Source organism: the organism of the source record quoted next, unplaced genomic scaffold (assembly GCF_019419815.1).
Source record: "Pyrus x bretschneideri cultivar Hongxiangsu unplaced genomic scaffold, Pyrus_bretschneideri_v1 Contig9, whole genome shotgun sequence".
NCBI classification, from domain to species: domain Eukaryota; kingdom Viridiplantae; phylum Streptophyta; class Magnoliopsida; order Rosales; family Rosaceae; genus Pyrus; species Pyrus x bretschneideri.
This window is the reverse complement of record NW_025999831.1, coordinates 6457649-6529737: the sequence shown is the minus strand read 5'-3', so window position 1 is coordinate 6529737 and position 72089 is coordinate 6457649. Positions and strand designations below refer to the sequence as shown.

The 72089-nt window shown below is 37.9% G+C and overlaps 6 protein-coding genes and 1 pseudogene across 8 annotated transcripts; 2 read left to right on the top strand and 5 right to left on the bottom strand.

Moving 5' to 3' along the window:
- Positions 1-2362, bottom strand: part of LOC103953233 — a 2492-nt pseudogene extending 130 nt beyond the window's left edge.
- A 5145-nt stretch (positions 2363-7507) lies between these two features.
- On the bottom strand, positions 7508-15015 carry LOC103953205 (putative calcium-transporting ATPase 11, plasma membrane-type). The gene is given in 8 exon segments (XM_009364943.2): positions 7508-8261; positions 8585-8883; positions 8979-9150; positions 9540-9698; positions 9786-11254; positions 11257-11742; positions 11844-11898; positions 14699-15015. Coding segments are annotated over 8 exon segments (3117 nt in total). The 5' UTR covers positions 14870-15015; the 3' UTR covers positions 7508-7955.
- Positions 15016-40026: 25011 nt separating this feature from the next.
- Positions 40027-42959, bottom strand: LOC103953203 (uncharacterized protein At2g39795, mitochondrial). The gene is made up of 3 exons (XM_009364941.3): positions 42700-42959; positions 42066-42412; positions 40027-40388 (listed from the first exon to the last, which is right to left on the bottom strand). Exons 1-3 carry the CDS (start codon positions 42811-42813, stop codon positions 40202-40204), a joined length of 648 nt encoding a protein of 215 aa, XP_009363216.1. The 5' UTR covers positions 42814-42959; the 3' UTR covers positions 40027-40201.
- A 40-nt stretch (positions 42960-42999) lies between these two features.
- On the top strand, positions 43000-52540 carry LOC103953202 (nuclear pore complex protein NUP93A). Its single transcript, XM_009364940.3, has 15 exons — positions 43000-43138; positions 44491-44582; positions 44784-44850; positions 45380-45439; positions 46350-46439; positions 46810-47079; positions 47406-47501; positions 47623-47757; positions 48042-48095; positions 48204-48287; positions 49019-49105; positions 49176-50078; positions 50536-50717; positions 51550-51841; positions 52096-52540. Exons 1-15 carry the CDS (start codon positions 43037-43039, stop codon positions 52171-52173), a joined length of 2592 nt encoding a protein of 863 aa, XP_009363215.2. The 5' UTR covers positions 43000-43036; the 3' UTR covers positions 52174-52540.
- Positions 52541-53642: 1102 nt separating this feature from the next.
- Positions 53643-56251, top strand: LOC103953200. 3 transcript variants are annotated; one of them, XM_048576352.1, is made up of 6 exons: positions 53643-53862; positions 54127-54183; positions 54460-54573; positions 54650-54781; positions 55396-55746; positions 55923-56251. In XM_048576352.1, the coding sequence occupies exons 2-6, from the start codon at positions 54173-54175 to the stop codon at positions 56059-56061; spliced, it is 747 nt and encodes a 248-aa protein (XP_048432309.1). In that variant the 5' UTR covers positions 53643-53862; positions 54127-54172; the 3' UTR covers positions 56062-56251. The 3 variants fall into 3 exon arrangements, with proteins under 3 accessions (XP_048432309.1, XP_048432308.1, XP_009363213.1); XM_048576351.1 differs by having other exon boundaries at positions 55345-55746; XM_009364938.3 differs by lacking the exon at positions 54127-54183 and having other exon boundaries at positions 55345-55746.
- An 11417-nt stretch (positions 56252-67668) lies between these two features.
- On the bottom strand, positions 67669-69356 carry LOC103953199 (zeatin O-glucosyltransferase). The gene is given in 2 exon segments (XM_048576605.1): positions 67669-68849; positions 68851-69356. Coding segments are annotated over 2 exon segments (1407 nt in total). The 5' UTR covers positions 69220-69356; the 3' UTR covers positions 67669-67811.
- A 296-nt stretch (positions 69357-69652) lies between these two features.
- Positions 69653-71477, bottom strand: LOC125473558 (zeatin O-glucosyltransferase-like). The gene has a single exon (XM_048576549.1). It carries the CDS (start codon positions 71333-71335, stop codon positions 69929-69931), a length of 1407 nt encoding a protein of 468 aa, XP_048432506.1. The 5' UTR covers positions 71336-71477; the 3' UTR covers positions 69653-69928.
- Positions 71478-72089: the final 612 nt, after the last annotated feature.

Below are 72089 nucleotides of genomic sequence, written 5' to 3'. Positions count from 1 at the left end.
TTGTCCTTTCGACAGGTATTAATTTGAGCACAACTGCATCAAGCATGCTAACTGATCCAAGTAAAATGCTGAGTAGCCATAGCTGCCAGCTTAATGGAACAGTACAAGCAAAAGCTCCCGAGAACTCAACCTGGAAAGCCGCTGTGCAAACCATGACGCCTAGGAATATCCAGCTGTCAAACATTCCGCGGAATATGTTTGTCTTCTCTATGTCACGACTGTTTATCTGATTAAACACCTGTTAGAACAAAAGAAAAGCAAGATCATACGTATGTGGGATTTTGAGTATTTCTACTACAAACTTTTGAGAAGCATTAGCTCGATCTCAAAAAAAAGACACTAGGGCAAATAAGAAACACGGGCCTAATACCAACTGCTTAATTTTCTAACCACAATCTAAACCGCATATAACTGACATTGACACCAAAATTGTGTGTGTATCTGTATTACTTCAGAATAATGAAATCAAAACTAGAAGTTATATGCTGGTAAGTATTAAACTTAACCATGTGGAAGATGCACGGAGAAAACTAGGGTACTGGTCAGACCGATCAAGTGTACCTGGCAAAACACGAATGCGTTGAATATGACAGTGTTAAGAACCTCAGTTGCATCTGAACCAGTAAGTCCTATTAGCTTCTTCCCAGAGAAATTGAGAACTCCAAGGACAGCCAGTTGATAGATACTCTGACCAATGATATTCCTCCACATAGCCTTTGTGATGAAGCTTGTACCCCTCCCAACTGGGGGCCTTTTCATAAGTCCATCATTTGGAGGCTCTGTTGCCAGTGCCGAAGCACCAAGAGCGTCCATAATCATGTTCACCCAAAGCAGTTGCACCGCTGTGAGGGGAGCAGATCCTGAAAGAAATGAGGAATTTGTTGTTTCGTGTCGGTTAACCTCCAAACAAATATAACGGAATTTCATATAAGAAAAATCTGCTGCACAACATACCCGAGACACATGCAGAAATAAAACTGATTATTAGAGCAACAACGTTAACAGTGCACAAACTTCTGAATGTTTATGTATACTGAACGTCCCCATCTGGCCACATTTACTATAGTTTTAAAATTGTCATCCAATATGATGACATCGGCACTCTCTTTGGCAACCTGTAACATATCCATGAATAATTTAGAATTGGAAACATTCAATTATCAAGCAATGGGACAGAATATACATTCTAAAGCTCAAAAGATGCAAAATGACACAAAATGGCAGTTAATATTCTGCACATTTTCCGAAAGATATTGTAAGAGATAAAATAAGCGCATTTTCCTAAAGACAGAAATTTTTTAATTATTAGTAGCTCACACACCCACAATAACTATCAGTATATTTAGTCCAGACTAAGCTCTCTGATCTACATGTAAATGGATGTGGAAATGATAAGAGGTAAAATAAAAAGAATTAATTAGAAGCAAAACATCACAGAATTGAAGAAAAAAGATCCCATGTGGCAGAATACAAACCTCCGTTCCTGCTATGCCCATAGCAAGTCCAATGTCTGACTCTTTCAAAGCAGGAGCGTCGTTAGTCCCATCACCAGTCATTGCAACTACCTCACCAAATTCATCCCTCAAAGTTTTTACCAATGGGTGCTTATCCAAAGGTAAAGATCGGGCTATTACCTTTATCCACACGAAACATTTAGAAAAAGAGAAAATAGGCTTCCATCCCTCTTTCTTTTATTTTATTGATTAAAACTTTATTTTTTTTACAATTTTTTTTATCAAAGTCCATAGGTTTTAATAAATATCATTATTTTAATAATAAAATATTTACACATCAACATAATTAATTTTTATTTATAAAATATGTTCATTTAGTGTTAGAAACATTACAATTGAGATATTAGAAGCTATACTTTGTATCATATTGTTTGGGCCCAAAATAATAGTTTGGGCCGAGGTTAGAGCCGTTTTCGGACAAGTAATCTTCTTCTAGAATTATTATGGACCGTCCAGTCGTCATGGGCCGTCCAGTCAAGATTAGCCGAATCTTATTGCAAGGCGGATTGGTTTAGATAAGAGTGGAATAGTGCAACAAGGAGTCTTAAAAGGCTTAGGAGATGAATCTGGCTTGTTAAAGAGCTTGGTTCAAAGTCCTATTGGAATTAGGATTGGCCGAAGACCTAATCAGATTAGGATGAGGAGTTCTAATCCGAGTAAAATTCTGGCTCGGTCATGAAAGGGGTTGCTATTATAAATAGAGAGGGGAGTGCACCCCTCCAATTCAACACACAAATTTTCCTGTGCAAAGCTTCTCAACACCCTTTGAGATTTTATCGTCTCCCCCTTTCTTCCTCCTAGATATCTTCAGTTTGGATAAACAGCATTATGAAGGCAACCTGCGACATCTTTAGTTTGGATAAACAACACTGGAGTCGTAGAATCAACCGATCAAGGAGCATCTTCAATTTGGATAAATTGCACTACTTCGAGACCGACTGGTTATTTATCCAAGTCTCGGTCAACAGGGACTTTCGAGTTCTTGTTGGTAGAGGTTATCTCATCAGCCTTCTCGGCGAAGTGAGGTGTTACAGGTTACTAGGCTCGGCACTTTGAACGTCGAATTGTTTTATGATTGGATATTCACAAGTGAGTTTCAGAGTTCGACATTCCGACGGTAGAACTGCATTTACTATCAAGGCATACATCTCTTTCGAGTACTTGTGTCCAAATAGCTTGGTGCCAGTTCGGCATACTTATACTCTTACGAATATAATCATCATGACCGAACCTAGCACTGATAATTCGTGAACTTCACAGAACTAGCAGCCTTGTCTTCAAGCTCTAGGACCCAAAGGCCGAGACATGTTCCTTCCTCGGCCGCAGTCGCAAGATCAAGAAGTCAGCAACGCACTTAGCGCAACATCAACACATTTTACTCCCCGGTCGAGCTCGGCCGTCAAGTTGGCACACCCCGCACATAACTGAATGACGAAGTTAGCTCATTAGTTACTTGGCCTGCGCGTCACGTAGGCTTGGTAGTTTTTAGGGTCAACATTTTGGCACGCCTAGTGGGACACAGTGTTAAAGCTACGAAGTTCATGACCATTGACACACGATTAGTAAAAAAGAGAACAGTCATGGGAAAATCAACGACTAATCTTCCAGTTTAGAACCCAAGGCAAAATGGCTTGTTACAGGCATAGAATCCTCATGTTGCCATAACACCTGAAGCCATAAGCATGACACGCCGAGAAAAGGAAGTTAACCTCGGTGGACAGCCTTATGATATAGAAATCCCCACTAAAACGACAAAAGACATTTTCATTGAAGGAATAGTGGAGGATTGTGATGAAGATGGTGGTGAAGCCTCTGATCCACCAACTAGGTCGTTTTTTCAACGATGACCTGAAAAGTAATCTCGGCAATTTGAACAAATGTTCAGCCGAGAAGTAAAAAGCATACTCGAAGAGATGCGCGATAATAGTGCTATACATAACAGGTTGCTCGAAGTACTGGTTAATAAAGCCCATGAGGGCAGATCCACCAATCGTTCCCAGCAGCCTCTACTTAGGAATAATCTGCTGCCATTGATACAAGCTGAGACATGATTTACTAGGCCCAAAATGATTGACTTAGAAAAAAGCAGCGGGTCAACTAGCAGATCAAACGCATTTGACCAGAGAGTAGAAATGGCATCTGTTGATATGGTTGAAGTTCAGAGACTGATTGATTCGACCTTGAAAAATGGGCCGAAGTTTCCAAAATTCATTCACCCATATCCTGCCTTTATAAAAATAGTTCGAGTACCCCAAAGGGTTCAAGATCCTGGACTTCAGCCTTTTCGCTGGAGAATCATCCTGATCATGGTTAGAGCACATAGCTCGATTCACGGCTTAGTGTGAGGACATTAATAGCGATTTCCATAAGATACGATTATTCAACTTCTTGCTAACCAGCTCAGCCTTCGCATGGTATATCCCTTCTACCCAACTCCATCCAAAGTTAGGATGACCTAGTTGAGAAGTTTCACAAGCAATTCTATCAACTAGAGATGGACGTGTCAGTATCTTCTTTGGCCAGGATGGCTCAAAGCGCTGACAAGTCGCCAATGGAATACCTTACGAGGTTTAAGTCAGCCAGAAACTGGTGCCGAGTACCTCTCCCTAAAGTCGAGTTCGTTAGGCTCGCCCTAAAAGGCTTGGATGTAAGGTACAAAAAGAAATTCCTAGGGGTAAATTTCTGGGATATGTACAAATTGGCTCAACACGTCGAGTAATATGACTATGTACTCTGAGAGGAGAAGATCTCAAAACCCCCATCCAAAGGAACGATCTACGAAAACCCTACAATCAGTTACGCATCGCCTAAAGGCGAAATGTCCCAGTATGCCAATATAGATGCGACCAAGATAGTAATCGATAAACCATATTGGATTCAAATTTTTGTTTAAGAATTCATCTTTGTTATATCCGATAGGATTGCTAGAATTTCTGGCCAGCCCTAGGCTGGCTGGCTGGCTGCATGCGGCCAGCCCTTTGGCCTTTTCAAATTTTGTGGGGCCCATGAGCCATCTGGCCTAACCCTCGGTTGGAAATGGTTTTTGGGCTATTTTCGGCCCTCTGGCCCTCTGAACCTTTCGGTTGGAAATGGCATTATGGTCATGACCATCAATTAGTTAAATCCACTTCACACGAACGAGGATCTCGGGGATCCTTCAATCACATTCATTCATCATTCATTATGTGGCTAGTTTTCATCAGGTATTGTTCATATTTAATTTTAAATAAAAATTTTACAATGATTTTTAGCCACATGATATACGATGAACGGATATAATTGGAGGATCCCTGAGATCCTTACAAATAGGATCTGGAGAGGATCCTCGTTCACTTCACACAACGCCCTTGTGAAAAAATTGTTTTTATTTTTTATTTTTTTTTTAATAAAAATACATTTACATTAAAAGCAGGGAATAAGTCGATATTGAACTCATCAGTAACGAAATTCAAATCTCAAATATCTCACTTATAAATGAAGAAGAATACTACTAAATAAGCTATTTAAAATTTGAGTCATGTTTAAATAATGTCACCATAGGGGCTTTTTGTGTCCAATTTCATTTGGGCATGTCCTTCAGTGGGCGTTGTCGAATTTGCATCGCTGCATTGCCATGCTGTGATTAGGCTTGAAGGAATGTAGCACTAGTCTTCCCAACTTGATTCATTGCCCAAACTACTGATTGGACTCGGAAATTTTTTTGAAATGTCATATTTCTTTTCAATTTGTCATCCAAATTACAATTTTAAATAATTTGTCATATTAATTTTTCTAAATCATTAATTTGTCATCTCAATGTTACTTCATTAAGTTTTCCATCCAAAATAAGTTATGTGGCTCGCACATTACTTATTTTCAAGGTTGTTTTGAACATTTCAATTCCCCTCATCTTCAAGATTATTTCGGAAAGTGAAATTTGATTCAAACCCAAAATTTTTCTTTCTGGACCAAACTTATAACTCGTTTGGCAACTCGAACTGTAGTGACTATTTCCATCGAATAAGATAATTAGTCATCAAATAGTACTAATTAGTCAGATGTTTGGTAGTCTACCGGATTAAAACATTGACTATTTAGTACTATGTTTGATATTGTACCGATCATCATACTGTAATTATAAAACTAATTTTAGATAGAAATTTGGGTGCCTCAACTTTCATTAATTTCACCCAAAACAAAAACTTTGTCATTATACTTCTAGATTTGCCCAGACCTGTACTTCTCACATAGAAAAGCCAAAAATTCTCCATCCTCCTCGCAACACCTTTGCTTTTCACCTAGCCAAATCCAAACCCAACTCATCAACCTCCACTCAAATACAACCAAAAATTACAATTGCTCAATCTTTACCAAGAATTGAAACTCAAAACTCAAAGCAGATCTAAAAAGAGGAAATCCTTCTAGCCACATCTCTTGTCGGATTGTTGCTATTGGGTTCACAAGAACACCATGGATTGTGGATGATAAAGAACACAGTTAGAGAGATGAGGAGGAATGGGTTCGATTCATAGCCGACTTTGATGTGTGAGGAGTTTGAGAGAGTAGATCTCAGGATGGGAGAAGTTAGGGTTAGGTTGATGGAGAGAGAGAGAGAGAGAGAGAGAGAGAGAGAGAGAGAGAGAGAGAGAGAGAGAGAGAAAGAGGGGATTGCTCTAGCCGTCACTTGCGAGGTAGGGTGGGTAGCTGATTATTTGCGTTTCTAATGCGCAGGAGACAGACTGGAGAAGGAAATAGAGAGAACGAGAGACACAGAGGAAACTCGACAGAGCGTATCGTTGCCTGACTAATTATACCGAGCCTTTTGAATGGATAAATAAGCAGGTGTGAATTGGAATAAAAAGATGAGACCGGATAAATTATACTAGTACTATTTAGTACATAATCACACCAAACACCTGAGATTGTATTACTTATCCTATCTGATCCCTTATACGGGCCAAACGAGACCTAAATGTTCTTCACCCCCTTACCAACCACCCAACCACACCACTTGCACCTCCCCTACCACCCACAATCAAAGACCCAAATTTCATTCACTATAAATCAAATAAGAGATATCATCTAATTAAGCCAATTTGTTTAATCTGAACCATTAAAACTAGTTCAATGAATATGTGTGCAGAATTCTAGTTCTTCATTCTTCATTTTCACAAAAATTCGACTAGTTTGTGATAAACCAATTTGAGATTGAAACTCAACGAGTTTAAATCATTCAATAGGAATGACAAAAGGTTTAGGCAGTCGATGATGTTTTCGTGGAGGGGTGGAGATGGGGTGATCGGAGGTACCTTCACTAATGGGATTTTTTTTTTTTTGACTTTTTCTTTCTAAACTCATTTAGTATATGGGGGTAAAACAGGAATTTCAAAATAAAATCATAAGTTGAGTTTAGAAAAAGAAATGTTGAGTACGATTAAAATTTTCCTATTGGAAATTTCAACATTATTTTGAACATTTCAATTCCCTCTTTTATGGATTTGAATGACTGCATTGAATTTTTAAATTAGTTAAAATTTATGTTTGTGAGCCGAGCCTAATGTCATTTTTAGTAGTTGACAACAAGTTTTTAAAATAACCATGCATGCTCTTTTTACTAGCCAAAAGTTTGGGTTCGTACTAGCCAAAAATTTTAATTCACATGACAAATAAAAAAAATGTATAACTTTATATGACATTTCAAAAAATTCCAATTAGACTAGAGTTCAAGGATATTCCATTATTACATCAGCAAAAGCAATTTTGAATAATAATTTGAAAATAATTCTACATACCCTCATTTATTTATGTCTCACACGCATCTCTAAGTTATCCAATTTAAATGCTAGAAATCAACAAGGTGTTTTTGTAGAGAAAATAACACGTAATTTCTGTTTTTTCTAGTGAAACTTTTACTCTACTGCATGTGAAACAACTGTTGCCAATCTAAAAGCAGACAATCAGCAGCTAACGCAGTGAAATAGAACAGATTCACAAAATTATACCAACACAATCAATTCTCTTAGATCAACAATTTCAATTTATAACCGTCAGTGAAATGCCAAATCACGAGGCAAATGATATGCAGATACTGCTGATGTATGTTTAAGAACAGCATAAATTTCTCTTTCTAACCAACTATACCGAGGTTCAATCAGATAACCAAAGATTCTCAATACATGATTTTGAAGATTCATTTCAAGCATCACAATGTGCTTCAAATTACTCCGCGGGTGGGGAATTCGTATAAGGAAGGATGCTACCGATCTGCTGACTCAACCAAACCTTTCTCGCTTTTGGAAAACAAAAACAAAATACCGAGCAGATCTGCTGAGTGTTTCGCTGAACCGTCTTAAGTTCCTCACCTTCAAAAATTGGTCTTTTGACCAACCCAAGACGTTGAGCAGCACAAGTCATCCACCTCAGGAAGTTCAAGGGAAAAAAGGGCATTTGACACGGCCCTATTCAAACTATGCCCTCCGGAGGACCAGAAGGAAGTGCTTCATATCCGTCATGGTGCTTAATTGTTCTTTCGACAGGTATTAATTTGAGCACAACTCCAACAAGCATGCTAACAGATCCAAGTAAAATGCAAAGTAACCATAGTTGCCAGCTTAGTGGTACAGTGCTAGCAAAATCTCCCAAGAACTCTACTATGATAGCCTGGAAGACTGCTGTGCAAACCATGACGCCTAGGAATATCCAGCTATCAAACATTCCGCGGAATATGTTTATCTTCTCTATGTCACGACTGTTTATCTGATTAAACACCTGTTAGAACAAAAGAAATGCAAGATCATACACATGTGGCATTTGAGTATTTCTACTACAAGCTTTTGAGAAGCATTAGTTTGATCTCAGAAAACAAACACAAGGGGAAATAACAAACACGGGTCCAATACCATCTGCTTAATTTTCTAACCACAATATGACTGACATTGACACCAAAATTGTGTGTGTGTGTGTGTGTGTGTGTGTGTTAATTAGGAATAATAAAATCAAAACTAGAAGCTATATGCCGGTAAGTATTAAACGTAACCAAGTGGAAGATGCACGGAGAAAACTAGGGTACTGATCAAACCAGTAAAATGTACCTGGCAAAACACGAATGCGTTGAATATCACAGTGTTAAGAACCTCGGTTGCATCTGAACCAGTAAGTCCTAGTAGCTTCTTCCCCGAGAAATAGAGAACTCCAAGGACAGCCAGTTGATAGATACTCTGACCAATGATATTCCTCCACATTGCCTTGGTGATGAAGCTTGTACCCCTCCCAACTGGGGGCCTTTTCATAAGTCCATCATTTGGAGGCTCTGTTGCCAGTGCCAAAGCACCAAGAGTGTCCATAATCATGTTCACCCAAAGCAGTTGCACCGCTGTAAGGGGAGCAGATCCTGAAAGAGATGTGGAATTTGTCATTATTTCGTCAGTTCACCTCCAAACAAATATAACAGAATTTCATATAAGAAAAATCTGCTGCACAACAAACCTGAGATACATGCAGAAACAAAATTGATTATTAGAGCAACAACGTTAACAGTTAACTGGAACTGCACAAACTTCTGAATGTTTATGTATACTGAACGTCCCCATCTGGCCACGTTTACTATAGTTTTAAAATTGTCATCCAATATGATGACATCGGCACTTTCTTTGGCAACCTGCAACATATCCATGAATAATTTAGAATTGAAAACATTCAATTATCAAGCAATGGGACAGAATATAAATTCTAAAGCACAAAAGATGCAAAATGACACAAAATGGCAGTTAATATTATGCATTTCTAGTATTCAGTAAAACCCCATTAATATTTAGTGAAAACGATACAGTAACAGGCAAAATAAGAGCATTTTTCAAAAGATGGGAGATTTTTAATTATTAGTAGCTCACGGACCCACAATAACTATTAGTATATTTAGTCCAGACTAAGCTCTCTGAACTATATGTAAATGGATGTGGAAATGATAAGAGTTAACATAAAAAGAAATAACTAGAAGCAAAGCATCACAGAATTGAAGACAAAAATCCCATGTGGCAGAATACAAACCTCTGTTCCTCCTATGCCCATAGCAAGTCCAATGTCTGACTCTTTCAAAGCAGGAGCGTCATTAGTCCCATCACCAGTCACTGCAACTACCTCACCAAATTCATCCCTCAAAGTTTTTACCAATGTGTGCTTATCCAAAGGTAAAGACCGGGCCATTACCTGTATCCACATGGAACATTTAGAAAATTTGAAGCATCTTTGGATATATATTGAGGGTGAAATTTTTCAATGCAATTGTTCACTAACCTGAATCCTCGGTATCACAGTTTTCATCTGCTCAAGAGACATGCTACGAAACTCAGGTCCTTCTATGGCTATACCACCCTCTGTGAGTATGCCACATTCTTTAGCAATGGCTTTAGCTGTATTTATATTATCACCAGTTACCATACGTACAGTGATTCCAGCAGCTAAACAAGTCTCAACTGCCTCCTTGACCCCCGGGCGCACAGGATCCTTAATACCAACAACTGCTACCAATGTATAGCCATCATCTGGGATGCCACTTTCGATGGAAGAGTCATCTATATCCTTGAAAGCTAAGCAGAGAGTTCTCAAAGCTTCACAGGCAAAAGTATTTATGACATTCGTGATATTCTTTACCATTTCTTCGGAGAGATAAACAGATTCTCCATTAGAGTCAATGTACTTGTTACATATTCCCAGTACTATTTCTGATGCACCTTTGCAAAACGCTCGTTTTCCACCATGAGGATGAACTACAAGAACAGACATTTTCTTCCTGACAGAATTAAAAGGTTCAATCTTAAGAATCTTTACCTCTCTGCGCAGGACATCAAAATCGCCACCTAAAAGTAAACCGAACTCTAGCAATGCTGACTCCGTTGGTGTTCCCAAAATGGAGGTCTTTCCATCATCCTTAATAACCTCAGAACTTGTATTTTGAAATATAACCTGCAAAAGGATGCTTGATGCTCCAGATATTTCTGATGTCAATGTTTCTTTACTGTCATTTTCTTTAACATCTACAGATTGTTCACATATCCATACTTTGGTAACTACCATATGATTTGTAGTTAATGTTCCTGTTTTATCTGTGCAAATACAACCAGCAGAACCCATTGTCTCACATGCTGAGAGATGCCTTACAAGTGCCCTATCATTCATCAATTTTTTCATTGCAAAAGCAAGACTCAGCGTCACTGCCAATGGTAATCCTTCGGGAACTGCAACAACAATTATAGTTACCGCAATAGCAAAGTAGTTCAAAAGTGTTACGGCGTCAGTTGAAGACCAATCAGTGATCTCGTTGTTAAGTCCTTTTGTCACCAAAAATCTTACCGCCAATACCAAAAATGTCAACACTGCAAAAGTCAAACCAATTTTACCAATAATTGTAGCAACACCATTAAGCTTAACCTGCAGTGGGGTCTCATCTTCTCCTCCTTCACTCAGCGTTTCCATCAATTTTCCCCATTCAGTCCTCATACCAACTGCAGTCACCAGCATTTTACCTGATCCATCCTGCACTGTAGTTCCAGAAAGAAGAAAAGGCTTCTCTTCATATATATTCACCGGCTCACTCTCACCTGACAAGCTTGACTCATCAATCAGCAAACTGTACCCTGATATGAAAAGTCCATCAGCTGGAACTACATCCCCAACCGACAAATGCACGATATCTCCAACAACCAAGTCGTAAATGGAAACTTTTTGTCTTTTTCCATCCCTAGTGACCTGAACAAAAATCTTTTCTTCTCCCTGTCCAAATCCTTGAATTGCAAAGACTGCTTGTAGTCACTAATGGCAGTAACTGTAACCACTAAAATTATACTAATTACAATTCCCAGACCATCGTACATGCCTTTGGGCCAGCCTTCAGTGGCAATTCCAACTCCAATTGAAACCACAGCACAGACCATAAGGATCATTAATGTTAAGTCCTGTAGTGCTTCCCATACAAACACCAAAAAAGTTCGAGGAGGTTTCTCCTTGTAACGGTTTAAGCCATAAACATTTTGTCTGATTGCTATATTACCATCTTTGACACCTTCATCTATCGAGGCAGAGACTTTCCTTAAAATCCCATGAATTCCACCATGGCTTTTCAAGGCCTTAATATCATGGGCACGTGTAATAGATGCAAGTTCATCTGGGTGAATGCTGAAACCTGCCATTCTGGCATCTTCTGACAGCTTGAATTCATGCAGACCTGGCTTTGCATCAGCTCCACGATCAACAGCTTCACAACATCACAAAACAAAGAGAGAAAAAGTATTCAATACAAGAGATCAGCACACACACAATCAATTTTCACTTGACCTCTAAATTTAAAGATGATACCATCAATGAACTGCAGTGCTGCTTTTTGAACATAAAGAGCAACTCGAATCTTTTCCTGGTAAATCAAATTAGAACAACAAAGTCAAAAAAAGTAATGATAATCATGTCTTTCAGAGCTATATTTGTAGGAACAATTAAATGACCAAAAACTTCAACAGACAATAATAGTAACTGGCGGCTGTATACCTACATAGATATATAAATTAGTAATCTCCAAAATACATAGCTTATAACTACATGTGTGTGTCTGCAGTTCTACACACATTATATGCAGTTATTTCTCTCATATGGTTCTTAAATAAAATCATCAACGAAGTCACACTAGCAGTTGTTAAATCAGATATGGCTACTCTCAATGCAACTCAGCTGTCTGTACATGAGAAACATGACCTCCTTTAAGGAACTTATGAGAAATTTTTTGTATGCTGGGTAATAAAACTTCTTGTCAGGTCTGAGAACACAAACATTGACAGAAGTATGAACAAAAAATCGAAATCACCAAATGGAGATCAACTGTTGAGAACTAGAACAAACTAAGTTAATATAATTTTAAACCAAACCAAGCAATACATTGTAAATAAGTAAATCTGTTTGCCTAGCTACTAACAAATCAATCAGAAATGATCTGTTATTCTACAGGGATTCATACGATACGTACTAGAAATTAAAAAAAATTGAACATTTCTTTCTACATTATAGTAAGAAGAATGTCATTTCAAAATAATCCATGTTGGCAGGTCGCATTACATACAAGTTTCGTGTCAAGTAATAGTCAACCGTAATATGTTAATTTTATGTTGGTTTCGAGTATTGTTTTTAAATGCCGACAATCTATTATTCAGTACTAAAACTACCAAAGCAGTGTCTGCAGCGTGTTTGTGTGAGAACCGTTATCTTCCTGAAATTTGAACAAAATAATAGTTGAGCATGACCCAACACTTGCAACCTGTTTACGGTTATAATTAAACACGACTTTAATGTGAAAACAATTACTTTTAGGAATTTAAAATGAAGGACAGCACGTGACATCAGAAGAAAAAGCAAAACTGCCCCATAATAATCAAATTAATGCCACGTAAGTATCAGATATTGGGCGGGTCATGTTTCAAAATTAACACAATTAGTCATAACAATTACATAAAATTTCTATTGACCCAAAAAAATAAAAAAAGTACATAAAATTGGAAATAAACATGGTATGCATGTGATTACTCACTACAGAAAGAGAAAATGTTTGGGAGCTCTAAAATTAAATACCTTTTAATTATGACTACTAATATTTTAGTTTAGTTATCAATCGAAATGTCAAAGGATGAACTAATATAATTGTTACTAAAACTCAATGTTACTACGACATTGAGTGAGACCAATGTTTAGTTTTAGAGGCCGGTGTTATAAATAAGCTTTTTAATCTTGCGATATTCTAAATTATTATAGTCTATCAAGAGAAAAATTGAAACTCGAATATAAGGCAACGGCCCATTCTACCTCGACCAAGTAACTAACATACCCATATTTGCAATACGTCTTATACTTCTTATTAAACAATAATAATAGATTTGTTCGATTAGATATTATATTAAGAAACCGATAGAGTTTAACTTACACCGTGATGCAAAGGTAATACTTAATAACAAAATGATTTAAAATAGCAATTATTATATAATAATTAGAAGATGACCAAGTACACGTCATCCAACATAAACAAATCTTATCCTAATATATAGGGTGTCCAAGTGGGTGAATAGCATCAATAAAAAAATGGGAAGTGGGTCTGTCACTACGTAACTTGAGGGGTGGGAAAATGGGCCCGTGATGCTAACCCCACTTTCTAAGGATAAAAAATGAGCACAGAGTCGTTGTTTGCCCCTACCCTAAAGTCATCTTTTCAATTGTACAGTTAGATCCTCACGAAAGTTCCTAGAAATTTCCTGCGTTGCCGTTATTGGAAGATGGACTCAGAAAGTCGCTTTATTATATCTACCAGCAATCGAGTGCGTCATCTCTTTTGTTCTATAATAATTTTCATTTAACCAAAAAGCAAAACAAAACTAATGAACGAGAAAAATCCATTGAGCAACACCGACCAAATGGACCAAAATGAAAAGAATGTGTCAACGGATAATGGAATCGAATGAGACCAAAGGTGGCCGGGCCTAGCAAAATACCAGCATCAACAATAAAGTTAGCCTCCCCTTCTCTTAATCAAAAGAAATTTTTTCTTCAACGATGGTAGGTTTCCGAAGTTTGAAAACTTTGAATGAGGCTGATCTGTTTCTCCATTTTTGTTTTTTAAAATATGATATTGTCTACCATAAAAAGAGAGCATTAACTTAACCTCACAATGAGTTAAATTCAAATTATCATCAAAGATGTGGTTCAAATTCGTAATGGCTGTCCTCAAGAACTAATGCATGTGGGACCACCTATGCTTAGCGCATTGTTAGCCGGAGCTTTCTACTGTTACAAATTTGTTCAAGCATGTGATGCCAGCAAGGCCCAAAGAAATCCATAGCTCCCCAACCTGTTTGGGAGCCGAGAATATCAAAGAAATTAAGAAACTCCGAGTCCTCCAAATGCTATCCTAAATCTCAGCCGTTCGGTTCACCACGACGATTTAATTCAGAAACTACGTGTTTAAGACTAACGATCGGTCAAAATTAGCAAATCAAACAGGAATAATAATATCAGGCAAAAGCAAAATGCTGAAAATCGTTTCAGTTTCTTTTGTTTTCCGACCATATTTTCTCGGCAACCAAACAACCAGGCGACCAAACAGATCTTCAAAACGCTTCGTTTTCAATTTTTCGTTTCGTAAAAGAGAAGAGTAAAAAACTGCTTAGAGAGGGAGAGACCTGGATTTGACGCTTCTTCTTCTCGGCCTCAGATCGCTTGGCAAGATCGGCGACGAATCGGAACCTTCTGCGAGGGTTTTTGACGAGCGCGACGGCGTTTCTCCATCTCCTTATAGCCTCCTCCGACGGATTCTTGTTCTCCACCTCGAAGTTCTTCAAGTAATTCTCCATTTCCACACTCTCTCTATTATTTCTCACAGCATTTAGAGAGAGGGAGAGGGAGGCGACGACTTAGAGAGAGAGAAAGGGAGAGAGCGAGAGTGGAGGTCAAAGGCGTGGGAGTTGCTGCCCTTTTATATTTACAGCGTAATTGTAGAGAGAGAGAGAGAGAGAGTGCAAGATCTGAGACTGTAAAAGATAAATATGCACAAATAGGGTTTATTAACTTTCGTTAGGTCTGCTATGTATACACTAAGCCCCTGTTTGACAGATCGGATAAAGGATCGGATAGGATTAGTTATACGGATCCGGGTGTTTGACGTTCACTCGTACTAAATAAGCACCGGATTAATTTAACCGGTCGGATAGGATAATAAGGTATACACCCGCTTAATAAAACCAACCAAAACGTCCGGATTATTTAGTCGGGGAAGAAGAATATGGGAGAGAAAGGGAGGGAGTTTGGGGGGTGTGGCGGAGAGAGCTGGGGAACAATTATTTGGGATTCTTCTATCGTCGGGGAAGAAGAAGGGAGAGAGAGGGAGGGTGTTTGGGGGGTGCGGAGAGACCTGGGAACAAAAAAATGATTTCATTTAAAAAAAAAAATTTTTAAAAGTTTGATGTCTCCTATCTAGTATAATATCAAACACAGTATAAATAATACGATCACTAGTCCGATACTGCACCAAACACCCGACTAATTTAGTCAGTACTATCCGGTGGCTATTTATCCTATCCGACAGAAATAGTCAGTACAGTCCGAGCTGCCAAACGAGGCCTAAACAAACAATAAACCGTATATATGTTTCACGACTTAGTGCTCTTTTATTCTTCGTTTAGTGCAGCCTTAGTCCTGTTTGCGTTCATTCCCTAGTAAAAATCAACTGAAGCTATTCTTTTATTAGTGAAGTCACCAAAGGGTTGTTTGGCATTTTGATCATCGGCCTGCAAAGTTCTCATTCGATTCCCACATAATCGTTCCGATTAGTCCTAGTGCTCCTGCAGATCATTCACTCTCTCTCGGGCTTAGTCTGCGGCCATCTTCCACAAACTCATGGTCCACCGTCTGTTATGATTGCAGTTAGAGTAAAAAGGATAACATATATACTTGATACGTTAAAATACTGTCACATTATGTATTATAATATACCGAAAAAAAGCTATATCCATTTTTTGTAATAAAAAAGGTAAAGTTTTATAAACTACTTTAAAATCTAGAACGATTACACTTGAATTTCTACGAAACTTGATCATGGGTACGTTAAATATCCTTGGTTATTTTGCTAGAGTATTAATTGACTGTGGTGCTACACATTCTGTGATTTCTCATACCTTTGCTCAAGTGACGCAACCTCACCCTACACCTCTAGGGTATGATTTAGAGTTCGCTATGCCTAGAGGGGAGAGATGTATTGTTGATTGTGTGTATCCAGGATGTCCAGTGATGGTGGATGATGTTATTATGCTAGTTGATCTTATCCCATTAGATATTGTTGACTTTGATGTGATTTTGGGCACAGATTGGTTGCATTTCAATCGTGCCAATATTGATTGTTACGGGTAAATAGTTACCTTCCATCGTCCTGGATTACTTGTGGTTACTTTTGTGGGCAAGTAGAGTGGGGTGAGACATGGCGTTATTTCTGCTATGTGAGCGAAAAGGTTGTTATCGAAAGGTTGCCAGGGATACTTAGCTCATGTGGTGTTGAATGATGCTGCTCCTAGTAGTGTGGAGGATGTAAAGGTAGTCAGGCATTTTCCTGATGTTTTTCCTGAGGAATTATTTGGTTTGCCGCCAGACCGAGACGTGGAGTTCACCATTGATTACTTCCAGGTACTAATCCTACATCCTTAACTCCTTATCGTATGGCTCCTGCTAAGTTGAGGGAATTGAAAGTTCAGTTATAGGAATTAGTGGATCAGGGTTTTATTCAGCCTAGTACTTCACCTTGGAGAGCTCCAGTGTTGTTTGTGAGAAAGAAAGACAAAACTTTGAGGCTATGTATTGATTATCGGCAATTGAAGCGGGTAACAATTAAAAAATCATTATTCATTGCCGCGTATTGATGATTTGTTTGATTAGCTTCGAGGTGCTTGTGTATTCTCCAAGATTGACTTGAGGTTTGGATACTATCAGCTGAAGTTTAGTAGGGAGGATGCCCCTAAGATTGCTTTTCGGACTCGTTATGGTCATTACGAGTTTCTGGTTATGCCATTTGGATTGACGAATGCGCCAGCTGCTTTTATAGATTTGATAAACCAAGTATTCCAGCCATATTTGGATAGGTTTGTTATTGTCTTCATTGACGATATTCTGGTATACTCTAAGTCTAAATCGGAGCACGTTCGACATCTTACTTTGGTGTTGAAAAGGTTAAGGGAACACCAACTGTATGCTAAGTTTAGCAAGTGCCAGTTCTGGTTAGATCAAGTAGCATTTTTGGGGCACGTCATTTCAGCTCAAGGTATCTTAGTGGATCCTCAAAAGGTGGCAGCTGTGGAGAAGTGGAAACAACCGCGAACCGTCACTGAGGTGAGGAGTTTCCTTGGTTTAGCAGGGTATTATCGACGGTTTGTTAAGGATTTTTTTGTTATTGCTTTACCACTGACGAGCTTAACGAGGAAAAATGTTAAATTTGAGTGGGATGATAATTATGAGCAGAGTTTTCAGTAGTTGAAGTATTGTCTCACTCATGCACTTGTTTTGGCACTCATGGACGATAATGGTGATTTCGAGGTCTATAGTGATGCTTCCTTGAATGGTCTGGGATGTTTGTTGATGCAGCATGGTATGGTAATTGCGTATGCTTTACAACAATTGAAACCTCATAAGTTGAATTATCCTACGCATGATTTGGAGTTGGCGGCCATCATCTTTGCATTGAAGTTGTGGAGACATTATATTTATGAAGAAAAATGTAAGATCTTTACAGATGATAAGAGTCTTCAATATCTTTTCACGCAAAGGGATCTTAATCTTCGTCAGCAGAGGTGGTTGGAACTACTTAGTGATTATGATTGCATGATTGATTATCACCCTGGTCGTGCAAATGTGGTAGCTGATGCACTTATCAGGAAGTCTCAGGGTCGTATCAATGCATTGTACGCTAGTCGCGTTCCTCTTCTGGTAGACTTAAGATCCACGGGAGTAAGGCTAGAGACAAAAGATCAAGAGGTGGCTTTACTTGCTAATTTTCAAGTTAGGCCAATCTTAGTTGATCGTGTGCTTGAAGCTCAGATAGCTGATGAGGAAACTCAAGAAATAATCCAAGTAAGGAATCAGGGGAAAAGGAAAAACCTCAGAGTTCGTGAATCGGATGGCATGCTTATGCACGAGGGTAGGATGTTTATGCCTAATAATTTGGATTTAAAGAAAGCAATTCTTGATGAAGCGCATATCTCAGCTTATGCTATGCATCCAGAGCTACTAAAATGTATCATACCATTCGACCATTTTATTATTGACGGGTATGAAGAGGGAGATAGTTGAGTATGTGAGTAGGTGTGCTGTTTGCCAGCAAGTTAAAGCTGAAAAGAAGAAGCCGTTTGGGTTGTTGCAGCCACTTCCCGATCCCGAGTGGAAATGGGAAAACATTACTATGGATTTTGTGTACAAGCTTCCGCGTACACATAATGGTTTTGACAGCATTTGGGTGATTGTTGATCGGCTTACTAAGTCAATACATTTCATTCCAGTGAGGGAGAAGTATTCTTTGAGCCGATTAGCGGAGTTGTTCATCTCGAAGATCGTGAAGTACCATGGTGTTCCTGTGAGTATTGTCTCGGATCGTGACCCAAGATTTACTTCTAAATTTTGGGTGGCTTTTCAGGAAGCTTTGGGTACGAGGTTACTTTATAGTACAGCATATCATCCTTAGACAGACGGACAGTTAGAGAAAACCATTCAGACGTTGGAGGATATGTTGAGATCTGCGATGTTACAGTTTGGCGATGCTTGGCACAAGCGGTTGGATTTAATGGAATTTGCCTACAACAACAACTTTCATTCGAGTATCAGCATGGCACCATTTGAGGAGTTGTATGGTAAATCTTGTCGTACACCCTTGTGTTGGTCAGGTCAGAGAAAGAGTTTTGGTGGGCCCGGAGATTGTTGAGGAGACTACTCAAAATGTTCAGGTAATCAAGTCTAACCTGAAGGCGGCCCAAGATCGACAAAAGAGCTTAGCGAACCGGCATGCTACTGACAGAGTGTATGAGGTTGGCGATTAGGTGTTTCTGAAACTTTCACCGTGGAGGAGTGTTGTGCGGTTTGGAAAGAAAGGTAAGTTGAGTCCTAGGTTTATCGGACCGTACATGATCACTGAGCGAGTTGGTGAGGTAGCTTACAGACTTGAGTTGCCTTCTGAGTTGGCAAAAGTACATAACGTTTTTCACGTGTCTATGCTTCGACATTATGTTGCGGATCGGTCTCATGTGATACCTCCTCAACCCTTGGAAATTAATCTGGATTTGACTTATGATGAGGAACGCAGATCCGTCTCATGTGATACCTCCTCAACCCTTGGAAATTAATCCGGATTTGACTTACGATGAGGAACCGGTGACGATTTTGGATTGGAAGGAAAAGGTTCTGAGGAACAAGACTGTGAATTTGGTGAAAGTTTTGTGGAGGAATCATTCAGTGGAGAAGGCTACTTGGGAGACTGAAGATCAGATGAGAGATTTGTATCCTCGGTTGTTCTTTGATTGCTAATGGTTGCTGTGAGAGGTTGTTATGAATTTCGGGATGAAATTTTTTTAAGGTGGGTAGGTTGCGACAGTCCGTCCCGGATTTTTCGTACCGTAGGGGTAAAATGACAATTTTGCACCTAGTATTTTTGTTTCGTTGTGTGGTTATTTTGGGGTTTTGGTTGGCTATTTTGGACCACACACGCACCCACACACATTCCATCCTCATCTTCTTCCTATCCTGAGCCTTTCTCTCTCTCTCTTTCTTCGTTTGTGTACGGACAAGACCAGGGTGCTTGAAAACGTGGTAGATTGAGGAAGAAAACTACATATTTGTGCTCGTGAGGTACTTAGGAGTTCAACCATACCCATTTCAAGTAAAGGAACTTTCGTTTTCACGTCGAACCCCAGATGTTCAAATCGGGGTACTGTTCATGCACACGTAAAACCTTGTGTTTTTGGGATTTTCAGGCTTATATGAAGCTTAGTAAGGTCCTTAAGAGGCTCGGGATGGTTCGTTTGAAGGTTTTGGACGTCGGGATCGTGAGTTGCAGGTTTAGCTGGTTTTGGTGGAGTTTTCCTGACGAGATTCCGTTGGTTTTAGTACTCGAAAGTGGTAAGGATTTGTTCCTCTAGTTGTAAGCTTCATTTTGGTACCAATTTTTTGAAATTTGGGAGAAAAATGAGTGAGATATTAAGTATAGAAATTTTCCCGGTTTTCTGGCGAACGGCGACGGCGCTGGAGTTTGGCCGGAGAAGACGACGAAATATTCCCTTAGTTTGGACGAAATATTCCTAACGGCGTTAATGGAATCTGTCAGACTTAACGGAATATTCCTAACGGCGTTAACTGACGCCGTCAATGTGCCAGGCACGTGCCTGCACGTGGGCAACGTGTGTGGCCGTGCCTTGGCTGGCGCTTGGAGGTGCGTGCGGTGTCAGAAAATTATTTTAAAAATATGGGGATGTTCGTGAGGTTGAGTAGATCCATTGGTGTATTACACACCCCATTTGAGCATTGTATGAGAAGTTTTTACCTAGTTTGGGTTATGTGCTTTAAATTAACGTTTTTATAGTTGTTTCACATATAAGTGAGACCTATCCCGAGGACGAGCATAGTCACTCAAGGCAAGGGGGTTACGAACCTTCTACATACCAGTGAGTGGGCTTTTGGTTTTCCGTATATACCTATATATTTGTGATTTTCCTAGAAAATGAAATTAAACGTTTATATGTTTTTTTATATGTTTTATATGCCATGTAATATGTTTGCCCGTTTAATTATGCATTTTTAGTTGCATATATACATATGTTTGGTGCTGCGGATGCACATATAAGTGTCAGGTAAGCTATGGTTTATGTTTATATTTAGTAGTGATTTGAGATGCATGGAGAGCTCATAACCTGCACCCCCGGTGTTTGTGCTCCCGCCCTGAGTACAGCACAGTTCTTCATGTGATGTTCACCTCCCGCTCCACATACTCAGCTTGGATCCAAGTTAGGTGCAAAGTCCTGTCGTACAGACCACTATAGGTGGTTTGGACTCGTAGGTGACCCGCGATTATTCGCCCAGTCTTCACATGATCGTAGCACTTGAGTGTATTTATTTACACCCAGTCTTGTCGTACAGACCACTTTAGGTGGTTCCAAGTTATGTGCAGGTATAGTTAGTGAGTTAGGGATTTGAGCTCTAGATTCAGCCGTACAGGTCACGTTAGGTGACTCTGGTTGACAAATTATATGGCATTGATTTGACATTACCTGAGTACTTGCATTTTGTTTAGAGGCGTTCGACATGGCATATTTCTGAGCATGTTTTATATATGTGTGTATACTCTATTTTCTGGGAAATTATACAGGTTTTATGGCGAGGGGTTAGTACTTTTGATATTGAAATGATTTTGAAAAACTTTGTTTTTGCCCACTCACACTTTCTGTTTTTGCGCCCCTCCAGGTTCTGGTTTGGATAGCTCTGTTGGTGGCTCTCGAGGGATTCACGGCATATCTGACAGATTATCACCAGTGTAGGACCACCTTTGGGTGTGTTATTTAGTGTTTGTTTCTCCCAGACTGCACTAGGTCTTCCGTGCTCTGAATACTGTTTCTCACACTTACGCTTGCACATGTATGTTATTTACTTAGTGTACAACTTGGTTTTTATTTATTTGTACTTTTATTATTATTATTCTTAGCTTCCACACTGTGCACATGATTACGTCACTCTCACGTGACGGCCAGCATGCCCTGACCTCGGTCGGGGTGTGTCATTCTTTATAAACGCCACTGATCACGATTTTTACTTTTTTTTTTTTTTTTAATTTTGAATTTTTTTTTGTCCTTATCATTAAATAAAGTCAGTGTAAGATTTTTCATTAAAATACAAAGATTTGAAACCCTTTTCATTAGTTTTCCTTTAATATTATTACTTTTCACATGACATGCCTAGTTGAATGATGCAATATTTTACAAACTAAAAAGTGACACTTTTGTTTTTGTAAGTTTAATATTTTTTTTAAGTGCAATTTGTATCAGGGGTGTGCTATCACACACCCCATTTTACTTCTCACACACTCCTTGATAATTTCTGTCTATTGTTCTTCAATTCATCCGATCTGACGGTCAAAAATTAAAAAGATGTTTGAGAAATAAAATGGGGTGTGTGGAATGGATATCACACCCCTTGGTACCACATTTGTCTTAATAGTGAAGTGTCCTACTTTAGCAAAAATGAAAGGACAAACCTTGGTTAAGATAATTAGAGCAATTTAGATGGAACAAATTTATTATCACGTGGTATTTAAATTTAATATTACATCGTCATGTAAAAAAAAAAAGAGGTATACATAATAATTTATTAGTGGCAAAGAATGTCAACTGGCGGTAACCCGTTCCGTGTAATCGATGATGCATCGTTAGAAATAATATGGGAACTTAACTTAATGTCCCGCCAATTTGTTACTAGTGATTCAGTGATGTTGGACAAACTCTTAACTTAAGTGAGTACGTATTGCAGTATGAATTAGTGAGGGAAATTGTCTAGATGGGAGAGATGACACACCCCGACCCGGATGTCCACTAGGACCCCGAATCAAGCTGTACTGGGCGACACCTGAAAGGTGATGAAGCCATAAAGTGTGATAGTGTATAAAATGTGAATAAATTAAAATCTAAAAGTGCTTAAGTACACGAGTGCGCGATGAGCGGACCTGGACCCATTTCACGTGTGATATAGAACATATGTATAGTACAATAAGGTAAGATAATGATTATACCATCATAAGAAGACATCTGTACTAAGAAGTGCCACCAATTCTCGTCGATATGGAACTTTGCTCCTAGAACCTAGAGGGGTGCAAAAATAGAAAATGTGAGTGAGCGAAACAAAACTTTTCAAATCAATTTCAATTACCAAAAGCAGTAACCCCTCACCGTAACACCTGTATAATTTCCCAGAAAATAACAGGCGTGACTATAACTCAAAACCATAACCAAAATAACAGTCTCACAATTATGCCGTGTCAAATATCTTAATGAAATGGCATAAGTAATCCAGTTAAAATATAACAATGCCAAAGTATCACAATGAAATGGTATGTCAGTCGGATCCATCTATTATGGCATGTACGGCAGAAACAATAGTTCATCAACATACTAGCCAATAGCTCATCAACATACTAGCTAATAGCTCATCAACATGCTAGTAAATAGCTCAATAATATGCTAGCCAATAGCTCATCAACATACTAGCCGGAGTCACCTCATGGGACCTGTACAGCTTATCCATATCTCATCAATCACCACTAGCACATAAGTCGAAGTCACATGTAGTGACCTGTACGACTTATCCATATCATATCAATCAATGCTAACATATAAGTCGGGAGTCACCTATAATAACCTGTACAACTTATTCATATCTCATCAATCACTGCTAACCCATAAGTCGAGAGTCACTTATAGTGACATGTACGACTTATCCATATCTCATCAATCAATGCTAGCACATAAGTCGGGAGTCACCTATAGTGACCTGTACGACTTATCCATATCACATCAATCAATGTTAGCACATAAGTCGGGAGTCACCTATAGTGACATGTACCATTTATCCATATCTCATCAATCACTGCTAGCACATAAGTCGGGAGTTACCTATAGTGACCTGTATGACTTATCCATAGCTCATCAAACATCCTGTACACGAGTCAGAACCACCTTTAGTGCTCAAGTGCTACGATCACGTGAAGACTGTGCAAATAATCGCAAGTTACCTATAAGTCGGAACCACCTATAGTGGTCTGTATGACAAGCATGTGCACCAACCTTGAGTCCAAGGTAAGCGTAACGTGCAGGAGGTGAACATCACGTGAAGTACTATGCCCTGACCATGGGCGGGAGCACTAACACTGGGGTGTAGGTTTATGAGCTCTCAATGCATCTCAATATAGCATGCACAACTCATAGGTAACCAGTACGACAAGGTTGAAGTTGCCTAAAACATAAATGTAGTCATGCCATAACTCCATTATTTCAACTAATACTTTAAACTCACCTGAACTTACCTGTGTGTCCTGCGTTCACCTTTGCGCTTCAAAGCATTCACAATAATTATGTGCAAATAATATACATATGAATGTACCATGATGCAATCTAATACTCAACCATAACATACTGTTTCCAAATACACACACACACACACACACACACAAAACATGGCGTGAAATGCATAATCTATAACGCCCCACTTCCAAAATATTTATTTTCGAGAATAATTATCGGTAATAAGCCTACCTAGACACTAGTTTAATTAACTATCATTACTTACGTTTCCTTACATATTTTTCTTGATTCTTCACACATTGATTTATGACCAACATTTAACCACCAAATCATAAGGTTAAATCTCACATTTTCCACCAATGTCCCTCACATTGCTCAATTCCCCAAATAAGGCTATTGTCTTAATTATTTAGTCTTATTTATTTTATGGCTGCATCTAACGTCTCGTCAGACTGCCTATGTACCCTAAAAAGGGATCAAGCCATTCGTAGTTCATACTTGTCCTCCAAAGCATTCACAATAATTATATGAAATATTCAATTTATAAACATTTGTGGAGATGACAATCTTATATATATATATATATGGGAAAAGACCCACTCACCTGTAATCCACGCTATGGTTCTCTAGCACGTACCTCGAGGCAACCCGAACGATAGGTGCCTAGAACAATTATCAAATCACATCTCAGAACTCTTATCAATAGAACATGTAATTCACATAAAACACACCCTCAAGGGCATTCTAAAATAGTTTGAGGCCTATTGACCACAAGTCAACCGTCGATCAAAGATCGACGGTAAGGTCTACAACCATGTAACTTGATTCGGAAGATCCGCATATTAGATTTCCAATCCGCAACTTCCAGATATCCACATTATGCTTTTAGAATAACATATAAAATTTCATTACGATCCAACGGTCGGATGTCACCAATTGCCCAAACCAAGTGGCGGTTAACATTTATTTTACAAATTTACAAATCCAATTCGGAAATATTCGTATATCAGATTCCTGATCCGTAAGTTTTTAATATCCTCAAATATTACATACTATAATGTATTAAATTTTGATGACGATCCAACGGTCAGATTGTTAATTCATGCAAGGAGCTTGTGGTGGCCACAAGGTGATCAACTACGAATTTTCATTAAAACATTAAAATTTCACTAAGAGAATGACACATATGGAATCGGGTCATCAAAATTAGCCTAAGATGGTCATGTGGGGTCTCAGCCGCCACGGTTCATAGGAAAAATTCAACTCTCAAAAAATTCTCAAAACTCACAGAAATGAAGATAGAGGAACCTTTTATATCTGCCATGAAGTCCAAAAGTGGACGGAAGATGGTCAATTTTGCCCACGAAGCCGGCAAGTGCCTAAAGCTTCCCGATGTCGATTCGTCGTCTACAGTGGTCCAACGAGGTCAAGGTTGGTTGGGTTTTGCTCCTGGGATGATGGGCTATAAATCCCAAGTGGTGGCATCGGCCATCGCTTTGCCAATTTGCCGGAAAATAAAAAAGGGTGGCCAGAACATCGTGAGAACCGTTAACTTTCGTGGCCTCAAACCACCACATACAGAGGTTAATCAAGGTGGTTCTTGGGTGGATTTTGTAGAGGGGAATAAGAGCTTCAAGATGGCGGTCGTGGCGTCGAAAAACTCCATCGGAGTTGGCCGGAATTGGCCTTGGAAGTTGGGTGGTCGCGGTGGTGGCGTGCACGAGAAAGCTGGGAGCTTTCTCCCTCTTTTTTCTTTTTTTTTTTATTTTTTATTTTTATTTTTTATTTTATTTCTTTTCTTATCTCCTCATTTCTGATTGGTCAACCCTTCTTTTATTTTGATTGGTCCATTTTCTTCCTTTAAAAACCGATTGACTTCCTTTCCGCAAAATGGGAGCTCAAATTATTAACAAACTTTAAATAATAAATTTTAAACGTCTGTAACTATACCGTTATAATCTGAACTCGCAAACGGTTTTCGCCTATACATTCGTGCCAACGAATAATATGAGGATATGCTAAAAGAATAAGTCACACATCTCTCAAACCAATGGTCAACGGAAGTCAAAGTCCTTACCTTTAGGGCATTTTCGTAAATTCACGCTTTTAAAATTAATAAAAACGTAAAATTAGGGACGGGTAGTCACAATCTACCCCTTACGAAAATTTCGTCCCCGAAATTTAAAATGATTTAGGACACAAAACTAAAAGTTAAGGAAACATAAAATATATGCACTAATGTCCCGTTGAAAAAATATATATGTAACAACATAAAGTTTAGAGTAGTTGTACCAATACTTTAAATTAAAAATAATATTTTCAACTATGCAATCGAAAGTTGCGAACTCTGAAAGTAAGTACATAATATCCTTGGGTTGAGCCCAAGTAATAAATAGGTAAAATACAACAAACAGATAAGTATGTACTCACGTGAAAAGACCTACATATTTACTTGCTTAACTAGTCTAGCGAATAAGTTTTTGATATTACAGTCTACAGATTGTGATATCGACAACTCTCGGTTGTCATGCTAAGTAAGTAACAAATTCCCGAGGGTGCAATATTACCATCAAGCCACCCATTGGGAAGATACGGATAAATCATCCGATCCAAATCTTGATCATACTCACGCACTATCCTCATGGGTAATACCAACAAATATCTTAATTTTCTATATCATAATCTCAATCATCCAGATACATATTCGCAATACTCATTTGTCAAATGGGTTCCGTCACAATCGGATGTAATTATTCATCTTTCATGCCTCCAAACTCACACATTCTTCCTATATAATAATGTAATGCCCGTATAAATAAAATAATGTAGTAAGAAAAATATTTACACAACACAAATCAAAGCCCAAAACAAAAATGGACCTCGCCAAACATTCGTCGTGTCACAAATTCCGCTAATGAGTCCAAACCATGGCTAACTAGTAAATGTTGCCGAAAATGAGTGGTCTTGCCCACTTGCTTAGTGAACCTAAAAATTCGACCATTGACATTTAAATCTGTAGCCCTTAACACCGATAACTTATCAGCATCTCAACAACTAGTGAGAAGTTCTCGAGGATACCAAATATCATTTTGTTCCTCCTGTGCAAATATGCCTAAATTGTCTTACTCATAACTCAATCACAATACCGCATTATCCCAAGGTGCACCAATTCGGCTGCAAAAAGTGTTTCAGTGTTTATGTTCCCACAACTCAAAGTTGTTTAGAATTCTTTTTGGTAAGGTTGTTAAACTCGCAATAAGATTATATTTCAATGGTTCCTGCTAGCATCGATATGAAAGTGGCGCAAGCACCCGCCAAGTCGATCTATCATGAGTTCTTCACTAACCAAGCGAGAAATCATGTCGAGAAGGTTAAAAGAACACTCAAGAATTTGAGGGTCAAAACAAGTTCATGAAATCTAGCTTACAAGATATCTAGACTAAATGTACAATTTCAATGTCTAAGTGGTTCTCCTGGACAGTTTGTCCCTATCCGAAATGATATGGAAAACAGACTAGTGACTCTAAATCAACCCAACTACCTTTAATACCAGGAGGTGAAGTTGAGGTTACGAACAGAGTTGATGCAAACTAATATCATAAAGTCGAACAATTTCAAAAGTGATGAATTATGATTAAAAAAAAAAAACTAACAATTTTGACGTTGTCCCAAGTAAAAAATAGAGAGGTAAAATTTAAGAATATTCTAATAAGATTTCTTGATGATCAAAAAGTAACATCACAAAATTTTAAACTACCAAGGATCAAAAGTAATTTGCCAACATGTTCTTCCGCCAAGTGTTACCACTTTAGCACCACATTGCCACAAGAGACATTTCTAGAGTCTTAACAAAAGTAGACTTCGCAAGAATTCTATTAGGTGATATTCTAACAATACTATCAAGAAATGAAAACAAGATGGGATTTCCAATATCAAAAAGATCAATACTAACAATGAAAGAATGATGATGGAATTGGTTGGTAAAATCTCTGGTGATACACGGTTATCAATACATTAACTTAGGCCATCAACTTGCCTCAAATCTCCACATTTCTTCCACAAGGAATAACTTCATTTTAATTATAAGGACAAACGCCAAAATGATTTTCTTAAAAGTCGTCAAGACCACAAAACTGCCCAAAAGTGAAGAAAAGCTATCATTTTCCCATATTCGACGAGGTGGCAAGATTCGAACATTAGACACAAAAACCAAGAATGCTCACATCATGCGTGTGATGAACACAATACTACCTAACTTATGCTCTGATACCAAACTGACACACCCCGACCCAGAATGTCCACTAGGATCCCGAATCGAGTTGTGATGGCCGACACCTGGAAGGTGAGGAAGCCATAATGTGTGATGGTGTATAAAATGTGAATAAATTAAAACCTAAAAGTGCTTAAGTACACGAGTGCGCGATGAGCGGGCCTAGACCCATTTCACGCGTGACATAGAGCATAGGTATAGTACAGTAAGGTAAGATAATGATTATACCATCATAAGAAGACATATGTACTGAAAAGTGCCACCAATTCTCGTCGATACGGAACTCTATTGCTAGAACCTGAAGGGGTGCAAAAATAGAAAATGTGAGTGAGCGAAACAAAACTTTTCAAATCAATTTCAATTACCAAAATTAGTAACCCCTCGCCGTAACACCTGTATAATTTCTCAAAAAATAACAGGCGTGACTATAACTCAAAACCATAACCGAAATAACAGTCTCACAATTATATCGTGTTAAATATCTCAATGAAATGCCATAAGTAATCCAGTTAAAAAATAACAATGCCAGAGTATCACAATGAAATGGTATGTCAGTCAGATCCACCTATTGTGGCCTGTACGGTTGAACCAATAGTTCATTAACATGCTAGCCAATAGCTCATCAACATACTAGTCGAAGTCACTCACGTGACCTGCACGGCTTATCCATATCTCATCAATCAATGCTAGCATATAAGTTAGGAGTCACCTATAGTGACCTGTACGACTTATCCATATCTCATCAATCAATGCTAGCATATAAGTCAGGAGTCACCTATAGTGACCTGTATGACTTATCTGTATAAGTCAGGAGTCACCTATAGTGACCTGTACGACTTATCCATATTTCATCAATCACTGCTAGCACATAAGTCGAAAGTCACCTATAATAACCTGTACGACTTATCCATATCTCATCAATCAATGCTAGCATATAAGTCGGGAGTCACCTATAGTGACTTGTACGACTTATCCATAGCTCATCAAACATCCCTACACACAAGTCGGAACCACCTCTAGTGGTCTGTACGACAGGATTGGGTGTAAATAAATATGCTCAAGTGCTACAATCACATGAAGACTGTGCGAATAATAGCGGGTCACTTACGAGTCGGAACCACCTATAGTAGTATGTATGACAAGCATGTGCACTAACCTTGAGTCCAAGGTGAGCGTAAGGTGCGAAAGATGAACATTACGTGAAGGATTGTGCCCTGGCCACGGGCGGGAGCACTAACTAAGGGATGCAGGTTTATGAGCTCTCAATGCATCTCAATATAGCATGTACAGCTCATGGGTAACCAGTACGACAAGGTCGAAGTTGCCTAAAACATAAATGTCGTCATGCCATAACTCCATCATTTCAACTAATACCATAAACTTACTTGAACTTACTTGTGTGTCCTGCGTTCACCTTTACACTTCAAAGCATTCACAATAATTATGTGCAGATAGTATACATATGAATGTACCATGATGCAATCTAATACTTAACCATAACATAGTGTTCCCAAATATATATACACACACACACACACACACACACACACACACACACAACATGGCGTGAAATGCATAATCTATAATGCCCCACTTCCAAAATATTTATTTTCAAGAATAATTATCAGTAATAAGCCCAACTAGACACTAGTTTAGTTAACTATCATTACTTACGTTTCCTTACATATTTTTCTTGATTCTTCACACATTGATTTATGACCAACATTTAACCACCAAATCATAAGGTTAAATCTCATATTTTCCACCAATGTCCCTCACATTGCTCAATTCCCCAAATAAGGCTATTGTCTCAATTATTTAGTCTCATTTATTTTATGGCTGCATCTAACGTCTCGTTAGACTACCTACGTACCCTAAACAGGGATCAAGTCATTCGTCGTTTGTACTTGTCCTCTAGGCGCTTATCATTCAGGACGCGCTTATCGTGTGTGTGTATACATATATACATATACACACACGATAGAAGGGAAAAGACCCACTCACTTGTAGTCCACACTATGGTTTTCTAGTATGCACCTCTAGGCGTCCTAAACGATAAGCCCCTAGAACAATTATCAAATCACATCTCAGAACTTTTATCAATAGAACACATAATTCACATAAAACACACCCTCAAGGACATTCTAAAACAGTTTGAGGCCTATGGACCACAATCGACGATAGGGTCTACAACCATGTAACTCGATCCGGAAGATCTGCATATCAGATTTCCAATCCACAACTTCCAGAGATCCACATTGTGCTTCTAGAATAACATACTATTACGATCCAACGGTTGGATCTTGCCAATTGCCCAAACCAAGTGGCGGTTATCATTTATTTTACGAATTTACAAATCCAATTCGGAAATATCCGTACATCAGATTCCTGATCCGTAAGTTTTTAATATCCTCAAATATTACATACTATAATGTATTAAATTTTGATGACGATTCAACAGTTAGATCGTCAATTCACGCAAGGAGCTCATGGTGGCTAACTAGGTGATCAACTACGAATTTTCATTAAAACATTAAAATTTCACTAAGCGAATGACAAATATGGAATCGGGTCGTCAAAATTAGCCTAAGATCGTCATGTGGGGTCTCGGCCCACGTGCCGCCGCATGCGCCACCAGCCACGGTTCGTAGGAAAAATTCAACTATCTCCAAAAAATCTCAAATTTCATAGAAATGAAGATCTCAATTAGAGGAACAACTTTTATACCTGCCATGAAGTCCAAAAGTGGACGGAAGATGGTCAATTTTGCCCACAAAGCCGGCGGGTGCCTAAAGCTTCCCGATGTCGATTCGTAGTCTATGGTGGTCCAACGGGGTCAAGGTTGGTTGGGTTTTGCTCCTGGGATGATGGGCTACAAAGCCCAAATGGTGGCATCGGCCATCGTTTTGCCGATTTTCCAAAAAATAAAAAAGGGTAGCCGGAGCACCTTAGAACTGTTAACTTTCGTAGCCTTAAACCGCCACATACAGAGGTTAATCAAGGTGGTTCTTGGGTGTATTTTGTAGAGGGAAATAATAGCTTCAAGATGGCGGTGGTGGCGTCGAAAAACTCCATTGGAGTTGGCCAGAATCGACCTTGGAAGTTGGGTGGTCGCGGTGGTGGCGTGCACGGGAAAGCTAGGAGCTTTCTCCCATTTTTTTTTATTTTTTATTTTTTATTTTTTTTTTCTTCTTCTTTTTCTTCTCTCCACATTTCTGATTGATCAACCCTTCTTTTATTTTGATTGGTCCCTTTTCCTCCCTTAAAAACCGATTGACTTCCTTCCCACAAAATGGGAGCTCAAATTATTTAACTAACTTTAACTAATAAATTTCAAACGTCTGTAACTATACCGTTATAATCCGGACTCGCAAACGATTTTTGTCTATGCATTCATGCCAACGAGTACTACAAGGATATGCTAAAAAAATAAGTCTCACATCTCTCAAACCGATGGTCAACGGAAGTCAAAGTCCTTACCTTTAAGGCATTTTCATAAATTCACGCTTTTAAATTAATAAAAACGTAAAATTAGGGACGGGTTGTCACAAGAGAAGGACTTGAAGAATTTTGTGTGTCATATTCCTGATGTCTTGTTTCTTTTTATTCTACTAAAATTCCTCATGTCCTTCTCTCCCCTCTAAAGATTTCCATCACCATATTCCTACTACAAGTAATAGAGTTAGGAATACATTTCCCTCTGGACAATTTCCCTCGGAACAACAATTTCTCTTTGGACGATTTCTCTCACTAAATTCTTTAACTCTATGTTTGGATGAAGAAATTTAAGATCACTAAGAAATTTTAAAATAACAGAAATTGAAATGATGAGATTTATTTTCTAGAATTTGTGAATTTTCTTGTTTAGTTAATCTAAAAGAACAATGGAAATGAATACAAAATTTGTTATTTTTAAGCCCTCAATCATAGAGATTGGGAAATGATACCTATTTACATAGAATTTAAATTTGGGAATTGGAGGTCCCAAATTCCAATTTTTTTTTCCATGTAAAAATGCTAAATTTTTAAGTTTATGAATCGAAACAAAGGAATTGGTGCATGTCAATTATAAATTCTTATTTTTAGCCAAATTCCAAGATTATTTCTCTTATCCAAACATAGTGTAAGGGAGAGAGAAATCATTGTTCTCCAAGTAATACATTTACAGCTAGGAAACTATTTAAAATATATTGTAGAATCTTACACAAAATTTACTAGAGTATTACTATTTACACACTCAAATAGAAATATTGTAGTCCTAATTTTTATAATTAGATATTCAGTGCATTAATATTTCTAGTCAATCACATATTGCCGTTTGAAAAAAATATTAAAATGTATAAATATCACCGTTATCAATAAACTTATTTCCTAACTTACAGCATCTCCACATCATTGTGAAATCCTAAGTATATGGACGAAGCGCTTCCAACAAATAGAAAGGAGCTTCCATGAATTTAGGGTGTCGCAGAAAATCATATGCATTTCATCAAATTTAGGGAAATACATAAGGTTTGGACCACTTTTAAGTGCTGATTGGAAATTGAAAAAAGAGAGACATCTAGTCTCTAACTAATTCATGCACGTATAGCGGATGCATTATGAGACCAAGATGGTACCAGGACCACTCAGAGTCCATGAAATAAGCATGTAAATGTCTTCAGGATGCTCCAAATGTTTTGTTTGATACCCTTTGTGCCCACTAAGTGTTTGAGGTAATGCATGCTAGCATATCTCAGTGGCACTCAACAGGTTGTGTCATTAACACTCGACAATGTTTTCGATAGTACTCATCATATTGTTTCGGCAAATGTCAATACCATTGACTATGTGCAATATAATTCGGTTCACAACAATGAGCCCACCAAATGGTCAATGAAATACAATAAATTGAAATTTTTTACGCGCTTCACGCTATATTTTTATCCTAAAAACTTGGACTTTTAACATTGGGACCTTCCAAAATTCCAATCCTGAATTTGCCACTGTACGTATATACATGTTGTCCTTGAAAACATGCATGAAAAGCTAGAAATATTTTAGCTTCAACAATAAGGTGTCGATATAAACAAGTTACTATGTACCATTATCCCATAAAGCTTTAAAGAAATATTTTACTTCATTTAAAATTTTTATTTGTAACATTGCACATTTTAGACTTAAGACAATCCTACTTGTAGCAAGCTGGTGTGTATATTGCACCGGACTATCTCGGACTAGATTAGCTCTAAGGACTAAATTGGACTGGCTTAGAATAGCCAATGATAGAAATGAACAATACCAGAAGCTTTTCGTTAACACTGACTATTTCTAAGGACTAAAGTCCATCCTATTTTGTACATCAACAAAGTTTGTGTCATGTCATATTAACACTGACTATTTTTATAACTGAACATTGATTATTCCTAGAATTGAACACGAAATATTTTTATGAAAACTAATGAAAAAGGTGTCAAAACTTTGAATTTTAACAAAATGTCATCTAACAACTTTATTTACTGATAAGCACAAAAGAAAGAAAAAGGTCAAAGAAAAAAACTCAACCAAAAAGGCACGTGCAAGGTGCATGCCAATCCGTGTTCAGTTTCAGAAATATTATATGTGTTCAATTTCAAAAATAGTATAGGTATGAGTCATATTATCAATGGCTCTTGTACCAATTGTTAGCTTTATATGGTTATATTATTAAAACACAAAAGGAAGAGTTTGTTGACCTGATTGTTGTGGCAACCATGGAAGTTGAACAAGAAAGGCAACACCAAAGTCCTCTACAAATACCTAGCCAGATACAATTACTTTATGGAAAGCATTTCGTTATGTGTTTCTAGAGTTAGCAGGGACCTTAGTATTTATACTTGCTAAGACTTTAGGGTTTTTTCCATAAAAGAATCCCAAATCCATTAAGTCTATTAGTTAGATATCATAATCACATATAATCAATGACAAAAAGAATCCTAATATAAGATTGAGACATAGGAAATCAAATCACAATTTTTACATAATTCCAATATTACATTCCTATTTTATATTGTAAACCACTTAAAAATTGATTTATATTGGAATAAATCCAATAGTATCTTCAAGTTGTATAGCATCAATTCTATAATAAATCTTTCTCCCAAGCAATTTAAGCGAAATATTTTACTTTATTTTAAATTTTCATTTGTGACATTGCATATTTTCCAGACTTTTGGACAATTATAAATATGTGGAGGCAACTTTCTTAAAGGTAATTGTTATTAGCACTCTAAAAATTGCATTCTACACTCCTCACAAGTGTATTTTTCTTTCTAATTATAGAAAGTTTGCAGTGCAAAATGAGATTTTTGGAGTGTTAATAACAATTCCCTTCTTAAAACGAGACGTAAAAACCTTATAACTTATTACAATATGGAGTTTACTCCAATATATAATTGGTCCAAGTGCGGACGAAATTTTTTATCACTAAACAAAGGTTATCCTTTAATAGAGTATCACTATAAAACATTATGTTGTAATTTTGTTAATTAAATAAAGAATAATGTTAGGGAGATCCAATTTTTAAACCAAATTTGCAAACCAAATGATTTGTCATCAATAGAAAATAAGCAAGTTAATCAACATTTAAGTAATAATCCAATCATCAACTATTATATCATTTGGTTCAAAAATTTAGTTTAAAATTTTGATCTTTCGAGCATTATCCTTAAGTAAATGTACAATGAGAGATCATAATAGGAAGAACAAAAGAGAAGACCAAGCCCCTTACAACATTCGGTAACAATCAACCAAAAAGAAATAGTCCAATTTGCAGCAAGCTATACTAGAATTGGCAATCCAGACATTCAATAAAACAAAGTCCAGCATTTTTTAGACCATCTTGACTTGAGGGGTGACATTTGGAAGGCAAGCGCTACTCCTAAAATTTTGCAATTCTTGTCACTCCATATGTAATCCACAAAAGTTCTGGTAAGCCGCAATATTTTTTTCCCCTTACACGCAATTGTTTAATCACGTATTTTATTTTCGTTTAATTTAATAACGGAAATTAATAGAAGGATGTGTGAAAATCAAATCTCTTTTTTTCAACAATAAGATACACAACCAAGGTGGAGAATTACATTTCCGAATGAAAAAACTAACATACAAAATGACTCGCTTCATGAAACAAAAATGTTAAGAAAATGATGTTTTAAACCAATCACACAACGTTTAGTTAATTGGAATTTATTGAGGACAACCCATCATATTGCACTTACCAAAACTTTTGACTAGATTATTTATTTTATTCCCATGTCATATCCAATTTATGTCGTATTGCTTCAGTGCGCTCTCTCATTTAAACATTCAATACTGGAGAGTTATGAATCCTATTTATTTGTTTAAGATGTGGTACCAACGTAACCAACCCCTGTCAATTTCGTGCATGACTAATGGCCAGTACCTTAAGCAAATGCATTGTTAATTGTTTGTAAAGATATAGTGAAATTAGAAATCCAATTAGAGATCTCGTGTAAAGATTGCATTTGGGGGGATTTTTTGACATACCGGATCAGAAACAAGATTTTCAATATCCGTTCTAAAAATTACAGATTGGATCGGAAAGAAGAGAGAGTGAACATAAGATCTTGGAAGTGAAAGCAACTTAAAATTTTATTTTATTTTATTTTTATAAATATTTTATGTGCTTTCCCTTATGCACTTTCTCATCATCTTTCATCTATTCTTGTTTATCTTTCATTTTTCGTGCTTAGTCTAGTAGCACAGGTTTGTAAAGGCGTGGGTTAAAATGATTGATTGTATGAGACCTTGAGTTCAACACTAAACTTGTGGGACGCACCCTACCCATAACGAGCTAATTTCCTCCATCTATTTTCTCAAATGGGACCTATATTCTAAATTCTAACATTCATGTTATCCACCAACTCTGCATGTTTTTTTTCTCCTCTGTGGCGAGGGAAATGTTTTTTTTTCTTCTTCTTATATACATGATATTATTTACTCGAGGGAGGGGATTCGGGATAAGCCACACAACATGTGTCAACCATAAGTGGTACTGAACTTGTCATTCAAGAAATTCAAATATAATCTCCTATTAATAACTAGAGAATAATATCACTAAATTATAATACTAAATAACAAGAAAAATGTTTTTTTTTTAACAAACAATGTTATATACACTAAGAGGGTGGGGGAGTGAGTGGTTAAGCCTCACAATGGGTCAGCTATGATAATATAGTTTAAATTCGCCTTTAACGAGAATCAAAATGGTTTAAATTCGCCTTTAACGAGAATCAAACCTAAAACATTTCTCTTACAAGTTAACCAAAATGTTCGATATTGTATTTTCACAAGTGATTAATTGGTTTTTGTTGATAATACCACGAAGGCCGAATGAATGAGTCCGAATAACTTCTCAAAGTCAAAACCAATGGCAAGAGGAACAAGCCCAACCAAAGAGGTCCATAAAATAGGCTCAATAATCAACGAAAGGCTGCTAAGCCCAAAAATGCATAAGCCATAGACCCGAGTTGCGATTGCTTGTGAATCAAACAAATTCTAACAACGGAGTGACCAAAAACTCAGAGTTGGATGATCTCCAAACAAGAGCTCATCGTATCGTCACTGTGATCATCCCTAAATCATACTGGAGTATGTGAAGCGAAGGGCAGACCCTCAAGCCCGCGAACCTTAGTGGTACCTATCTACACGTCTGATTAGAAAGACTAAAATAGACGCTAATCGTGCAAAGGGCCTACAAATAGCATTAACATTAAAAAATGGGCTAGGTAGCATTAGATGCTAAGCTCACGTTGTCACGTCAACGTGAACTAAGAATCTCATAACGTTTTAGATGAAAAAGGGGAAGGAACTCCAACCCTTTATCTACCTTCTTCCACTTCTTGCTCAGCTAGTTACTCTATCCAAGAGAGTGAATGGCCGACACCACCAGTACCACTTTTAGGTGACCCCTTTGTTTGCAAATTGCGAGGGAATTTTTTTTTTTTCTTATCTTTATCAATGGTGGTATGGGGACAATTTGTTTATATCCAAACTCTTAGTCCTTTGTTGATGCCAAATTACTTGAGCAAGTCCCAGCGCAAGAATTAACACATGCTTCAACTTTCTCTCCATCTGAAAAAAAAAAAAAAAAACAGTAAGTCCTATGCATACAAGTAATCATACAAATTCTCGGAAAGAGAGAGATCGCTGATTTAGTTGACGACAATTGACTAACTATTGACCAAACGATCGCATGCATTGTTCACATTCTTAGTATGACAATATAAGCATTTTTTTGGTAGTCAAAATCTGATGGCCGAACATTATTAGAGAGAATGAGAGAGAGAGAGAGAGCATTAATTACTAAGGTTTTCGACCGTGCTAATATTAGCGCACACAGATGTAGCACAACCAAGTTTGCAGAAGTAAAGAGGCGCTTGGATGTCCTTAGTTTGTCCAGGAGGAGGAGGAGGAGGGGGTGTTACAGGAGGACTAGGTAAGCAGGGTCTGATGCAAACTTCCGCGCAGTCGATTGGAAGGTGTGTTCTGAAAAGACATGATATGTAACAAGCCTCATAACAATCGACGAAACCTGCGTTTGACTGAGTCCCTAGGAGCAATCCCAGCACCAAACAAACCACCACTGCAGACTTAACAAGTTTCCCCTCCATTTCTGCAATTTTATCAGACCACTAATTTGCCCGTAAGCTCTATGATAGGATTTATACATGTATGCCATGCATATATACATCAATGGGGGAGGATCTCTCTCCTTCTTTTTCCTCTAACTTTCTTCGAAAAATAAATATAGCCGTTATAAGTTCATTTAAATTAGAATCCAACTCGACCATGTACATGACTAATTAAAGCAAAACTTACATTTATAACTCGACCTTCGTAGCCTTGAAAAAGAAGGTGAGGATCATCTAAGTCCATAAATATCAAATCTGCAACGTCGTTAAGGGGAAATCTGAGTTTTGTAACAAGATCGGAGCATTAGCAGAAAAGGTTAGAGTTAAATCTACCTGCTGCAGATAATCTTCAGCAGTTGTTGCTTCAGATGGAAAAACTCTGCAAATGTTGTCCTTGAATGACGAATGTAGAAAATTATGACGCAATTGTACTTCGGAGGTATTCGTGCAGAAAACAAAGTATTGTTGAGATTCGGGTACACAAAGCAAGCATTGACTTCACATAAGAATATCTCAAGGCGAGCGCAGTTAAACGCTCTCTCTGTCTCATACAAGTATTGTTGAACACAGAAATGTCTTGAGATTCATGAAACACTGAAACTTATAAAATGTAGAATCCAAAGAGACTCATGAAATGATTGGTAGTTTGGTATGGTTTAACAATTTTTAGCAAAATCCCAATGCGGCAGATTTCTACGGATTTAGAAAGGAAAAGGATCATTACCTTCAATGCGAAGGACTTAAGGTCACGTTCAAGTTTTTCTGCATTTCGTTTCATCCCTCGCGAGCAAGAAGCCTGTAAAACGTTTCAGCAACGAAAAGAAAGTGAACAAAAGAACATCTCAATCAACAGACATTCTTATATCTTAACTCTTAAGTCAAGGAATACCGCATAAGAAAGGAAGATGAACAGACGTACTATTTAGAATCAATAGCTGGCCAACCATTTTCTTGGAAACCAAACAAAGCATCAATGAAAGGTGAAGAAACAAACTATAAGGGTACTACAAATGCTGTCATATTTTTCATATATCTTGATTTCTCAGAAAATAAATAGGAAGTGGGTAGATGTACATCTCAAGTAAATAGTCATTCTTACACCTTGAATCAAAGAATAACAAATACAAAAGGAAAGGACACCAAATCTAGGGTTTTGTTTCAAAAACTTATCCAACATGTTTTCAAAGCGTTAAGACAATTGCCATGCACCAATATCTTTATTTGGATTCATGAACATAGAAACTTACAACTTCCGTGTGAGAACCTTCTTCTGAAGCCAAAGGAAAGGGAAAAAAAAAAAAAACCGGCGAAAGACTGAGATCTCAATTTGATACAACGATTCCCTTTAAAGTAAACTTAGCCAACATTCTGGAATTTAAGAAGGAGAAAAGGTAGTCAGAAAAGAGAAACTCAGCCAACAATTCCCTTTAAAGTACTTCTGAGGCAACTTCCATTACAATTTCTTGGCCTGTTTTCTTTGCTTTCAACTGTTGTTTTGTCTTTTGCATTCAAGCCCCTAAGTCTACATGTTTATACCAAATAGCCTGACTAATGTTTCTGACTGGACAATGTGATGCTCATTGCCCACATTGTGACATTGTTTAACGGGTTCTTTGAATAGTAGTTAAACTTTTGGATATGTTAAGATTTTTAGCCCCTTCTTTATTTACTTATAGAATTTTAACCACTGGACAGGCGTCCGAGCACTAAAGCTTGAAGGGGATTTGGACATAGTTGAAGGGGCCTCGAACCAAACACCTCTCGAAGATAATTCAGGCATTGTTGAAGGCTTCTCGAGAGGGCTCGAGCAAAGCCTACTTTGGCTGCCAAATCCTGAATCATCAATTTGGAAGCCAATGAATGAATCCATGGTGACAGATTGATTTCCAAAATTGAGTTGGGAAAAAGAATCAACCTTAGACCGTACAATACCATTCCAAAATGCTAAAAGAATAAGCCATAACTTGAAAATACTCTACCACAAATCTGATTTAAATTGGATGAACTGCTTGCTTAATTCACCTTGGAGAAGAACTTCGAAGGCTTTACCTTCATCATGATTTACATAAAAACTAAACTAATTACTACTGAACGTACGAATCCATCAATAGGAGCTACATTGTTGGAACTGTGAATAACTAAACCCCTGTGCTACTGGATTCTGTCACTGTCTGGTTTCGGTTTTGCAACATGAGATTCAAGTATGTGCAGCCAGTTCACGTATTGACCGTGCTCTTTTTTGTGCAGGTGGTAGAGGAGGAAGTTAGTCAGGCTTTCTCCAATGCCTTTGGATTGTAGATATTCCTTGAGGGCATCTTGTAACTGATCATCCAAAGAACTGCCATAGATACTCAGATTAGAGTACGAAAATAAGTACAGACAAACCAAATTCATATTACATTACATGTACAAAGTTAGATGCATAATAATATTCAGAAAGCATCTGATGCAGGAAATTACCACAAATTAAGCTTGCAAATACAAGCGATATTAAATTAAAAGAGCAATGCAAGATGGATAAGCAAGCCAAAATAGAGGCCAGTCTTCTGGTACAGCCACAAAACGGAAGATAAAAATAGAAAACCCACAAAAATCCAACTAAGATGCTTTCAAATTTTGTGGGATTTCCCTACCCCTGCTATACTAGACCATTTTTCCATCCGATAATCCTTGAGGTGCTGCTGGCTACGCAACTCCACAAACAAAAAGTTAATGAATAAACTATGGAATTTCTTTCCTTAAATGCACCAAAACTTCATCAACTTTGGTGAATTCTTTGAAATGGCAGTGGCACTGTTGGATTAGGAGCATGATCATGAATACACCATACATGATCAGCTTAGGTAGCTCCATGTTCACTAACTTGAGTTTCTTCAAGTAGTGGGACCAAATATTGCAGCTTCTGCAGAGGAGCAACCTCAAGAGGAGTCCTCTTGGTAGAGATATTGACCGATTTATTGTAGGCAAACCCAGCATGAGGAAGAACGGTGCTTTATTTATTGGATTGTTTTGGATGATTAAAATTATACTCATTTAAAGGGCTATGATCTATTTTATTAGGACTATAGTTCTGCTAGACTCTTAAGTTCTTATATTTGGCTTTCTAGTTTTGTTTTTTGAGAAGATCAGGTGTTTGTTCCACGAGCAACTAAGATAGGTTTTTTCACATTGTTTTCCTTTAAAGAAAAAATTGGCTTCAAAGGATTCTCCTCATTGCGCTCCGCATTGTGCTCCCAACCACCTCAGAATCTAGCAACAGAGGACTTCCCTATTTCCTAGTTATCCTTGGAAAGTTCCTCCAAAAGATTCACTCCAACAACACTCAGGTTTCCTTTTGCTCCATAATCCAATAACTATATGGTTTTGCACTAAAAACTTTCAGTGTTCCTCCATAGTCATATACCCAATAACAGCATAAGTTAATATTTTTATTCGTAGCACACTTGAAGGTTTCATTACACTAATATAACATCACCAAACACCAAATGATATCCGAGTAGACAGAACTCCTACATTGGACAGCAGCCTTTCTCAGAGAATAAGAAGAATTTCATGTAATGACGTCATGCATGGCAAAAATTGCTATTCAATTACATCCGTTTTGATCATTCTAAAGTACATAAACTATTTTTCTAAGGGGAGAAAAAATATATGAACAACATAACCTGCTCAGGGAAGAAAAAAGCGGGAAAGGACTACAGAATCTAAGGCCCAAGGTGTTGATTCATCATCGTTATTTAATTAGATTTTCAACATGGACACTTCAAGAAAGGATTTCTTGAGTATCAAGTTGCAAAGCACAAGCGAAAAAAAAAAACCACCTGTTTAAATATTGCACACATTTATTGGTTGTAGCTGATACAGGTGCGTTTCTAGCAACTGTTTTTTTTTCTTTTCTTTTTTCCGTTTATTTGTGTATGTTCTTTTCAGCCGAAGTCTCAAAATTAATGATCATAACAATAACAGAAATTTTATGTTCATCAGGGGTAAAATTAATAGGGAACAGCTGACGAACCTGAATGCGGGGCCTCTGTAGACAGAAGGGCCAAGACCAGCTGATGGTTGAAGAATATGGGCATTAAGGATGTTGAATACGGACCCAGAACCGATAATCTCGAAAACACTGCAATCGAACTGCAGCATTGAGCTCAAACCAGGCTTCTTCACACATACCTTCATCAAAGCTTCCCCTGGATACTCGCTGTATTTTTCAACAGCGCCTTCCTCAGAGTAAAAGGGACCCAACAAAGCAGAAACAGCAACCTCCTCACCGCTCTCAAATTTCCTCCTCAAAACCACATCTTGGGACCGTGGTGAATCCCACTCCACCACAAAATCACCCAACGAAGAGCTTCCTCTTTCCTGCATCAATGATTGATTCCGCGTCACCCACTAACACAAAAACTACTCGAAAGAGAGAATCAGACACCCCCAACCCCCTCTCTTTTTATTACAAGCGATATTACTATTCTAAGTTATACTAATGAGAGGGGAAGGGTTTGAACCCGCGACGCAGTCCACTACTTGCAAGATCGCAATTTTGCAGTTGAAAAACAAATTCTCTTATACCCTGAATCTAATTTCTCTCAGAAACAAAAGCACAAAAGCTAACGAAAACAACAAAAACTAGAGAGAGAGAGAGAGAGAACCTGAAAGGGATTAGAGGAAAGCTCGTATTGTATCTCGGACTGCAAAGCCCTGAGCAAGTTGCATTGTTTGAGAGCTTTGAGACCCTGCCGCGCCAGAGCCGTCGCCTTCGACATTCTCCTTCACCCACCGTCCCTCTCTTTCCTCCACGGGAGACGGTTGAACATTATATACTTGTTTAAACCCCAAAACGACACCGTGGGTTCACTCCCCCCCAAAACGACACCGTACGGTGACAAATTTCGATAGCGCTTGTCTGCAGTTTTTACAGTTGCCGCTTAAATTGCGTTAGGGCTTTGAAAAAGGTCTTAAACCCCTTTCCCTCTCTTGGAGAAAGCCATGGCGACGGAGCAAAACATGAGTAGCTGGACCGATCTGCTCCACTCCTCCACCAAGCTTCTCGAACAAGCGGCGCCTTCCGCTCAGTTCCCTCCGCTACAGGTTCAGCTCCTTCCGTTTCGTCTCTGTTTGCTTTCTGTCTGTTTGGTTACCGAGAAAACGAAGTGAGTTTGACGACTCCGTGGGAAACTTCTAGTCTTAGGGTTTCGCTAACAATTGAGGAAGTGGTTAACCCGCTTAGGCATTGTCAATCCACTGTTCAGATTTTTGCTGTATTCCTGCAATTGCAGTATTTGGTTTCCAAGAAAATTCGGGAAAAGAAAGAGAAAGTTCATTTTATTGTGTTTGATTTTTCGTTATTGGGAGTTTCGAAAAATTTATATTTTGGATGGTTCAGTACTCAAATTTGAGCATACAGTTATTCTTCAGCGTGTTGCTATTATAAAGGTTCGCTGCGAATGCACTTATGTGCCATTTGATTAAGAAGAACTCAAATGAAGTTCTATTACTATATTAATAAGGTTCAAATTATTGTTGAATGCACTTATGCTGGTTGCCGATATAATGTCTAATAAGATTTCGTTCAAAACCCTATACCTGTTTCTTTTCCTTTTGTATTTGATGTCTCGAGGTGTGAGAACGACTATTTAATTGAGATGTTCGGTCATCCAGTTTCTTTTTATTCTGAGAAAATCAAAATATATGCAAAAGATGATAGCATTAGCAACCTTAGTGCACTTATAGTTTTGTTCTTCACCTCTCATAATGTCATCAATGCTTTGTTTGGTATCCGAGAAAATGTAGGACAAGATACTGAATAAAAATCTTATGGTATTCATTGACAGAAGATGTAAGAATGTCTATTTGATTGAGATGTTCTTTTATTCACTTTCTTTTCATTGCTGAAACATTTGTAAGGGGAAGAAAACTAGCAGGATATAAATACTGAGGTTCTTATCTAGTTTTATTGCTGAAAAATACTGAGAAAATTTGGGTTTTAGAATCCTTTAAAAATCTCTTCTTTTTTAATTCAGCCAATTCAACAAATTTATAATGAAAATTTTAGGTAGATCGTTTCTATTTTCTGTTTATGTCATTAGGCAGCTGAAAACCCTAGGGAAAGCAATAATTGGGACTTGAACTCTTATGAATCTTATCTTTGAGTCTCACATTGTTTGTTTTGTTAAATTAATAAAAGAATTCATTTGTCTGAGAGGACACAAAGAACCACTCATTTATGCCTAAAAACAGCGGCCATGTTCAACCCTTCCTCTCTCACTCCCCACTCTTGCTCACAATCTTAGAAAAACAAAGTATCAGGGTATAACCCTGAACACAAAATGTTAAATTTTCCCGTATATAGTATAACAATAAGACCAAAAGGAGATATACTTTCTATGGATCCAGGTATCTAGTTTTTATGGATTCTGAATTCATATATTTATCTGTTTCAGAGGAATTTAGATCAGTTAGAAACATTATCAAAGAAACTCAAGGCGAAAACTCTACGAAATGAGGCTCCTCAACAATCCGTTGCTGCCACAAGGTAGTAGAATGATTTGTCTCAAAAGATATCGTATTTCTCAGATTCACTTTATTCATGTTGATAAATCTCTTTTTTTTTTTTTTTTTTTCCCAAATCACTTTACTTATTGCAGGTAAGGTTGAGGGTATTTATCAAGTTTTGTTCTGTGCTTAATTTTTAGCTAGTATATGTGTTCAACTATATTGTATTCGTTTTTTACAGGCTTCTTGCACGTGAGGGACTAAATGCAGAGCAGCTTGCACGTGACCTTAAGTCCTTTGAATTGAAGGTAACACGACCTATACATTCTACTTTCTGTAGAAATATGCCTCATTGCAATTTTGCTTAAAAATTGTTAACCATACAAAATCATTTGATGAATCAATTTGGTGCTACATTTTAAACTTCGTTCCATGATCTCAAGGCATTTCTGTGTTTGTAAGAGAAAGCTAATGAGTAGACTTATGTAAAAGTAGAATTAATATTGAGAAGGATCTCCTTTTATGCTAACACAAAAGATGTGAATTTTGTGTAAGGCCAATATCTCAACTTATTTTGTAAGCCATGTGTCCCTTAATTCTCAGGTCAACTTATTCAAGGAGTTCTTAGTTCAAATGTAACTGTACTTGCTTTGAGTTATTTTCTTAGGTGAAGTCAATGGCTGCTTAGAACTCCTGCTACATGTTCACTTCTTTTTTCTGGGCTTATACCTCCAAAGAATAATTGTATCACAATTTTTTAGATTCTAAACTACTTTTACTCATTCCTCACCATGTTTACTAATTTGTTTTGGTGGTTTTCCTTTTCCTCATTCAAAGACAACATTTGAAGATGTTTTTCCGTCTGAAGCAACAAATGTTGAAGAGTATCTGCAGCAGGTAGATTTAACTCTATAACTTTTTACTAATGATCTGATTAGATTACTGTATGTTACTTTCACTAATGTAACATTGGGTCCTCCTCCCTGATCTTCTGAAAGATGGTTTTACTTGATACATGCTTTAAATTTTGTGGGATAACATGATGGAACTAATGTATTAGACATTAGAAACATGCATTTATTTAGCAAGATTTTCTTTAAGGAAATTTGGCTTTTAATGTCAGTATTACAAGATGGACCTGCAACATATAGAACTATTGATAATGTTTGTTCCTTGTTAATTATTGTTTTGCGTCCTTGCATATTGACTGGATATGACATCTTGCTCAGGTTTTGTTACTAAATTAGTAATGAACTATAGATAAACCGAATGTTGGATCATTTAGCTGAGTTTTATATTTTATCTAATTATGTTTTCATTCTTTAAAGTAAAATTGTATGTACATTTGTTTTATTTACTTTCCAAGAAGACATGCTTGTGTTTCGTTTTTGAATATTTGTCTTTGGGATACATTATATTTCCCTCCCCCTATAATTGAGACAAATTTATGTTTTATTATTTTTCGTTTTCTTAATTTCTTTCTTTAAGGCATTGTCTTTGGGTATGCTAATTTTCTTTTTTTTTATGGCTAAATACATGAGTTTCTATTTATTTATTGTGCTGTCCAAGTGCAGCTCGAATTTGATCAATAATTTTCATTCTTTTGGGTACTGTATAATGCTGTTAGAGACGTGTGTTTAATTTTAATTGGTGTATGAGCAAGATCTATATAATATGGTCGCACCAGTTTGTTTTCTGTTCATGCCTTAAAATGGTTTATTTCACTTTTCTGAGGCGTACTTGTTCTGATTTCCAGAGATTGATAGTGATTCCTTAACCATAGTGTATACAATTTTTTCCTCATTAGGTCCATCAAATGGCAATGGTCTCGGCTCTTCAAGAAGCTCAGAAGGATAACCTTAGAAGTTTTAATGATTACATGTTAAAAGTTTTGGAGGTTAGTGTACTCCAATGGATTTTTGCGATATCATATTTACTGGGTTTCCCTTGTTTAAAATTTTACTAGTTTTTATTTATTTATTTTTATGTGCGGCCGCTCTCATGCCTGTTTATGCTCTGATATCCTTGGAGAAGCATGTTAGATTCCATCTTTCTGTTGGTTTTTAACTTTTTAGTTATTGTTCGACGAAATAATGAATGATTGCAAGCTGCTTCAGTTTAAAGATCCTGTTGCCTTAGTTTTGACAAAAAATAGTTACTTATAGAGAAGGAAAGGAATTGGCATGAAAGTGTTTTAAACAGTCGGATGATCATTTATGCTTGTTCTGTGTTCAGAGTTGGTAATGGCAGAATTTGATATTTGTCAGGAGGATTGGCAAAAGGAAAAACGTGATCTCCTTCAAAGCTTAAGCCAGATTTCGACATTACCCAGGACCAACATGACTTATACTAGTAGCGGTGGTAGTCATTCTGGTAAAATAGCATCCATAACTTCTAGCCCTCAAGTTTCATCTTCTCCATCTAGCATGGAGCTTGTACATTTAGAAAGCAAGCCCATCCGTGACAAGAAAGCCTCTATCTATGCTGAAGTTGTAAAAAGTCTGAATAATGCAAGGCAGCATGGATTACTGTTTAAGGTAAGTTTTTATTTTTTAAGGTATAATTCTTTTTGTTTCATATTGCAAGGAATCTGAAATTATGAGCTCCAGTGAATTATTTCATGCTCCATTGTTTGATAAATGCCCAAGAGGCTGCTTTGAATTATTAAACTATAATGCAACTCAATATGCTGTCAACCTAACAGTTCTTATTATTCCGACTGCCATAGTATGCATACTTGAATGTATTCTCCCTTCAGTTTGGTGGCTTTGGCCTTTTACAAATTTTATTTGATGAGTGTGATGTTAGGGAATAATGAGATTTTCTATTAATGGTTGCTGTTAATTTATTTATTTTTCATTAGCCCGCCACAGCTTTCAATGGTGCTTATGAGAGTTTAGGCCTTGATGTATCTGGTGGAAAATCAGTTAACATGCAGAAGATATGGCACCTTCTTCAGGTATACTTGTAGACATGTGCTCTTTTAAACTGCTTTATGTTAGCATGTGCTTTTTTTGGAGGTCTCCACAGCTACATTAGTTAATCAACGGTTGACAATCTGATTCTCATTATGTTGACAGACGTTGATGGGTGAAGATATAACCCTACCGCGTAGTGTTTCAAAAAGGATGTCATTAGTTATTGGGGCAAGGCGCCACCTAGAATGGGGGCATGAAAAATACATCATGGATACAATTCAAAGTCATCCGGTGCAGGTACTAATTTTTTTTTTTTTTTTTTTTTTTTGTTTTTTGGTTTCTTTATGTTAATTGTTAAACAGATTTGTTACATGTGTTTTTCTATGTTTGGTCCCAATCCTTACATGCTATCCCTTTGGTCTTTCAACCTATCGGTTACTTTCTTGGACTTTCTAATCTATAAATTTTATCGTTTCAGTTATACTTCTGCAGCAACTTTTTTTCCTTTCCATTGTTTGTAACACATTTCACTTTTCATCATAACAATCATAATTCATGGTCACCTCTTGATCCCATTTCAGGCTGCCCTTGGAGGAGTTGTTGGAAATTTACAAAGAATTCGTGCCTTTCTTCGGGTTTGTAATCATATTTTTCTTTAAACTTTGGGATCTTGCATGTTTTTACAGGCTTTGTTATCCTTTAGGATCTTCATCTTGCAATTCAGTATTTGTTTGTTTCTGCAGATTCGTTTAAGAGATTATGGAGTTCTAGATTTTGATGCAGGCGATGCTCGTCGGCAGCCTCCTGTTGATACCACTTGGCAGCAGGTCTTCAGTTTTTATCTTTTACATTTCTTACAATTCCCATTTTTTTTTTACCTCGACCTTAATTATGAAGTCATACTCCAATATAACTGACATAGTCAGCTTACAAGTTGTATGTACACATTTCATAAATCCCAATCATCCCTTAGATCAAATTGTAGTTATGTCATTTGATCACTTTATTGTGTGACAAAGTATCCATTGAAGAATAAGTGCATGTTGAAAATCAAATGCTTATACAGAACTTTAGCAGTATGCATTTGATTTAAATCTTATGTCAGAGTCTTCTCATTGCCCTTGTCTTCAATGCAGCAAAAATGTTAGCTATATGTATATGGGATGAAGAATCTTATAGGAATTTTTGACCTTTTGGTCCTGCTATCTTGCACTGACAGGAGTATTCATTCTATCTTATAGCGGCGTTTCCTTTGTTTGTTGTTGTTTGCCTTCTATTTGTCCTTGATACTGTTAAGGTCTTTTACTATCTTTTTACCTTTCGATTGAAATAGTTGTTTTAAGAATTTGGAGAAGGCGCAAAGATTTGAATGTATCTTTGGGTCTCTTCATTCCCTGTTAGATTGTAAAAGGAATAGTGATTTGAAAGCAGAAAAAGAATCTGCAATAAAATCTTTTACTGCTTTCCTTGCTCCCTCCCGAATTTTCTTTTTTGTGAAATATTCATTGTTCTTTTTATCCAAAGAAGCTGATTTTCACAAAATTTTATTATGTGGCAGATCTACTTTTGCTTGAGAACTGGGTATTACGATGAAGCAAGATCTGTTGCTCTGTCATCTCGTGCTTCACACCAGTTTGCTCCTCTGGTAAAGATTTTTGCATATGCATATAATTTTATAGCAAATGCAGCCTTAGTCATACTTCATTTTTCTACAGCTTACGGAGTGGATTAATACTGGGGGTATGGTGCCTGCGGCCATTGCAGCTTCTGCTTCAGAAGAATGTGAAAAAATGTTAAGAATGGTTGATCGTGTGGGCCGAGCTGCATATGACAAGAAAAAGTTGTTATTATATGCTCTAGTATCTGGTTCTCGTAGGCAAATCGACCGCCTACTAAGAGATCTACCAACCCTTTTCAACACTATAGAGGATTTCTTGTGGTTCAAATTGTCAGCTGTAAGAGATTGCCCTGGTGGAGCTGCACCCATTGTTATGAATGAGAGCTTGGTACCATACACATTGGATGATTTGCAGATTTACTTAAATAAATTTGACCCATCATATTATACAAAAAATGGAAAGGACCCCCTTGTGTACCCATATGTTTTGCTTTTAAGCATCCAGTTGATACCAGGTGTGCTATACTTGTTTAAAGAAACTGGAGATGAGGGATATAACATTGATGCTGCCCACATATCAATTGTGCTAGCAGACCATGGGGTCCTTTCTGAAGGTGCTGGTGCTGGACAGAAAATGGGCGTGATGGATGCTTACGCAGAGGCATCAAGCATAATCAGGCAGTATGGATCTGTGTATTTACGTCTTGGTAATCTATCAATGGCATTAGAATATTATGCACAAGCTGCTGCTGCGGTTGGTGGTGGGGAGTTGTCATGGTCTGGAAGAGGTAACGTTGATCAGCAAAGGCAGAGAAATTTGATGCTGAAGCAGCTCCTTACAGAGCTGTTGTTGCGGGATGGTGGGATATATTTATTACTTGGTTCAAGAGGTGCCGGAGAAGAAGGTGAATTGGGTCGATTTTTGACTGAAGCAAAAGCAAGGCAACAATTTCTTCTTGAAGCTGCACACCAATGTCAAGAAGCTGGGTTGTATGAAAAGGTGATATTTCTTTCCTTCCATGCCTTTAATTTGCAAGTTTTGTACGGAGAAGTTGCAAGTAGTACTAAGCCTCCTTCCTGTTTTACTAATTTATGTTTTTATTTAAATTTCTTCCTGTTCCAGTTTAGATGCTGTTTTACTAGTTTCAAATGGAAATTAATTATTACTCGTTATTCAATTCCCTTTTTTTGTCCTTGGTGATGGGTACAACCCTTTTCCATCAGAGTAGGGGCTAGTACTACTTGGGGGTGGATTCTTTTAGCCACAAATTTGGATAATTGATTTTAATCTTAATTCTGCCATCTTCAAATGTTAATAATTTTTTTTTCTGGATATTAGTTTTTCCTTCTTTGATATGCTGTTTCTTTCTTCTCAAAAAAAAAAATATACTGATGCTTTTATTACTTTTGCTCTTTTCTTGATCTTGTGTTCTCCCCCCTCTATTCTGTCCATCCAGTCTATAGAAATTCAGAAACGAATAGGAGCATTCTCGATGGCATTGGATACTATTAACAAGTGTCTCTCTGAAGCAATTTGTGCCCTTTCACGTGGTAGATTGGATGGTGATAGTCGAACTGCTGGCCTCATTCACTCTGGAAATGAGATCTTGGAAATGCACAAATATTTTCCTGACATAAGGTAAGGTCATTTCGATGCTCACATTTTATCTTTATCCTGAACTTCAGCTAGGTTGAATAATGTTTCCGTTTATACTGGTGCTAATTTTGATGGATACTGGTAAAAAAAATTATTCACTTGGAGTTGGTCTGGTCTTCGCTGTTAAACTATTCACATATGTAAACCTAATTTCGATAACCATGTAAATATGAATGAAATAAGCATGTTTTCTCTGGCATACTCATATGGTATGCAGTTATTCATCAATTATTGGAAAAAATACTTTGGGCCCTTTGTTTTTTTTCAGTTATGATTAATTAATTATTTAACTAGTTTAAATTTGGAGTGTTTCTTTCCTTTAGATTGTATAACATCTTCCAGAACATGAAGGCCTCGTTTGATAGAGAGGATTGACTTGGATACGACTATTCACTATATAAAAGGTATTTTAAAGGAAGAAATGAATGAAAAATTCCTTTTTTTTTGTCCAAGTTGAAGGTTACTCTTGAAGAATAGTTGTCCTTTTAATCCTACCATTTTTGTGGGTATTAGTAGAGATATTTCTTCATGAGTAACCTTCAACATGGACAAAACAAGGAATTTGACATCCATTTCTTCCTTTAAAATGCCTAAGATATAGTGAATAGTCCTACCCAAGAACATCCTCTCTATCAAACGAGCCCAAAGTGTATACAAAGGGTTGCGTTTATTTTGTAAAGAATATACATTTGGAAATTGTACTTTTGGATGGATTTTCAACTCATGCCGTACTTACTCTTTTCATATGATTTCTGATAATCTTTCTGTTTATGCAATTTTTCTGACTCGAGAGTCATTTGTGTGTACTGTGCAGTCCTCAAGAGAGGGAAAGTGTTTCTGAGCAGTACATTGTTTTAAGACAACTTGAGGCCGTATTGTCAATCCATAAATTGGCAATAGGAGGCCGTTATGCTGATGCTTTAAGGGAGGTTGCCAGGCTTCAATTTCTTCCATTAGTTCCCGGGACACCAGATGCTACCACCGATGTCTTCCAGAATTTATCTCCGCATGTCCAAGCCTGTGTTCCAGACCTCTTGAAGGTTGCCCTCACTTGTCTGGACAACATGGTGGATTCGGATGGATCGCTTCGTGCCTTGAGGGCTAAGGTATTCTTTCAAAAATAGTTTCGTGTTTATTGCTTTATATATATATGGTTCTCAAAAGACCTTTTTCAGATATCCTTATCCATGCCTGTTTTCCGTTTTGGTAAGATGATTCAGTTCTCCGTTCAATGGTTAAAGTTGAGGCGTAACTTCGGATGCTCATAAAGTTGATGGATTAGAAGCTTGATTTTAGTGATATCATCTTTAGATATGTATCAGTCTGTTTCATAATTAATCGCGTCATTTGGTTTCTGCAGATTGCTAGCTTCATTGCAAATAATTCCAATAGGAACTGGCCTCGTGATTTGTATGAGAGAGTTGCCCGGAGCTTGTGAAGCAGATGAACCACGAGAGATGAAGATGCATGATTGTTTTACCAACTGCAGAAGACAATCTAAAGTAGCAATACTACTTCGATGACTGAGTTAATTCGATTTTAGCGGCTTCCTCTGTTTTGTATTCAACCGGGCAAGCTGAAGTGAGTTGCGATCGGATTTCTTGTGTGTAATTTGAGCACCAAAATTTACCCTCATTCCCATTTTTATAGCGAATGTGTGGAATTTTAGATCTTCTGTAATATGTTAAAGGTGTCGATATGTTTTTGGATAAAAAGTGACACTTAATTTGTAGTGATCTATTTCTGCTTCATCGAAAGGATTTGAATAATTAATCCGAATCTTAATTTTAATCTACTTCGCTTCAGATCACTTTTCTCACAAGTTAAATATTATTCCCCTGGAGCATCTCTATTTGGCTCCCTAAGTAAGTCTCTAAGGGGCCATGTGATAATCATTTCGTTTTCAATTTTTGTTTTCACTCTTTTGACAACTATTTTTAGATTTTTAGTTCTTAGAAAAATGAAAATTGAAAACTTCATGTTTTCAAAATTTGGTCTTGAGTTATCACTTTTTGTTTAAAGTTTTATGTTTTCAAACCTGAAAACTCAAATAGTTATTACACAAAATATTTTATTTTCAAAAAAGTAAAAACTGAGAACCAAAAACGAAAAGTTGAAAAAGAAAATAATTATCAAACAACCCTATTTGGTACCACAATGCATCATAAATTCAACACAAATTAGAAAAAGGGTAGACACACCTCCATTTTCTTGGTCCTGCGGATTGTGGAATTTAATGGATTTGAACGACCAAAATGGATTTTCAATAAGAATATGGTTAGCAAATTGCTTGGTAATAACACTAAAAACCAAATATAGTGTAATAAAACACAATTAGACAAAGGAAAAAAAATCTTAATTGGTTAAGAGTATTAGCTCTTGCACTTGAGGTCCTTGTTCGAATTCCTCTTTCCAAAATATAATATAATTATCCTATCATTTGTAAAAAGAAATAATAATGAAAAGATAGAAATGAGAACTACTAAGACGAAATAAATTTGATGAGGTTTGAGAGGAGTAACCGAATGCAACGGCACATCGAACTTCAACGATATGAACTGTCTATTTTTTTAAGTTGCACCTCATAAATCATTATTGCAAAATATTAGCCAAATCAGAAATATTTGATGCATTTAATTGAGTTCAAAGAAATCGACTAAGACTTTGTTCTAAGAAACTTTGAAATTTTATCGTGACAATTAAATGGACAAACAATTTCATATTAAATTGAATTTTTGCATATATAATCTATAAATCGAAGCTTTCAAAATAAATTGTTCAAACCGCTGAGGTTCGAAGTGAAATTGATCTCACAACTAATCTCATTTTTTCGAAGAAAATGAAATCCCTTCCTTTAAAGGGCATGTATAAGGAGGTATTGGCCAAATGAAAAAGAATTATTAGAAAACAAAAACTTTTTTTGTTCCCCTTTACTTACTCTTCCTCCGCCGCGCCCCCGCTCGCTGTCTTCCTCCACCCCACCTTTTTCAGTCTCTTCCCCAGCCCACCACCCCTCCCCCCGGCTTTATATCCCCTCTTCCGACCCGCGCTTATCTCTTCCTCCCTCACCGCCCCTTTCTCCTCCCTCCCCCCGAAACCCTCTCCCTGTCTTCCATCCATTAACGAGGTAAATTTCTTCATTCAATTTGCCTGCTTCACTCTGATGTGCTTAGTTTTATTGATGCCTCTGTTGCATTTAGTTTGTATTGTTTAGTGTAGTGGGTTATATAGTAGAAACTATTGGGTTCTCTAGCATAAGCTACGACTTTGTTTTGACATTGATATTGCTTAGTTGCGATTACACAAGCATACCACATCGTTTTGAATCTTTTAAGGGTAAGGGCAGCCTTGCAGGGAATTATTGACATACAGTTTCTCTGTATCATTTCAGAAACAAAGGGCTCTAAACTTGGCAAAGTATTAAAAAGAAGCTGCATATGTGTACTTGGTGGGTTTTTGTATTGGTATTCTTGTTTTGATGCTGTTGGGGTGAATGCTACAATTTATAATCCGATTAATTAAGTCATATGGGGCGAGGAACCCTTAAATATTAGTGTCAATAGCTTTTGTGTTTTGAGTATATTACTATTAATAATTTTGCCTTGTAGTACCTCTGCCAAAATTTTAATCAAAGTGTTTGTGATCAATATCTATAAGGGTGCTAATTCCTAAAGTGCTAGAACTGTTATTTGCTCAGAATAACACTTTAAAAACAAACTTCTAGGTTGAAATTTGGTATAATGGAGGTCGTGGACCGGGAGAAGAAGAAGAAGATCAATGACATTGATGAAGAAGAAGATCACTATGCTTCTGCGTCTGCTTCCAAGTCGCAATTCAGGTAATTAATTATCTTTATGAAAAAGTTACTGAATAGTTTATTTATGTATAGTTCTGATGTTGCGCTTTATTTTCAGGAAAGTGATATTGAAGGCTCACTGGAGTGATGAGATGGGCATGGCCGAGGTTGTAGATAAAAAGGGTACAATTTGGAGGACCACGGGAATTGTTCGTAGTGGCAAGCTCTATTTCTTCATTGAGGAAGTTTTGTAAGTGAAAAAACTATATTTTAATTTTAATTGGATTTGAAGTAACTCAATTATAACAATCTTGATTTCCTTCATTTCTGTCTTACTTTCTGCTTCAAGAAGCCTTAGATTTTGAACACGTTGTTTGTAGTTGAATATATGCCTTTCAAAGTCTTGATAGCCCAATAGTTGTCTTATGAAATTGTTCCTTTCACCTAGAAACCTAAACCCTACACGAATTCAATTGATGTTGAGCTTGTAAGACATGTACCACATTACTTGCTTGCCGATAGACAGAAAGGTGGTGATTTCTAAACATGTAAACGGCAATTAGCTTTTGTAAAGGCTTTTGGCAGAGTTCCTAACATACTGTAGACACCTAGGCTGACCTTTATCTAATTTGCCATTTACATGTTTAGCAATCACTGACTTGCTGCCTATTGGCAAGCCAGTGATGTGGTAAACGTTTTCCAAACTCAACATCTGTCATCAACATGATTTAAGTGCGAATTCTGGTAGATTATGAAATTTGTGCATTTGTCCTATTGAAATATGTATTAGCAAATTTTAAGAGTCCTTTAAAGGTTTTTGATTGAAATAGGGGCTTTGCTTCTCATGGATGATGGTGATATCAGCCTTTCCTTGGAAGATATGTATGTGAAGATTTCAAATGGAAAGCATGGGTGCAGTTGGGAGGAATTTCAAGCTTATAGGCAACTCAAATCTCTTGGTTACATTGTTGGGCGGCATGGTATCCCCTGGTCTATGAAGAGTGTGAAGAGTAATCATGAATCTGTTTCTTGTCACGGTTGCCTTGATAGCAATGAGGAGGTGGACTTGGATTTAGAAGAGTCTAGGTCTGTCATTGGATTGTTCAATGATATGCAAATTAATGAATCAAGGCTGGCATTTGATGTTTATCTCCCAAACAGCAAGTTCAGGAAGTCTTCTCCTGGTGACCCAAGTTTTGTGCTCTGCTTTACCAGGTATTCATATTTTTGTAAATCGTAAGTATTTAATGAAGTTTATTCTGTTTGTGATTAGCTGCGATTTTTTTTTTTCTTTCCTCATTCTCTGTACTGTTAAATGTTCCGATCAGTATTTCGTTCCCATGTGATTATATATTTATTCAAATCTCCACTTGCCGCCTTCCGTTTTTCAGAGGTCATCCACCACCCAAAGCAGACCTAGAAGCCCTCGAGAGACGATGCGATAACATTCCCATGAAAGTTTGTCATGTGGAGGAGGGGGGTGTGAGTTTCTTTTCCTTTGACAAAGTGGAACTTCCCATCCTACCTTGATACCAGGATTTGATACTGCTTTATACTACATGAGTCGACGCAACACCAAAAACATATTAGCATCTCTCTTGACTAAAAGCATACTTGTATTTTTCAACTTAGCTACTTAGTATTACGGTTTAGTGGTATTTTTCTTCACTTGTAAGTGAGAGGTTTAGGTTCAATTATTGCCAAAGGTAAATTTGAACTACATTATTACTAATGCATTATAAGGCGAAGCCCATCTCCTCGCTCTTAGAGTAGATAATATCATTTGTTAGAAAGAAAAAAAAAAGTAATAATAATTTGCTCGCTCAACATAGCCTTATTCATATGCCCCCTGAAAAAACAAGAGAGGCTCTTTTGATATGTTGGTGGGTTTTCCAACTGTTTATTTATATTAAAGGAAATTTAGTTTAGGTCCGTAATAATTTTATATTTTGGCATATCATTGTTTAGATCAACTGATTCTTCAACTAAGGTCAATTACGATTCCCTTAAAAATTTCTCTTCATCGAGGGCCCCTAACTCTTATTTTACTGATTTGGTGCCTCGCAAGGAGGTTTTGTCTGTACAAGTCGGAGCAAAGCAGTCTGCGCATTCTTTCAATTGAAACCTAGGGTTTGCTTGTGTTTGAAAACTAGGGTTGGACGACGACGCAACCTGAGAATTCTGTTGCCAGTGGAGTTGTGGAACGGCTGTTGTGGGGTTGATAGGAGATATGGGGCACTCGGTTACTGACGGGGTCGTGGAGGAATTGGGGCAGTTGTTGGGAACCAAACTTCTTCTTACTGATAAGGAGAAGACGGGTGTGATCATTGGAAGGAAAGAGGTGGAAGGGGCGCTGTTAGGGTTTCATAACGTTTTTTTGGCAGAGGTGTTAACTGAGAAAACTGTGAACGCGGAGGCCTTCATTGATAGGTTCACATCGTTATGGCGAGGTAAGGAAGGGGTCTCTATTCGGGTTTTAGGTGATCAGCGGTTTTTGATCAGATTTGTTGCTAAATGGGATATGCTGCGGGTTTTGGAATCCCCTTGGACATTTCGAGAGGACTTTGTAATGGTGGGGGACTGTATGAACAGGCGGGATGAACAGTGGAAGGAGCTGTCCATGGGTGAAATGTGGGTGCAGATTCATAATGTGCCACCATTGAGTATGATGGTTGCGGTTGCTACGACAATAGGGGGAAAAATTGGAATGGTGATTAATGTAGACAAATCTTCGAGTCGAGAATGTATTGGAAGGTTTTTAAGGGTTCGTATTCTTATGAATTTACGGGAACCATTGATGCGAGGGATGGTGGTTACGTTTTCGGATGAAGGACGGATTTGGGTTCAATTCTGATATGAAGGACTGTCGAAGTATGTTTTTATTGTGGAAAGATGGGGCATGCGAGTAGGGTTTGTAGGGAACTGTTGCGTGGGGTGCAAGGCGTGGAGAATGGGGAGGGATCATCGGTGAACTGTATGTCTCTTCCATATGAGGGCTTGAAGGCTAGTAAGGATTTATGGGGGAATGTGTTGCGGATGTCTTTGCGGATGATGAGGAGCCCAAGTTGGGGGGAGGGAAGTGGGATAGTAGAGGAGGTCGGTAGGGAGGGAGACATGTTCCATGAGGGGATGCAGGGGGTTGTGCTTACAGGGAGTGAGGGTGGGACAATGGATTGCGAGAGTGGACTGGGTGGAGGTATTAAGGAGGATGAGGGGAATGGAAGTCAGGGGGGGAATACGGATTCAGGGTTCTTCCGAGGAGGAGGCTAGAAGAGCGAGGGAGAGAGCCTTTGATGCAGGATTAATTAGCAAGGGCGGGATAGTTGCACTGGGTGTGGAGAACGTGTTTTTAGTTGACTTTGTTAAACCGGGGATGACAAGGGGTGTAGCTATGGAAGGGAACCGACGAGGTATACAGGTGGATCTGAACGTTCCTGTGAACATGGATGATGAAGGAAGTTTCGCTGTGGTGCAGCAAATTAGGGGTATGAAAGAGGTGCAGCAGGTGGGGGACGAAGTGCAGGAGGTGATGGTGGATGGTGAAGGGTACCACGAGACTCAAGACTCGGATCCATTTCAGTTGGGCCTTATCATTAAGGCTATTAGTCGAGATAGTAGGCGAAGGAAGAGGCGAATTGAGGAAATGGATGAGGTGATTGATGGGACGACTAGGGAAGTTTCCAGTATCGGAAACAAGTGAGCTCTTGTTTTTTCTGAGGCGAAGGAGACCAGCCGTGAAGGGTCTCCACGGTCGTCATGAAAACATTATGTTGGAACTGTCAAGGAATTGGGGTTTCCTTGACAGTTGATGGCTTGGTGTAGCAGGTGAGGCTCCACAACCCCGGCGTAATGATTTTACTTGAGACAAAAAATAAAAGTGATCGCTATAGGTATTTACTTAAATTGTTACGAATGGATTTTATGCAACCGGTGGAACCAAAAGGAATTGGTGGAGGTTTGTGTGTGTTTTGGAAAGAGGGGGTGGACATTTCTAGTATTGTGTGGACTAGTTTTTATATTGACTTGGGTGTGGGAAGTGACCCGCTTCGGTCGGATTGGAAGTTGATAGCGGTATATGCAAGTAGACCCGGCAGTTTCTGACACGACACGATAACACGACACGAAAACGACACGAAAATAACGGGTTTCGGGTCAACACGATAACTTATCGGGTCATTATCGGGTGACCCGTTAAGAACCCGTTAATAACGGGTTGTTAACGGGTATACACGCGGGTAACACGTGGGTAACCTGTTTCGACCCGTTAAGAAAAAAATGATTTTGATCATTTTAAAGTTTAATTACTAAAAGATTTATTATAAAATACAATAGCCCTATTAATATATTATATGTACAATATATTCTATATTAAATATATAGTTTTGTATTATTATTCTATATAAGTTAAAAAAAACAAAAATTTTGTCATTATTTATTTTTATTATGAGAGTTCCTTATTAATTATTATCAATACTAGGATATCATATGGGAGCTCTCCTTCCTTGAAGGAGGAAATTCTGACCCATAGCCCATAGGTTGTCAAGCAAAGGCCAAAGGGTTAGGACTTAGGAGTCATGCTGCTTCATTTGATTTTATAAAACCATGCACATTTGATTTTAGGGAGAGAGAGAGAGAGAGAGAGAGTCCAACTTATAAAATCAAATATGCTTCCCTAAAACTAAAAGGCTTAAAGCCTTAAACCATGCTACCAAAAGGTCCGTGAGCCAGGCCCACCTCAATAGTTAATACCCTTGAAAAGTTTAGGATAATAAATTTTATTTAATATGTTGTTGTCCAAAATTAAAATAAACTAAGAAGACATACATACAAGTATGAAAAATGTCAAAGAATATATAAACACTTGTGATTCATCATTATTCCTCTACCAGTATATAATGGTTACACTTAAATTATCGTTTAGATTTTTAAAATCCTCCAAATCCTCATAAATAATGTTTTTTATTTGAGGGAAAAATTAATAAAGTTCATAATAATTATTGTAGAAGTGTAAAAAATGTGAAAAAAATATACAATCACTCATAATGACAAGCTTTACAACTTTCATGAAGGGGTCAGCTTCGAAATCCAACACTATAATCCATAAACCTTAAATTTATATTTAACCGTTGATTGTCATTTACGCCTTATTCTTGTTACTGAATTTCATTTTTTTAATTTTCTTTTTGAAAACATGATCATCTGGCGGATGTAAGAAGATGAGCGGTTTAGATCTTTAATATCATGTTTCGATATTTACGGTTAATTGAAATATGAGTCGATGTCATATAGTTTGTAGAAACTTTATAAACATCAAACAATATTTTCACTAACCATAAAACTCTGAACATAATATCAACGATCCAAACCGTTCATCTTTTGGCATCCTCTAATAGATCATGTTTTCAAAAAAAAAAAATCTGAAAAAACAAAATTTGATGAGAAAAATGAAGCGTAAATGTAAACAACAATCAACGGTTAAATTTTAATCTATGATTTATATGATTATAGTGGCGAATTTCAAAGTTAAGCTCTTCACGAAAGTTGTAAAGCTTGTTATTACGAGCGTTTATATATTTTTTCTATATTTTTTATACTTCTACATTAATTAAAAAACTATTAAAGACTTCAAACAAAAAATAAATAAATAAATAAAAGCCACTAACAAAGCCAGCCCACTGACTTTGAGAGCCCAGGGCCCAGGCTGTCAGCCCACTGCCCAAATGCAAATGCCCAGCAGCCCTAAATAATAAATCTAATCCCTTTATCTAGTGACCCAAATCCTCATAAATAATGTTTTTTATTTGAGGGAAAAATTAATAAAGTTAATAATAATTATTGTATAAGTGTAAAAAATGTAAAAAAAATATACAATCACTCATAATGACAAGCTTTACAACTTTCATGAAGAGGTCAGCTTCGAAATCCAACACTATAATCCATAAACCTTAAATTTATATTTAACCGTTGATTGTCATTTACGCCTTATTCTTGTTACTGAATTTCATTTTTTAAATTTTCTTTTTTGAAAACATGATCATCTGGCGGATGTAAGAAGATGAACGGTTTAGATCTTTAATATCATGTTTCGATATTTACGGTTAATTGAAATATGAGTCGATGTCATATAGTTTGTAGAAACTTTATAAACATCAAACAATATTTTCACTAACCATAAAACTCTGAACATAATATCAACGATCCAAACCGTTCATCTTTTGGCATCCTCTAATAGATCATGTTTTAAAAAAAAAATCTGAAAAAACAAAATTTGATGAGAAAAATGAAGCGTAAATGTAAACAACAATCAACGGTTAAATTTTAATCTATGATTTATATGATTATAGTGGCGAATTTCAAAGTTAAGCTCTTCACGAAAGTTGTAAAGCTTGTTATTACGAGCGTTTATATATTTTTTCTATATTTTTTATACTTCTACATTAATTAAAAAACTATTAAAGACTTCAAACAAAAAAAAAATAAAAATAAATAAAAGCCACTAACAAAGCCAGCCCACTGACTTTGAGAGCCCAGGGCCCAGGCTGCCAGCCCACTGCCCAAATGCAAATGCCCAGCAGCCCTAAATAATAAATATAATCCCTTTCTTTCTCTAGTCTCTCTCTATATGGCCCAATTTTGGAATGGGGTCCAACGACCGTTTAGGGTTATTAGTTTGGGCGTGCAACTACAACCTTTTTTTCACGCAAAAAAGTATTATGTTTTTTTATTTAATTATTTATTATTTTAAAATATATTTTTCTTAACAGGTAACGGGTCAGGTCATATTACCCGTTAATATTATCGGGTCGATTTCGGGTCGGGTCATTTTACCCGTTTATTTTAACGGGTGTTACACGACACGACCCGTTAAGATATCGGGTATGACACGAAAACGACACGAACACGGGCAACACGACACGAATGCCAGGTCTATATGCAAGTACAGATTATAAGCGAAGGAAGCGACAGTGGGAAGAGCTAAGTAAATAGATTAGGAATTCTAGTGGGTACTATTTGACGATTGGCGACTTTAAAGATATTGTGGATGATGAAGAAAATGAGGGAGGTAATTACCGTTCTATGGCAAGTACGAGAGATTTTAGGGATTTCCTAGCAGAAAATGAGCTCCTTGATTTGGGTTTTGAGGGCTACCCCTTTTACGTGGAGAAATAAACGGGAGAATGGTTTGATTCAACAAAGGCTTGATCGTGGTGTCGCAAGTATAGGATGGATGAGATTATTTCCTAATGTGAAAATTAAGCATGTGGTGTTGGAGGGTTCGGATCATTCTATGCTTATTTTGGTTCCTCATCCTATCACCCACAAAGGCCCAAGGAGGTTTATTTACGATTCTACGTGGAGGAAGAAGCCGGAGTGTGGAGAGATTGTTAAGGAGGCTTGGAAGCTTCAAGTGTCTTTGGGGGGGGGGGGGAGGGATGGGTTGGTGGGATGTCTTGGGGTTTTAAAGTTTGGGAAAAATTGAAAGGGACTCGGCGCCATTTGAATAGGTGGACGAAGACTACCAAACCGAACTCTAAACGGCGTATTGAGGAACTACGGGATGACATCAGGAAAGGAATGGTGGATGGGAGGGTACGGCAGGAATATATTAGGGGAAAGGAAAAGGAATTGATGGTGGCACTAAAGGAGGAAGAAATATATTGGAAAACGAAATCTCGGAATACATGGCTTCTTGAAGGTGACAAAAACACGAAGTTTTTCCATGCTCAAACAGTTCAACGGCGGAGAAATAATAGTTTGCAGAGGCTGGAAGATAATCAAGGGGTTTGGCACATGGAGCAGGCACGTATGTAGGCGATTGGGGTAGATTATTTCATCACTTTATTTCAGTCTGGGGGCTCGTGGAGTAGTGGGGAGGTGGCGGCATGTGTGGGGGGAAAGGTGGAGGGAACGCAGAATGACGAGCTTATCCGGCCTTTTTTGGTGGAGGAAATTAGAGAGGCTGTGTTTCAACTTCCTGCTACTAAATCTCCTGGTCCTGATGGATTTATGGCTGCTGTTTTCCAGGATCATTGGGAGGTGTGGGGGATGATATTATCCGCATGGTGCATGCCTTCTATCATTTCGGAAGGTTGTTGCAAAAGATTAACCATACCCATATTGTGTGAATTCCAAAGGTGAAGGCTCTGCGGTGGATGACTGAGCTTAGGCCTATATCATTATGTAATATCGTGTATAAGGTAATCGCTAACCTTTTGACGAAAAGACTCAAGTGTGTAATGGATCAGATTATAAGCCATAATCAGTCGGCTTTTGTTTCGGGGAGACAAGTTCATGACAATATCTTGGTTGTTCATGAGATTTTGCATTCTTTGAAGCAAGGGGTGAAGGGAGAGGATGGTCGAATGGCGGTTAAACTGGATATGGTGAAAGCTTATGATCGTGTGGAATGGTGTTTCTTGCTTGAGGTGATGAATAATTTGGGTTTTCATACTAAATTTTGTGCTTGGATTCGTGAATGCAGTTCTATGGTGTTGTACAGTGTGATAGTGAATAGGGTTCCATCGGGTTATTTCCGGCCAAAAAGAGGGTTGAGACAGGGTGATCGTCCCTTTTTCTTTTTCTAATATGTGCCGAAGGTCTTTTGGCATATATTCAGCAAAATGAAAAGGAGGGGATAATTAGTAATGTAAGGGTGGCGCCGGAGGCTACGGCAATTGCTCATTTGTTTTTTGCGGATGACTCAGTGATTTTTTGTAAAGCGGATGTAACTGAAGCAGGGAACATGGTAAAAATTTTGGAGGATTATGGTAAGGTATAGGGTCAAATTATTAATTTGGAGAAAAGTTCGATTTTCTTTGGGAAGGGCTGTTTGAAGAAGAATAAAAAAAGGATTGTATCAAGGATGCAAATCAAAGCTCGAGATGGGTTTGGGAAGTATATGGGAATTCAAGCTGACTTTAGGGCTTCGAAGAAGGTGGTCTTTGAATCTGTACGTTAGGGTATTAACTGTCGTATTGATGGGTGGGCAGAGCAATTTTTGTCTTCGGCGGGGAAGGAGATTTTAACTAAATCGGTTGCAATGGCTATGCCGAACCATGCTATGACGTGTTTTAAGTTGCCGGTTACCACATGCAAAGAAATGGAGCGAGTCATTGCTCAATTTTGGTGGAGGAGTCAATCGAAAACTAAGGGCTGTCACTGGGTAGCATGGAAAAAATTGACTGCACGTAAGAAGGTGGGAGGTTTGGGTTTTCGAGATCTTATGGGGTTTAATGTAGCTATGCTTGCTAAAATTAGTTGGAGGGTGTTGCGGACACCAGAGTCGCTGCTTAGTAGGGTTTTAAAGGATAAATATTTTCCTAACACATCTTTCTTGGAGGCAAATGGGAAAAATAAGTCGTCCTGGGGATGGAAAGGCATTCTGTGGAGGAGGCAAATATTGACCAGAAGGTTAAGGTGGAGGGTGGGGAATGGGGAGTTGATTAGGGTGGTCGACCCTTAGCTTCCCAAACCCCATTCGTTTAAACCTGTGTTGAGGAATGGGGATCCAAATATATTAGTGTCTGAGTTGATCAGGCCGGATAGGACAAGGTGAAGGCTTGAGGAGGTTGCGGCATTGGTGGCTTCGGATGACTTGGCATTGATACGGACTATACCGATTAGTAGGCTTGGGTGTGCGGATCAACGAATTTGGCATTACACAAAAACTGGTTTTTATTTTGTACGGTCGAGGTATCATGTTGCGATGGATATGATGAAAAATGGTGAGCTTGGAAGGAAGGGAAGTGGGATGTCGAGCAATTCAAGTACATTGGAAGGGGTTTGGAAAAGGATTTGGTCTCTTAAGGTGCCGCACAAACTACGTTTTTTATTTGGAAGGCGTGTAGAAAGGCATTGGCAGTTAAGCATAACTTGGAGCGTCGACGGATTAGGCTAGTGAATAAATGTGATTTTTGCGGTGCGAGTGATGAAATAGAGGCCCATCTGTTCTTTGCTTGTGACTTTAGTCGAGCGTTTTGGTTTGGGACGTCCCTACACATTAATATGGTGGGATTGGGGGTCAATGATTTTTTAGAAGGATGGCAGCGGATGGAGAAGGAGGTGGATATCGAGGCAATGATGCAGAAGGTGGTCTTTGGTTTTTGGCGTATTTGGAAATGTAGGAATGAGATTGTCTTTAATGGGGTGCAGATTTTACCTCATGTGGCTGTTGACCTATGGCAGCGGCAAATTGTTCAATTTAGAGATGCTATGGGGGACACGATGGGGGAGGGAGGGGAGGATATAAGGGTTAGGTTGTCGGGGGTGGGGAGGCGCTTAGGGCAGAGTCGTGGTGAGGATTTGGGAAGCCGTGGGAAGGATAGGGGAATTGGGGAGGGAATGGGATTTGAGGAGGGGCATTAGTTGGGGACGGGGAGTAAGGTGGGTGTGGGGTGTTGGCAGGAACCGGATTTTGGTGTGTTGAAATTAAATTGCGATGCAGCATGAATGAAACACACGAATGAGGGAGGGGTTGGGTGGGTGCTTCGGGATTTCGCTAGGATTCCAAAGCTAGCAGGAGGGGAAGGACGGGGGTTTTTTGGGGCCGCAATTATGGCAGAGGCTGAGGCAGTTCACTAGGGTATGGAGGCAATGGTGGGTAGCGCTGGGGGAACTAGTTATAGGTTGGTGGTTGAATCGGATTCTAAAGGGTTGGTTCAGATGATCAACAAAGAGATTGCGGTTGATGTGATTCTCGAGATTTATCTCCAAGATATTTGGAGAATGACGAGCTTATTGCAGTCGGTGATGTTTTGCTTACCCCTCGTCATTGTAATCGTGCAGCCCACTCGATAGCGGCATACGTTGTTAAGCATGGCGGGACATTTGGCTGGGATAAGTTAGGACCTGAGTTTCTGTTTAATATTCTAGCAGAGGATGCGCATGTAACGATTCGTATTTAATTCAATTAAGTTTTATCTTTCGACAAAAGAAAAAAAAAAATGAAGGTCCAAAATTATATGTAACACTAACACGCACCCAACCCAAAATTGCTCTGCTGAAAACACCAAAACACTTTCCTTTCTCTGTCTACCTTAGAGCGTCTCCAAGGAGGTGTCAAATATAATAAATCAAAATTTTATTTGATGGCTGATCTGGTCCATTGAATACAAATGTTAATCTTCTTTTATTCTAATAGATGTGTTAAATATTTATTTTATTATTACATTGGGTCCTGTAGTTATATTAACTATTAAAAATGATTAAAATTGATTTTAGTTTTTATTTTATTGATTGTCAATGGAACCACTCATTAAAAATTAAATTAAATATATTTGACTCATTTCTTTGCTAAAAAAAAAAAAAAACCCAGTTTATTTGGTATTTTGGAGATGGTTTAAGTGCAACAAATATACTTTCTCCTGTCTCTCTCACCAAATTCCCAAAATGCACAACTAAAATATACTTTCTCCTATCTCTTTATTTTGGCACAATGTTTTATAATGTTGGCATAGAAATTGAAGTTAAACTGTGAGATGCCAGGGAGTTTATAGAGAGTCTCACCTATGAGAGAGTCTCTTTAGCATTTCTCAACGCAATAATTTAAGATCTAGAAATAAAAAATCAAAATGTTTCATAAATTACCAACTAGTATATTTGCATGTCGTTGTCGATATTAATATAAAGGCTGGTGCCAACTTTTTATTGCACATCATAAAATTAATGTTGTATCTAATACTTTTTACCTAAAATGATAAATGAGGTAGGTTGCGAAGAGAATGATGTTTCACAAATTTGCAGAAACTAATAAATTGTGATGCCACCGCAAGTAGTAGTGCACGTTCTGTTGCTACCATGCGGTAGAGGGTTATGTTCGTGTTAAAAAACGTCATCCACGAGGCAGCCGATTACATTGTCAACCGCCGTGATGAAGGTAGGATCGTGCCAATATTACTCCATTTTAGTCGCTGTGGGATTGACCCGTGTATGAGGTAGCGCTAGAATGCGGAATTTGTCCTTATACATTACTCTGTTGGAGCACTCTCTTGGCTTGCATGAGTATAAACTATGAACGATAAACTCTTGCAGTACTGCGTGTTGGTTTATGAGGAAGCGGAGATGTAATAGGGTATTTGACAGTAACTTCGAGAAAATGGGAACAGTGGCTTAAGCCATTAGGTGTGCAAAATCCAGTTCTCGCCTCATTTACTGCACATGTATGTGAGATTGGTATATACTTCTCATATATTAAAGGACAGGAAAGTGAAAGCAACAAATTTTGGAATAGTGTAGTTGCCAAAAAGAGAATATATTGTTCAAATGATCGTCCATATTAAATGTGGTTGAAAGTGAATGGAGTTGGTGGACACGTATAAATTGTGGGGGTAAACATGGATTTAAGGACTAAAATGTGTATGTGACCAAAACTAAAGGACTAAAATGTGTTAAAAAAATGTGTAGCTTGTGTTATATATAAAAGGCTTTTTAGCCAAAATGGTCCTTGAGATTTTCTTAATCTCTCACTTTGGTTTTTAGATTTGAAATCGATAGGAGTGGTTCATGAGATTGTTCACCATCAATCGTTTTGTTCATTCGGTGAAAAAATATGTTAAATAAAGATCAAAATGACAAAATTACCCTCAATATGATAAACAATAGGCCAAAATGATTTGACAAAAATTGAGGGTATTTTTGTCATTTTATCCTTATTTAATGGAGATTTTAATGAAATGACCAAAATGATTGATTGTGGACAAACTTAGGGACCAATTCTATTGATTTCAAATCTTAGGGACAAAAGTGATGAGTTATGCAAATCTCATGAACTATTTTAGCTAAAAAACCTATATAAAATATATATTTATAATAAAATAAAATCGTTACTTGTTTATTTTTATTATTGAAAAATGTAATGTCACACTTACCATCTATTTGTACTATCATTTGTACCATTTTTCTAATAGAGGTAAAGCCCACCAACGCATATGGTTATTTTTCCCTCGAAATAGGGTTCTTCTTCTTCTAGTAAAGGAAACACTTAAAAACTCGAAAGGAGGAGGTTGAGATTCTTAAATTTAACTCGAAACGATGAATTAAGTACACAAATACTTGTTAAGCATTATGCAGGAAGAAGAGAACAGAGAGATTATAGAAGACGAAGAAGGAAACAGAGAAAATTTAGAGAGAGAAAGAGAATGATTTTCACTTGTATTTTCTTGATAAACTTTCTGGTTATAGAGATGGACCTTACAATACCAACAATCCTAACTGCCTTATCTTTTTAGCCAATGACATGTGTCATGATCCACATCCTCCATATCCTATATACTCTAACAATACTAATATCTAGTGATATGAGCAATAAAAGAAGAAAACTCCATGTAAGAAGCTCCACCTTCAACCCTCGACTGGCGGACGTCAGCCCCCAACTCCGCCGCCCTCTTCCTTATCTCATCCCCTTCTTCTGACCACAAAAATTTCTGCACACCATTTTTAATGCTCTGTGACGTGACAAGCTCATCCCTCTTATCCCAATCCCTCATAACAAAACCAACTCCAAGCAACTTTGTGATCAAAACAGTATTCCTTGGTTGGTCAGAGTGCATTGGCCAAGCTGCTATGGGAACCCCCATGGTGATGCTCTCTATGCATGAGTTCCACCCACAGTGACTCAGAAACCCTCCTGTTGATTTGTGGGACAGGATTTCCAGCTGTGGGGCCCAGTCTCGAACCACTAATCCCCTACCTTTCACTCTCTCTTCATACCCTTGTGGCAGCTCAGCCCTTCTCACCTCCCCATCACTGAAAAGGTCACCTTTATCAGCATCCCTCAAAACCCAAATGAACTGTTGCTTGCTTTCCTCCAATCCAATTGCCAGCTCTTGAATTTGCTCATCTTTCATGGCTGTGGTTGTCCCAAAAGACACATAGATCACTGAACTTTGTTCTTGTTTGTCCAACCATTCCAAACACTTGTGCCTACTACCATTTGAATTATTATTAGGGTTTGCAACTGTAGTAGGGTTGAATGGCCCTATGGCCCAATGCTTCTGCTGACCAATCCTGTTGAGTAAATCTATGTATGGTCCTTCAATGGTTCTACTGGTGTTGTGAAGGTTCCCTGCGTTGATCAACTTTTGGTGTTCATGTTGTTCACCAATGAAATTCATGAACTCAATAGTGAAACAACCTTCAAGAGACGGGATGCCATTTGGGAGCTTGACGTCGAGCTCCTCGAGCTTTTTCGGCATTCCGATTACTTCCCACAGGTACAAAAAAATGGTAAAGGCAGAGACGGAGTGAAAAGTGTAGGACTCTCCATTTGGTATAGAAGCAACATCTTGAATGACTGAAGCCATCATGGAGTCGTGGATGACTGATGACTCTTCTTGCTTTGGGTGACAACTCACGTAAGAGCTTCGCCACGGGCTGGCGGAGGTGGGCGGTGGCTTTAAAGGAGGGTTGGAGATGAGAGGGGAACTTGTTTGTGTCATTGGGGTTAGGAGGAGGGGAGAGGAAAGGAGGGGTTGGAAAGTCATGAAATTGGAGCTTGGCTTCCCAACGGTGGGCTCGGAGCTTGACTTGGCGGTTGTGAGTGGCGGCGCCAACGTAGTGGACGGGGATATTGTAGGCGGAGATGAGGCGAGAGAGGTGTAGGAGTTGGTTGAGGTGGCCTTGGGCTGGCAAGGGTACCATGACCACTACCACTTGGGATTGGTTTTGATGGTGTTGGTCACCGTGAGCCATATATCAATCAAATGAGACTTGGATCAGAAGTGTTTTGCTTATATGATTGAAGCTTGAGATGAATCGTGTTTGAGCTTCTTTTTATAGAACCAAATTGGGATTTTGTAAGGTATATATATATAACATTGTGTCATTTGTCGTGCACATTGCTATTGAGTCTATTAACATTTTAAATTTTTATCTCTTTACCTTTTGTTTTGGTGTTGTTATTAGCAGTAGGGTTCATTATACCTTTTCAAAAAGAAAAAAAAAATATTAAGAACGAAACTACTTAGGAGGCAAGGGCAGCCAAAATGGGCCACTGTGATCCTAATCTCAATCACGGGGGTAACAATGAGAATGATAAATTATTTTCTTTCTATTTTTTTATTTATTAATACAATAATATTTTACTTTAAGCGGGAAGCAACAATCTATTTAAAAGAATAAGGGATTGAGCTTGATCACAAAATAAGATAACTATTAACTAAGAATCAAACCTAATGCAAATATTTTACATCATTACTATCCACGCGAATCCAATTTAAGATCAGTGGAAAAAAATATCAATCATAGTTCTAATAATTGTTTAACAATCAAAACTTTAAACCGAAAACATATATATGTATAGATGGATCTTACAATACCAACCATCCTAACTGTCTTATCTTTTTAGCTAATGACATGTGTCATGATCCACACCCTCCATATCCTATATACTCTAACAATACTAGTATCTAGTGATATGAGCAATAAAAGAAGAAAACTCCATGTAAGAAGCCCCACCTTCAACCCTCAACTGGCGGACGTCAGCCCCCAACTCCGCCGCCCTCTTCCTTATCTCATCCCCTTCTTCTGACCACATAAATTTCTGCACACCATTTTTAATGCTCTGTGACGTGACAAGCTCATCCCTCTTATCCCAATCCCTCATAACAAAACCAACTCCAAGCAACTTTGTGATCAAAACAGTATTCCTTGGTTGGTCAGAGTGCATTGGCCAAGCTGCTATGGGGACCCCCATGGTGATGCTCTCTATGCATGAGTTCCACCCACAGTGACTCAGAAACCCTCCTGTTGATTTGTGGGACAGGATTTCCAGCTGTGGGGCCCAGTCTCGAACCACTAATCCCCTACCTTTCACTCTCTCTTCATACCCTTGTGGCAGCTCAGCCCTTCTCACCTCCCCATCACTGAAAAGGTCACCTTTATCAGCATCCCTCAAAACCCAAATGAACTGTTGCTTGCTTTCCTCCAATCCAATTGCCAGCTCTTGAATTTGCTCATCTTTCATGGTTGTGGTTGTCCCAAAAGACACATAGATCACTGAACTTTGTTCTTGTTTGTCCAACCATTCCAAACACTTGTGCCTACTACCATTTGAATTATTCTTAGGGTTTGCAACTGTAGTAGGGTTGAATGGCCCTATGGCCCAATGCTTCTGCTGACCAATCCTGTTGAGTAAATCTATGTATGGTCCTTCAATGGTTCTACTGGTGTTGTGAAGGTTCCCTGCGTTGATCAACTTTTGGTGTTCATGTTGTTCACCAATGAAATTCATGAACTCAATAGTGAAACAACCTTCAAGGGACGGGATGCCGTTTGGGAGCTTGACATCGAGCTCCTCGAGCTTTTTCGGCATTCCGATTACTTCCCACAGGTACAAAAAAATGGTAAAGGCAGAGACGGAGTGAAAAGTGTAGGACTCTCCATTTGGTATAGAAGCAACATCTTGAATGACTGAAGCCATCATGGAGTCGTGGATGACGATGACTCTTCTCGCTTTGGGTGACAACTCACGTAAGAGCTTTGCCACTGGCTGGCGGAGGTGGGCGGTGGCTTTAAAGGAGGGTTGGAGATGAGAGGGGAACTTGTTTGTGGCATTGGGGTTAGGAGGAGGGGAGATGGAAGGAGGGGTTGGAAAGTCATGAAATTGGAGCTTGGCTTCCCAACGGTGGGCTCGGAGCTTAACTTGGCGGTTGTGAGTGGCGGCGCCAACGTAGTGGACGGGGATGTTGTAGGCGGAGATGAGGCGAGAGAGGTGTAGGAGTTGGTTGAGGTGGCCTTGGGCTGGCAAGGGTACCATGACCACTACCACTTGGGATTGGTTTTGATGGTGTTGGTCACCGTGAGCCATATATCAATCAAATGAGACTTGGATCAGAAGTGTTTTGCTTATATGATTGAAGCTTGAGATGAATCGTGTTTGAGCTTCTTTTTATAGAACCAAATTGGGATTTTGTAAGGTATATATATATATAACATTGTGTCATTTGTCGTGCACATTGCTATTGAGTCTATTAACATTTTAAATTTTTATCTCTTTACCTCTTGTTTTGGTGTTGTTATTAGCAGTAGGGTTCATTATACCCTTTCAAAAAGAAAAAGAAAGAAAAATGAAGAACGAAACTACTTAGGAGGCAAGGGCAGCCAAAATGGGCCACTGTGATCCTAATCTCAATCACGGGGGTAACAATGAGAATGATAAATTATTTTCTTTCTATTTTTTTATTTATTAATACAATAATATTTTACTTTAAGCGGGGAGAAACAATCTATTTAAAAGAATAAGGGATTGAGCTTGATCACAAAATAAGATAACTATTAACTAAGAATCAAATCTAATGCAAATATTTTACATCATTACTATCCATGCGAATCCAATTTAAGATCAGTGAAAAAAAATATCAATCATAGTTCTAATAATTGTTTAACAATCAAAACTTTAAACCGAAAACATATATATGTATTCCTTTTCTTGTTCTCTCTTTTTGTATTTTAGCCATCGGAACTACAGAAGTTGCCTCCTTTTATGGCTTCGAAAAGTCGTAATACTCGACAACACTGGCAACAAGAAAGATACACACACCCATCCTTTTGCCGCCTTTGCC

Bases quoted from the DNA above. Each gene is read 5' to 3' on its own strand.
- LOC103953200 (XM_048576351.1), top strand. The intron at 54,574-54,649 runs GTAATTAATTAT...CTTTATTTTCAG, and splicing joins GCTTCCAAGTCGCAATTCAG to GAAAGTGATATTGAAGGCTC. The intron at 54,782-55,344 runs GTAAGTGAAAAA...AGTCCTTTAAAG, and splicing joins TTCTTCATTGAGGAAGTTTT to GTTTTTGATTGAAATAGGGG.
- LOC125473558 (XM_048576549.1), bottom strand. From the start codon at position 71,335: ATGGCTCACGGTGACCAACACCATCAAAACCAATCCCAAGTGGTAGTG.
- LOC103953203 (XM_009364941.3), bottom strand. From the start codon at position 42,813: ATGTCGAAGGCGACGGCTCTGGCGCGGCAGGGTCTCAAAGCTCTCAAA. The intron at 42,413-42,699 runs GTTCTCTCTCTC...TCATTGATGCAG, and splicing joins TTTCCTCTAATCCCTTTCAG to GAAAGAGGAAGCTCTTCGTT. The intron at 40,389-42,065 runs GTTCGTCAGCTG...TATCTATGGCAG, and splicing joins TACAGAGGCCCCGCATTCAG to TTCTTTGGATGATCAGTTAC.
- LOC103953202 (XM_009364940.3), top strand. From the start codon at position 43,037: ATGGCGACGGAGCAAAACATGAGTAGCTGGACCGATCTGCTCCACTCC. The intron at 44,583-44,783 runs GTAGTAGAATGA...CGTTTTTTACAG, and splicing joins CAATCCGTTGCTGCCACAAG to GCTTCTTGCACGTGAGGGAC. The intron at 47,502-47,622 runs GTATACTTGTAG...TTATGTTGACAG, and splicing joins AGATATGGCACCTTCTTCAG to ACGTTGATGGGTGAAGATAT.